Raw genomic sequence first — 72,089 nt, 5'->3', positions numbered from 1 at the left:
TACATATAACTAGTAAATCGCCTCAAAAAAGAGAAAATGTAAATGACTGGCAACTGCGCGCAAACAAATTCTACACGTAAGACATGTAAGACGTTGGAACACGCTTAATTAATTGGTGAAATCCAACTCATCATAGGGTGAAACGTACCCAATATTGGGTACTATTTTTCCAAACGAAAAAAAAGTCCATTTTACCTAAGTTTGAATATTTAGTTTACTATTTTGTATAGAAAAATAACTAAGTTTTAGAGTGTTAGATAATTTTCAGCATATTTCATATACAAACCAGACTTGCCTATTGTTTTTGAGTAATAGAGGGAAAAGGTGATAATCGCCAGAAAGCAGCCTACAAGCAGCACAATTAGTGTTGTCATCCCGGCGACTTGACCACTCATCGTATTCTCTCCCTGTGTATTTGGTTCATCTAAGGCAGGACAACAAGTTAAACGAACACTTATATCTGAGTGTTTTTTCTGAAGAGATATGTTCAACATCTTCACGTTTTGATAACAACAACAATAATACTAAAAAATAATAATATATAATAATAATAATAATGATACTCATGACAATTGCAATAATAATGATAACAACAATAGAATAATAATAGTTGTCATAATAATTTTAAAAAAATAAGAATAAGAATAATAGTAATATTCATATTAACAAGAACAATATTGTAATAAAATTGGATTTTAAAGCAAAAAGAATAGAACGGAAGATCCCTCCTTATGCTCAGCAATTCACCTATTAAAAACTAAATGCAATTTCATGCATACATATTTCCACAGATTAACTCCTATATATTAGATAATTTACTATTATATGATATTAATGAAATCAAATAAAACATTAACATCCATTTTATACTATATATTATCAAAATTAGTCCTTCCAATGTTAAAATACATTACATCAGTTTGATTATCTTATATATGCACACCACACACAAATAACCTCCTTGTCCCATGTTGTAGTTATCGTTAGATAGATTTACCTAAGGCTTCATGATTGTTTTCAGTGCTAGGTGAAACTATACTGATGGTAAAGGATTGCCATGGGGCGTATTCAGATAAGAAATGGGTATTTTGGCAAAGTCCTTCATGTTGCACAAAACAATCCTGACTTTTATTGGTGTTTATTGTTTCGTGTAAAATTCCATAATTTTTGTGGCAAACGCGCAACAGTGCAGATAGGCACAGAAACCAACCAAGGTATTGGGTACCATTTCTCAAAATGCTATAAATACTGGTGGTGGTGGTGGTGGTTATTTTACCTGACTGCTAAGAAAGCATAAATGCTTGGAAGTAAGCAACCAGACGGCCGACGGCTTTAGGTCCTCTCTGGGGGGACCTGGTAATGAAGATTAATGCCTTACCAAAGGGCACTAGCACATCGCCTTGGTTTCGAACCCGGGGCACCGGATTACGATACCACTGCTCTACCGACTGAGCTATCGCGCCTTCTTACCTGATGGTGGTATAATCCATGTTTGAACTGATACGGCTGTGTTCTCTCTTCCATTGGCCGAAAGATATGTGGCGTTACAGGTAAAGTTCCCTGTTTTAGACATCTGAAACTGTCGACTAATATCAGTGGTCCCGTCACCGTTCTGCGTAACGTCATTAATAGAAGAGACATGTTTTCCATCCTGATACCAAATGAGTTCGGTATTTTTAACAGGATAAACGTTGGGGAGTGTGCAGGTAAGGGTGACGGATTGGTTAGCATGAATGTTGCAGGATGAAAACTCGTCAACCCTGGTGCAAGGTGAAATCACCGGAAGCGTATCAGGACGAAGACCTTAAGCACACAAATTAAAATGGTAATAGTGGCATTATTAAACATAATACCAGTGATATCAATACAAATAATAATAATAATATAAATTTAAACAACGCCAGCAGCAAAGATTATGATAATATTTATTATGATCATTTCTATGATAGTAATAATAATAAGAGTTGTTATTACTATTGTTATTTTATGTATTATCATTATTATTATATATCTATTAGTATCATAATTTGGTACTATTAACCCAGGGTAGCTAAATCAGTGTTACTGCAGTTCCTCCTGCAGATCCTGCAATAATTGCCATATAATTGCCAAGTACAATTTAAATACAGCTGAGTATAGAGGTATTTTGGTAAACCATTAATCAAAATTTACCCCTCTTACCCAGGCACGTAGCCACAGGGGGGGGGGGGGGGGGGGCACGTGCCCCCAAAAAATTCCAAGAACGGTTGAACTTTTTTAGACCCCCTTTTTTTTTACCTCGATCGATTACATGTATGTGCCCCCCCCCCCCCCCCCCCCCAACATCAATCTCTGGCTCCGTGCCTGCTCTTACCCCAGATGTTAAAGGGCACAGGGCAATTACTTGTAATATAATAATTGTAGGACTTTCAGCAAAAACAGCTACGGTGTTGATGAGGCTTTTGGTAAAGACAAAATTATCAATATTCTCAATATTTCAGGTCAGTCACGGAAATCAGAAAAGAAACTTACTGAAAACATTGAGCTTGGTCGTGAAATTGGGCACTGCCGTTTGCCCAAGCCGGTGCACGACACAGTGAAAGGTCCCCTCATCAGCCACGTTTATTTCTCTCAGGATGAGCGTCGAATAGTCGTCGTGCAAACTTGCTCGATTTGCATATTCTGCCGCTATATTTAAGTCCCCCTTGTCAAGCTTTAAAATATTACGAGGACCAGTACTATCGTTGTAGTACCATAATATGTAAAGTAACGTCCCTTCTCCAAAGAGACATGGAATGTTAACAGTGTGACCGGTCGTCGTGGAAAGTTCTTGAGTGGTTCCGGAGACGCTGCCCGCGGCCCATGTCAGTAAGGTAATTACGAGAATAGCTGAGTTGATAAGACGGAAAAAATGAAATGTGCATGTATTTTCAGATCGAAATATCTGTATAGACACGTTATTAAATAAAATATATATACACTGTTAAGACATAACGTGATCACAATAAAGCACATTCATTGCATAATAAATCCAGTTTCTTTGATAAAATACAACTTAAAAAAGTATAGGATTTCCCGGCCAAATTCGCGAGTTTGTCATTCAAATTAATTTGTCTTGCGTTCAAATTCGACGGTTTTAGTGCAGTCAGGTATATTTCGGGTTTATATTCCCTTTTCTAGTTTTCAAATCTATGGAATATTCGTTAGAATCTACGTATGTTTCATTCAAATTAATGAACAATGTGCTTCTTTCGCTATTTGGTCATTCGATTTGGCGCAAAAACGATTTTCTGACAACGCGACGGTGGACTTCTAGCATTCTAATTCATTTGTAGCATTCAAATTAGCACTCTGTGCACTTAAATTGATGGTTAATATACATTTCTCGTTTATTAAACACTTTTTATAGCTCATTGTTTTTCTTTCAAGATTGTTTTTTCAAGTGTATTTCATCATATTTCATTTTCTTGCATTTATACACTTATACTTATTAGATTTATCTGATATTCATCAGCATTTAAGTTTGATTGTTAAGAAGAAAAAAATGACCTGCATCTACGGACCTGATGGTCTCAGTATATTTGTACATGTTCTTGTGAGGAAGTTATTTGTCTTATGTTTCATCATAAATTTATCATAATTTCATCATAATTTCATCATAATTTCAATATGGAAGAAGGGTACAATATTGTGACTGGGGTAGGGACTAGAGTCAACAATTTGAACATGATTCACTATTTAGCCATGTCTTTAGCCATCGATCTTCTTGCGGGCAAGTAAACTATGAAACTCTTTAAGAAAAACAGAGGGGTGTGCTGGGTATAAGAGACGATGTGAATTACTTTTGTGAAATTCCGAGTCTGTAGTAAAAAGGGGCGATTGAGGGTACCCCCACCTTTCCCGGGTATATGAACATGTCCGTGCAGAAATGTCATATCACTTGATTTCGCCCCTTCTTTACTTTATGTCTGACTACACCCATCTGCATTGTCCTGAAAATAAATAAATGGAATAACAGCTTAGACCCCAAAGGCAAATCACGCATTTTAACTGCATTATTTAAAACCTGTTAAAGATTGTTGCAACTCTTCCCCCTCACATTCCTAACTTGAATAACAAATATTACGAATAAGAATGACAGCTGTTAATTTGAATGATAAAAATAACGCTTCGACAAGTAAATATTAATTTGAATGCTAGTTGAGCAGTTTCTAAATTGAATGACAGATCTATAAAACCCTTCGACCAAAATCCTAAATTAAATACAAAAACTTGAATATTGAATGATAATTGGCATGGCAAAGCCGATCTGCGCTAACGTAAATGCAAAGTAAATGAATTCGAATGACAAACACGCGAATTTGGCCGGGAAATCCTATATTAGGTACTTGTGGTAATGTAGACATAGCAACGTATAGACCTACTATGAACGATTTATGATTTGAGGGCATGGCTTAGTAACATTTAGCGATATGAACTAAGTTTTCAACAGAAAGCAGAATTTGTAGATCTAGTAATAGCCAACAAAATTGCTGAAAAGGTTGCAACAACTTAATTCAACCCGGGCTTTTAGCGTTGTAAGCCATCAACCACTAAACCGCTAGGACAGGTTCTATTCGGCTACACTACCTATATGAATTACAATCACCGACAGATAGCCTCTTCAAAATGATCAGGAAGTGCCTCAAAAAAGTAAACATCTTTGAGTGACTGGTTTTACCATACTCGTTTTACCCAATAGACTGTTGTGTTACGGAAACCGTTGGGAAATTCAACGCAAAATTTGATTTTGATTTTCAATCCTAAATATCTTTATAATCAGACATGCGATTGGCTTGTGAAATTCGTGGGATTCATGTATGACCCAAATGTTTGTAGTTATAATTGAAGCATGCAGATTTGTTATGAGAATCTGAGACAAAGTTACCGGATCCCTTTAACAAAAACCTATTGGATGACCACTGAAATCTTGCATTTTCGTGGGGCGGCAAATGCAACCCCGTTTCTTTGGCATGATAATATGTAAAATAATATACGGAAGCAAAATTGACATGTTGCCAACACTCACACTTGCTCCCGAATTCAAAATTGAAGAAAAAATTCGAAACCGTACAATCGATTTCGATGACAAGTCTGACATTCACACTGTGTGTTAAAGATTTTACTACGCGCGCTGTAGTGTGCGATAGGATTCGGGCTGCTCGGCCTCGTTCGCTATTATGTTTGCACTGCATAGGGTATGTGCAGGGAACTGGAGACCCTTAGGCACATTTACATAATTTACATAAACATAAAAATGTTACACATACAGAAAGTTTTGTATTCTCTTCAGTAACTTCTTCTCTTTATTCGGTAACAGAATTGTGGGCATGATGTAACTGATTAATAAGATAATAATGATTGATGACATCAGCACCAAAGGTCTCTCATTACGTGCATGTGCAGGTATTAAGGGACCGTTACAAATCAAGACATTTTGAATACAATTTAAATGAAAATGGGATTGTTATGGTTGGTTCAAACACTTTTTGAAAGAGATATATGCTGCCAATGAACTTACTGTAATTTTGTACAATGACAATTAACCAACCAGCATTGGGTCATTGACTGTCCTCGGGATACTTGACATTCACAACAAACGACCCCCAGCTCTCTCTCTCCCTCTTTCTCTCTCTCTTCTAGCATGTACTGGTATGATGATTATTTTTGTCTCGCCGAAATCTGACTCTCTTAATTTTCATTAATGTATTACCGTATCAGGACAATTACCCCCTGGGCAATCACCCCCCGGAAAATTACCCCCCGGAAAACTACCCCCAAAGGACAATTACCCCCCGGAGAATTACCCCCCGGAGAATTACCCCCCGAGGACAATTACCCCCCGAGGACAACTACCCCCGAGGACAATTACCCCCCGAAGAGAATTACCCCCGAGGACAATTATCACCCAAGGACAACTACCCCCGAGGACAACTACCCCCGAGGACAATCACCCCCGAGGACAACTACCCCCCCCCCCCCCGAGGACAATTACCCCCCGAGGACAACTACCCCTTAGAACAATTACCCCCCATGGACACTACTGGGCATGGTGGCTCAGTGGTTAGAGCGCCGCCTCATGAACGGGAGGTCGTGGGTTCGAACCCCGGCCGAGTCATACCGAAGACTTTTAACAATGGGACCTTCTGCCTTCTAGCTAGGCGCTCAACATATAAGATTAGAGAAGGGTAGTAATAACATTATATTTTGCAGGGCCCGCTGGCAGAGCAGTTTCATAACTGAAGTGGCTAACCTGGGTAAATAAAACGTTATTATTATTATTATTACCCTCGAGGACAACTATCACGAAAACTACCCCCAATGACAATCACCCCGAGGAATGTATAACACTGTGACGTATAACGCAAGCTTCTCTCCAAATTGCTTTTTACAGAAAATTGCATAAACCTTAATTTTCTTTGTTATTTATGAAGTTCATTTCAGTCTTTTCAAATTATTCAATTCGATATGGGGGGGGGGTTGGAGGTTGCCCAATTCCCCTGTAGTTTTGCTACAGAGTAAAGAACAGGAATTACATTTCTTAGAAATTGAACAATACATTGCGCGCAGATGAGTACGCGTTACAGCCTCTCTCACCATCAATGGCACAACATAGAAATTAGGATGTAAGATTTCCTTTTATCCTCTGTAACTTTTTTAATCAGCTGATCGTGTATTTGTCTTTGTATGTATAATGGGTCCTCATCCATGCCATGATCCATAATTAAGGTTTTCTACACGTTATCTATTTATTTCTGTGGTCATGCTGAATTATAATATGTTTTGGTGTACGTTAATTTATTTTGAAATAGAAATTGCCTTCAAGATATATATGTACGGTGCCATGTCAAACGAAAATAAATATCCGCTCTCTGGTATTAAATTCATCTCATTTGATTTTGTAACTCCAGCACAGCGTTTTTCAACCGGGGTGCTGCAAGAGAATGATTTGGAAAGCGTTGATTTTGTAAAAGAATCAGACACCAAAAACGGTTAAAATATGTAATTAAATGAGAAAATACAATTTTGAAGATACTAAAGTGTCGTCCTTCCTCGCTCGCTGACAATATTTTGACAGCAAGGCAAGTAAGGGCAACGAGAGGCCCGAATATCCTCATATTCGTGTATCAAGGTCATGACCGAATATATCACTTTTTATTTATGTACATTCGGCGGCAAGGAGCCCGCATACAGTACTTTAAATAGTTTCTAGTGTGTGGATTACAAACTAATTCTTTACCAGTTTGAAAATGTCTTCTCCTTTTTATTCTTTAATGTGCCCATACGTGTTTTTATAGCGTCTTGAAAAGTGCTGGACAATTACCTAAAACTTACATTCTTCGTGCAAATTTCCAACCGCATTGGCGTTGCATATATTATAATAAAAGGGAAATGTGTAGTAATGAGGAAGACAACGTGCTATAGTATTTCAAAGAATATGGTTCATGCAGGGGATCTGTTATGGGCTCGTAGCCATCTCTCAATGTGTCAGATCGTCTTTTGCTATTGAATCCTGATTGTCCATGGGGGTAGTTGTCCTCGGGGGGGTAATTGTCATCGGGGGGAATTGTCCTCGGGGGGTAATTATCATCGGGGGTAGTTGTCCTCGGGAGGTAATTGTCCTCGGAGATAACTGTCATCGGGGGGGGGGGGGTAGTTGTCATCAAAGGGTATTTTTCCTGGGGGGATCATTGTCCTCGGGGGTAATTGTCCTAGGGGGTATTTGTCCTCGGGGGGGGGGGTAATTGTCCTAGGGGGTAGTTGTCCTCGAGGGTTAATTGTCCTCGGGGATAATTTTCCGGGGGGTAATTTTCCGGGGGTAATTGTCCTTGGGGGGTAGTTGTCCTCGGGGGGTGATTCTCCGGAGGGTAATATTCCAGGGGGTAATTGTCCTTTGGGGGTAGTTTTCCGGGGGTTAATTTTCCGGGGGTGATTGCCCAGGGGTAATTGTCCTAGATGTATTACATGTAATTAGGAATGATATGTTTATTTAATTATGATCATTCCATTCCCTGCTCTCTCTCTCTCTGTCTCTTCCTTTCTCTCTTTGTACCTCCCCTTTTCTCCCACCCCTCTCTCTCTCTCTTTCTCTCTTTCTCTCTCTACTCCATTTGCTTTATCACTCCCACTTTCATGAGCCATATACCTTCCCCTGCTCTTGTATATCTTCTGCTAGTACATCCTTTCACGTAATGTACATACACGAACGCAATATGATTATGCTGTATTGGCATTATGTTACAGATTTATGTTCTTTGTTTCGTAATACTATTGTACATGTATGTAATTTACAACACTGTACCTTTGTAAATTTACCCTTTCAGCCTCGTGCTGCTTGTCGATCATTATACACCAATAAATGAATAATAATAATAATAATAATAATAATAATAATAACAATAATAATAATAATAATAATAATAAATATTGGACCTGGTGTCCCCCATTACCTGCACACATTTCTGATCAGACACAACATACAATGGCCATAAGTTTTCTGTGATGGTTGGCATACTTCATAAACTTCATTTTAAAACTACTTTTTAAGAGCCACCCCTAAATAATTGCATACACCACAACATTCAGTGAAAATTGTGTTTTTATATCAGAGCAAAATTTTACGATCAAAATTGGTTACCTTTGTCAATTTTGCCAATTTTCATGGAGAAAGAGCACATTGTAGTCTTCGAAATGAATTGTATATATATATGCAGTAGTGTTGTTGAATGCCACAAATGGCGCTATGCATGGGTGTCGATCCGTAACTGATACCTATTCATCAGGGGGGGGGGTGATCTATTCATTCATTCCCCCCCCCCCTGATGAATAGGTATTACGTAAGGATCGACACCCATGGCGCTATGGCAATATTGGGGCCAACATGGACAGACAGTGATGGATTCAGGCTTGGTGGTCTCCAATTCCCTGCCCCTACCCTATATAATTTACATCACTGTACCTTTAAAAATTGACCCTTTCAGCCTTGTGCTGCTGGTCGATCATTATATACCAATAAATGAATAATAATAATAATAATGATAATAAATCTTGGACCTGGTGTTCCCCATTACCTGCACACATTTCTGATCAGACACCATTCATAGTCAATTTTGCCAATTTTCTCGGAGAAAAGGCACATTGTAGTCTTCGAAATGAATTGAATATATGCAGTAGTGTTGTTAAAGGCCACAAATGGCGCTATAGCAATATTGGAGCCAACACGGACAGACAGTGATTGGTTCAAGCTTGGTGGTCTCCAATTCCCTGCGGTCTCCAATTCCCTGCACCTAACTTATGCACTGCATTGCACAAGTGCTCACTACATAATGGCAAGCATGGATTAGGCGTCGACGTCATCGAGTTCTGACAACGAAAGCGACATCGTAACTTTAATTTATATGCCCCCCCCCCACACTCTCTCTTCAGCTTGAAATAAACGACAATATTTTTTCTTCTCTTTCATCATTTGATTTTACATTGTCTATCAATTTATGCACTCTCATACTCACTACAAAAACATTGATGCCAGCGCGAATGTGAATGTGAGTCCACCATTTGTATTGTGGGTTTTCATGTTAATTGAGATACATGCATAACGATCATGACCTAGAGATGTATACCCATTACACTAAAGGCCACATGATAAGCTTGTTACGCAATACGTATATAGAAATTAATCTTAATGTTACGTTTGCTAAGCCAAATCGTCTACCACCGTCTACAAATATTTGTTTTATAATTATGATGATATAGACTTTGACACAGCTTTACAAATGCAGTGACCTACACAACCTAGCGATAATAGGGATCATTCGATTCCACGACGGAACATTCTACGATGGATAAATGACTGATTTGATTGATGTGCGCATGCGTCAATTTTCTGATTCGTCGGGCGTCCAATTTCTTGGACGGTTTCCCCGCTGAGCCAGCTGATTTCAGTCCCGATTTGAGACAATGTGTGAGTTCAAGTTGGGTGATAGTGTTAGCATTAGTGTTTGGAGCAGTCAAGGGCTTAAAATCGAGCAACAAATTTGCTGATGAAATTAAGAGCTCGATACCGATATCAATATCGATAGCTTAACACCACTGTGACATCGCCACACAGACTTGATTTCACGACGATGATTTAAAAATAGTACATCAAAACTAAAGAAATCATGAAAAGCACAGAATAAATTTACACTTATTTCTTTGGTCTTATAAACTCATTTTACACAAAATAATGTATGGATCACATAGTAAAGGACTTGTTTCACATATTTGTATTTGATCGTCAGACAATAAATTAGCGTCGTTCGTGCGTTGACTGTTATGCGGGTACAACACTTACACCGAACTGGAAATCAACAATTGCTTAATCCCTAGGGGGCTAGGTTTAGTGAATAGGACATTTGTACGTAAAATATTAACACCAGCCACAAAGGTCGGTTCAACAGACGACAATTTTGCAAAATCAATAACACTAGCTACCGGAAGTTGACGATATTCAGAGGTCAAAGCCTTAAAACCAGCTGATTTCCATTTCGGTGCTTAGTGCTTGGTTAGTGTTTATTTAACACTAACACCAGCCCTAAACGTCCTACTGGAATTCATTCAATTAGTGCCATAAATTGCAGCTTCAAACGGAACCCGCAACAGACACTTAACATCGAAAGTATAGGACCAATAGAAACCAATAAGACCAATAGAACCAAACCATGAAGAAAAAACTATTATTTTTTATTTAAACAAAAAGAGAATCCCAGAAAAAAAATCATGAATTACCATAACGATATTCATTTTCATGTTAATTTTATCGGAGGTACTTTTCAGACTAGCGAGGCAGTTTCGGACGCGTGTACAAAGTCAATAGGAAGCATGCGCGCGCGCCGTGCGTTCCCCCGCTGATCTATAGCACTAGCTGCCGGAGCAGGTATCCCACACCGGAGCTCCCCGATCCGTGTGTGCGCTGCTTGGATTTAATACATGCGATGAGATACTTTTGAGCTTGCGACTCACACAAAATCGTGCTCGAAATCTGAAAAATACCTTAAATACAGCTCATTTTATGGTACCCATATTCCTTACAAACATGCGTAAGATACTCGATTTTTCAGATTTGGGTAGCGGAACCGCCGATTACATTGGTAAAATGTGATATTTAAGGATATATTTTCCATTGCAAATATGGTTCTTCAGTGACTCGGGCATGTTATGGTATGTGTGGGATATGTGATATGCTATTATGATGTACGTACCTGAAGTATGAGTTACATTCATCGTCGTTTAGACAATTTAGATCTATTAGGTCGAATTCTTCATAACGGAAATCTATACTGGTGTGTTTATTGATGTCGTATAGAAGACAAAATTCATATTCATCGATCAAATCGCAACAATAAGCGGCAACCAACTGGTCTCTGACTTGTTGAAGATTACCAGTCCCAATTTTGGTCGTGATGAACGAATCTTTAAATCACGTGATCAATCATATGATCCAGCCCGAGTTCGGCGCAGAGTTCATCGGCAGGAATCGAAATGAGATTGTTGGAGGACGGAAACTTGTACACCCAGAACGGTCGTGTTTACACTCTGACCGTCGCAGAAGCCAACCGTCATAAAAATCGAAAGCTCCCAAATGAATGCCGACCGCCACCGCATAACACACCATTGATTAAACATCCTTACAAAAATGTACCATGGTTACCATGGAACTTTTGTCCAAATTACCATCCACCATGGTAACCGTGGTTATCATGGTACCAAAACAATGAAATAATGTATTTCATTGTTTTGGTACCATGATAACCATGGTTACCATGGTGGATGGTAATTTGGACAAAGTACCATGGTTACCATGGTACATTCTTGTAAGGGCAGCATTAATAAAATAAAACATTGAAACTTGAAACCTGACCAACCTCTTTCAAATGAATCTTGTTTTTATATATTCACAAAAGATAGTTTTGGCAAAACCAAATTAAATGTTTACCTCGTTTAAAACTTATTGTGGTATAAGGCGAATTTCAGCCAATTTCTTTTTTTATAAATTACCCATTTAAACCAAATGATAAGTGAATTAAAGCTTTATTAAATGTATTGGGTGTAATTCCAAAAAGAACATTTTCGACTGTTAATTTCATCGCAAGTTTACATCTTTCGTACAATTTTTTTTCGAAATATTCCCATACCTTCCCCACTATGTGACATTTAAAAAATAGCCGTTCAACAATTTCTTCATGCAATAAACAGAATGCGTTGCTTGATTTAACCTGTATTTTACACAAATAAGAGTTTGTTGGAGTAATGCAATTATTCAAGCAATATTGGAACCATCTGAGTGTAACGTCTTATATTGTTTGAAGTGGTATACACACACAAAATGGAACTAAGTATGGTGAGTAAAAATCGTAACTCACTAATTTATATTACTCATTTGCCATATAATCACATGAGATGAGCCTAATAACCTGACTTACTGAATACTTGAAGCATTACTCACTAATTGAGATGAAGCGATTTACTCGGCTGCTGCTGCTGTTCCGCAAATAAAGATGTTTATCCATAGTATGTATGTTGCTGTATGATTTCGAGGATAACTATGTAATGAAAATAATATCATGAAAGTTTTTGATTTAAATTTGCTTCACCTAGGTCATTTTTTTTCCAACTAGACACACAAGATTTAACACAAACATGTACAACTATGTTTTCTAAAAAAAAAAATATCAGACTTATCCTAAAAGACAGTTAAACCTCTTTCATTTACCGCGTGTTAGAACAGTGTTAGCACTTAATATCTGTATGTGCAATGGAACCAACTTTGGGAATTCCCTTAAACCTACATTCATTTAGACTCCACTTCAAAAAATTCTTTAAAAACAATATCAATTGAGTTAATGTTGAGAGTGCTTTTGGTATATTGCTTTGAGCATTTGTTGTGGTATTCACATAATATGGTGCAGCTTGTTTAACCTCAAATGGTTTTGATTGCAGTCATAGTTTATAGTTATATATCTTTCCCTTCTTTACTATCCTCTCCATTTTTTTTTTCTCCATATCTATCTTTTTGTCCAACTGTAATATAAGTTGGACTACCTTTCTCTTCTCTTCTCACCGCAAAGCATCCTCATATCGCCCATTCCTCATTGTCTCCTTCTCTCTCACTCTTTTTGGGGGGTCACACTTTCTTGTATATTAAAGTGAATTATGACAAATTTCGCTTCTCATATGGGTTCTCCCCAGCCCCCCCCCCCCCCCCCACACACACACACACTCTCTCTCTCTCTTCAGCTTGAAACAAACAACAATATGTTTTCTTCTCTTTCATCATTCATTTTACATTGTCTAACAATTCATGCACTCTCATACCCACTACAAGTGCGACATGGGTTTGTGCCTGTAAACTAATTCAGCCCACATGTTTCAAAACCGTCGCTTCTAACCAGGCGTTTGGCACCAACGTAAGTTCCCGATCAACAGTTATTAAACCAGCCCCCTTTCCGAATGATATAATCTTCTTACCTTGAAAATGTTCCATGGCCTTTTGGATCTTACTCCCACGATCTAAATAAATCGCTAACCATCACAGAAATGTTTTTCCAAAAACAATCTCAATAGATGATGATCTGTTCTCTTAATTTATCAAGTTTTAAAAAAACGTAGCTACCAGCGCGAAGTTGATTCCGTCAATTTTATTGTTGGCGTTCATGTTTATGAAGATACATGCATAACGATCGTGACCTTATAGTTTCATACTCCTTACACGGAAAATCTACACGTAAGTTCATTACGGAATACGTATATAAAATGAGTCATAAAGTTATATCTGCTATGCCAATTCATAACGTCTACCACTATCTTCAAATATTTGCTTTTTGATATGATGATTTAGACTTTGACACAGTTTCCCAAAAGCAAGAATTTGAGCGTTCTTAACCAGTATGCATTCTTAATCATCAAGAACACCTCAACAAAACTCGGGTGCGCTTCCCCCTCAACCCCCTAAACAATTTAATAATTATAATTAAATGAGATAAACCGAGACTTGTCTTTTGGCGTATGGTAATTTAGGCTACGGTCAAGCGACGCCCTTGTTACATTATTTAATTTCCAATGTTTAGAAGTGTCCTAGCCAGAGTTGTTTTCGCTTTATAGTTTGGAACTTTACATTTTTAGAGCACTTTTGATCATGGAGTAAAATCAAAGTCTGCCCTTCACAATCATCCTATTCTCTCTTCATGATTTTATTTACGTAACGTCGATATGATGGTCGCTTAGAGGAATTATTTTTTACAACTTTCCGAATTTCAGGGGGACAACCCCTTTTCCTCGGAGAAGCATTCCCCCCCCCCCTTTTTTTTTTGCCTATTGCCTTTCTACAGCTCTTGTAAACAAATGATGAAATCACCACGTATTGCCTACGCTCTTCAGCTTCATTACTGAATCCTAAGATAAAACTATAGTGGGGAGCGTGTGGCTGACGAGCGAATATTTTCTATATTTGGAGACCTAAAATTTACTTTATGGAGCTCTGATTAGGCCTATAAAGTGTGGTATAGCCATAATTTATTTATCACCTGTACATTTCTTCTTTTCTTATACTTTCAGAATGTATGGGGAATAATTCCATAAACAAATTTTTAAAAAAGAAAACCTAAAGTACGCCCTCTACTATATCCGTCTCTGCTTACTTTTCAATGATTGTTCTTGTCTTCCATCCGTTTTGACAGAAAAGTTCTTAGTAATGTAGCTAAAGTCGGGGTAATAACATCCAAAACCCCGAGGAAGCACATACAGATGCTTTAAAAATGTGAAAACATAATATACAAGAACCGAATGATTTTAACTTAAGTGTTAAGTACATGATTTGATTTGGGTAGAATCCGGCAAATTGTGAAACTGTAGTACGTACAGTGAATATTTCTTGATTTTAAAAGTGTATGCCTTCATGGGGAGGGTATATTTCATTAGGGTAGTGTAAGGTGTAGTGCATTTTGCTACCTGCTATATACACCCTGGTTTGATGTTAGCGTGAACTAGGTACCGACTATTGATTCAAGACCAAATTGATAAATTATCTAAATTCGTAGAATATATTTGTTTGTATTATTTTTAATAACTATTCGAACAAATAGTCGTACATATTGCTCCGATTGTCTCATTTTCGCTCGCTCGATCACTGCAGCACAAACATAGCTCATTCGACGTCACTGCCAAACTAGCCAATCAGCTGTCAATGACGTCATATTGAATGAGGCGGCAAATATATTTTGTGAAATTATCGAGAAATTGACTATTTCTAATCGCAAACTAGTTTTAATTTTGGATGGAAAAGCAGCCATTGTTATCTTGACATTCATTGAAGTCATCAGAATAGGGTAAGTTACTTCTCAGATGATTCAAGAGGTCCATTTTGTAGATAATTTTTTAATTTCTTAGAATGTTCCACTGTGTTGCAGGGTACCGGGTGTATATGCCATTGGGTGTGATGTGTTCGCGCGCTATAATTACAGGCCACACTGACCTCAGTGACAGGCCACCGCGCCGTCGGGTGTATTCTCGTACTGATGTAGGTGCAACACTAGAATGGCTACCACGCCCACTTCCCTATCTATGCCTTCCTGAACATTCCTTTCCTTCTCAATACAATAACTTTCACCTGCCTAAGTTATTCAAACCATACCGCCTCGCCACTTCCATTACGTAATCATTAAAAGGATCCGCATATACAACATTTTCCTGCTATACGTTGTACTGCAGGAAATACAAATCTCCCTTGTATACCTCACAGTCCAAACGATAAATATGTGCCTTTAACGAAGCAGGCGACAATCGGCGTAGCAGACGACACTTGATAGTAATTTTGTATGTGAGATTGCTTTGCTAAATATAAATTACTTTGTTAATAAATATCAACTAAAATTTCTTTTACATTTCTTTAAACCATCATTGATATTTAATAATTGAATGAGTAAAAGAAACATACCAAACTATATAATTCGTCACCGTTTTTACGAAGTGGCCTCGTAGCCCGCGCAGCAACAAAAGTGAATTTCGAGATAAACGCATTTTAACATTTCATGTTATTAAAACGGGGGTTAACGTACATCTTAAAAGATTTCCTTTGACAACCACATAGTACAGATTCTAACGATTCTGCTCATATATATTTTGTTTACAAAAAATATATAATAAAGTGGGGATATTGTAACAAACTGTGGAGACGGTTCGTGAAAACGAAAATATGCGCATTCAACACACGCGTCGTGGAGTGCGCGGCCGGTTTTTCTGTGTGAGGTCTCGCATTTTCCGTTTTCACGAAGTGGCCTATTAGACAGCAGGCTATGGAAGTTTGGATAAAGTTTTACGTAACCACTATCTACGGATTTCGTTTCCTTTCATCTGATGAAGTAGTATTACCCCTTTAAACAACAAATATTTTTTTCGCAATTTAATTACTTGCACATTAATGAGTTATCATCATTTTAAGTTTGTAATTGTGTTTGTCGCCCTCTTGAGTCCAAAAATTGAAAATAGACAAAAGATGCCTTTTAACTCCTCTTTTTGTTATGTGAGGGAGAATATGATAACCTAACTTCTAATAAAGTACAATGTGAACTAAGCTTTACATCCTATTCGAGGGACACTCAAAAAGTCTTTTCCCCTTGCTTTACTGAAAATGTTTCTACTGGAGGGTCACATTACTTCTTAATTCTACTTCACTATATCATCTCATGGAACATGATAAAGGAAATTAAGTATTGATAATAATAGCAAGAATAAATTTTAACGAACTTATGATTATTACAATCATTCCTATTGATATTATTATCATTAATATCTATCTTCTTCTAATTTCTGTCGTGTGCAGCTTTGTCTTTCTTTTTGTCTTGTCCTGTCAGTGTCTCGTTTTATCTTGTTCTATTAATTTTTTTTTTTACATGTCCTGTCTTATCTTATTATGTCAGTTTCCTGTCCTTCGTGTTCCGTCTTGTCATTCTTTCCTTCGGACACTTTAAAATGGATTATGAAAATGTGTTATTATATTAAATCTATTTTACTGTGATTATTAAGACACTTTAAAATGATTCATAAAAACAATGTTCATATTATATTTATTCTTGGGAACCTACAAAAACAAGCTATGTTTTTCATTAGGTTCCTGTTTCATTTCATGATTTTGAACTTACTTTCTCAACTGTGTTCTTTATTGTACAAATAATTGATATGAAATGGAATCAATTCGAGTCAATCAATCATTATCAACAAATTGTGCTCATAGACATTACTTGTTTAGGGGAGTCCGGAAATATGCTTGTGTATCCGTACCATCAAATATAACCCCCCCCCCCCAATACAAATATATTTGTCGTACCTAGCTGATTCTGTTTCCTCGAAATCACAGCACTATATTCAATGTTAGACTCGCATCACTCTGCCCCATCCAGAAATTTATCTTGAATCCTTCACATAATGCAGGAAATGCAATAATTTCTTAGTGACTCTGAATGCCTGTTATGGCAATTGTATATACTGTCCTGCTTCATATGTGATTTAAGTTTAATTGAATATTTTTGTCAATGATCAATAGCATATTTGTATACTTTTTGTTTTTTTTGGGGGGCACACCAAGCACTATGTACAACTTCTTCTCAATTCTTTCTGTCTCTCTCTCTCTCCTCTCTAGCTCTCTCATGCAAACAAGAACATCCCCCTCCTTCTCTTTCTTTCTCTCTCTTTATCTCTCTTTTTGTCGTTTATTACCCCTCTTTTGTTGTCACATAAGTCATTATCATTTTAGTACATTACTCTCTCAGACACATTTCTCCTATAAACAAATCTAACTAAATAAGAATAAACGTTGAATAGCACAAAGCAATCAAATCTTAGGATAAATACTTTCGTCTTGATTATGACTGCATTTATTTCTTTGCAATATAACTGGAATCGTTTTTGTACAGTTCATTTCACAATTACATGTACAATCATTAAAAATTGATAAATCATAATAATAATAATAATAATAATAATAATAATAGCCTAATAATCCACTCCAAATTTTATTAAACCGAAATAGAAATTCTTTTTGCCCAATTGATCGTGAGCCCGGCAGCCACTGAGCAGCGCCACATCGATGTTGCTCTATCCCTTATTGTTGAACGCCAAACAAGGTAGCAACAACTCCCATCTTTTAACGTCTTTTGGTATGAAGCGGCCGGGATTCGAACCCACGACCTCCCGGTTGTGAGGCGGATGCTCTACTGACTGAGCCAACACTCCTGTGTAATGAATCATGTTTGAATATCAAAATTGCAACTTATTTAACTGTAGCCCACACTCTTGGCAAAAATACAACATGGTAGCTCTATAAAGAAGGGGGGTACCGGTGTTCTTGGAAAATTCTGAAATGAAAATTCACAAGGCCACTGATTAGGGGGAGGGAGGGTTACAATAAAGTTTGAGTACTGCCACAACGGAAGAGGAGCTTAAAAGAAAATCATTAATTACTTATATTTTTTGTGTATGACATACAAAGTTGTCAGCTGCATACGTCCCTGTTGCCTCATCAAATTGCAGATCTGAGATTTACATAGATGTTGTAATCTAACTTTTCAAACATTATTTCTTATTCTATGTCTGATTTCTTTCAAACTTTCACCAGTCTATTACACTCATTTTTTTCTGCTTTAACATAAATCAACTTGTTTCAAAGGTTGGATTGCCTTTTAAATATAAACTATTAGCAATTAATATTAGTCCTACATGCCAAATCCTTCTAAAAAACATACAACACTGTAAGTTTATGGGATTAAAACTTCTTACATGCAACTTTCATATGATGGATGACCTTAGTCTGTACTGTTCTTAGTGAGGAAGGAGGGAGGTTGTCACTGTCAAAATAATAATAACAATATGCTCAAGGCGCTCCAACTATTACCCTGGCTCTGCTAGGCAGCCGCTTTCGGTGCTCACAGCAGAGTGGCAAATGTAGATTAATATCTTGCCAAAAGACATTACTGCTGTGGCGGGACTTGAACCATGGATCCTGTGATCCACAGTCCAACGACTTATCCACTAGACCACAAAACCTCTAAATGGAGGCACATTCGGAGTCAGAGTCTCCTGTCAGCGTTGCAGTCCCCGTTTAGTCCAAATCCATCTAGCTCATAGTAACTCTTGAATCCACCCTATGCCTTCCGTTATATCGAAGATCTCGTTTCTTGCCACAATTGATCTCTCCATCACGATCCCACCTAACAATAACTTCTGTATTTTTGTCCATCCTAAGAGGTAATTGACAAAAGATTGTTACAATCAAGTTATCAGTAACTCGGTTCAATGATAAGTAGAGAGGACATAGTAATTTTATTTCATAAAACAGGAATGAAACATAAAAACAGGTATTAAATAAAAAGTGGTTTTACTCTGTCCTAAATTGATATTTTGAAATATACAGTAACTATAAATGAAAATCAGAATATAAATTTAAGGTCTACTTTTAACAGAAAAAAGCAAAGCATGCACCGAGTAGAAAAGCAAATTTGCAATTGTTTTATAAATACTGTTGCGCCATCTATTCACTTAGAATGCAATTTGTGGCATTGTGGCACTAAATTCCTGGTAGGAAATCAGAGTGGTATAACTCCTATTTAAAAATATGAATGGCTTACCTGTGTTCAACACTTTTAGGTTGGGAGGATTGGTATATTGTTTAAAAAAAATTGTGACAGCATATGGTACTATTGTATTCAATTTCAATAAAAAATGTAGAGGACATCTATACAGTATTTATCAACCACTGAAGATGATATGATAGGGTTCCATATGTATTACTGGGTTTGTTGTCAATCATTGAATTGATATGTTCATATCTAAAGAAGATATAAAATCTGCAGGTTATCAGCAAATTTGTGATGAATGTTATAAACTCAGTAAGTAACAATGAATGCACTTGCATGTACTTGTCTGCCAGATTGAAAGAAACTTTATTATAGCAACTTTCAGAAAGACCACTCAATAAGGATCAATATTCAAAGTTAGTCAAGCGTATAATATCATTCATTATCATTTATCGTGCAATTATCGCACATAGACACGTGTGATGTAGCAGCGGGTAATATAAGAGCATATTACCATACGTTTCACATCTGGGTACTTGTACATGATACATGTATAAGTGATACTTGAAATATAAGAAGAGGATAATTGATAATAATAACATTGACTGGCTCACATTTTGGTTGATATGAGACAATATTGCCCTCAACATAACCATATTGCCCTCGTCTTCGACCCGGCCAATATGATTATATTTGGGCAATATAGTTTCATATTCCCATTAAAGCCAGTCAAAATTATAAAAATATTTCCTATATAAACAATATAAAATGTAACAAACTAGGTTAAAACTTACCTTTGATGACTGAGGGGACTTAGCTATTCAGTCGGTCGGTCTGTCAGTCGTTTGGTCTGACCTCCAAACCGTGGTATTGGAAAAGCGATCAGTTCAAGGGCAGAGGGTGAAGATGCTGGGTTGAAAGAAGAATATATTTGATAACTCATGATGGATGCAGAAAACCCCCAACACAGCTCGTACAAGAAGCTATACTGGGATGATATGATTTTAAAATCGCATCTCTTCAAAAAATTACAGGCATCAGGTTAATGCATATTATTTCATTTTTTCTGTGATGAAACAACACAAATTAGTGTTAACTCTCCTTCTTCACCCCCTTCCCCCTATGAAAAAAAGACAATAAGAAAAATACAAAATATAAGATGAAGCCTGTCGTCTTGTAAGTTGATACACCATAAGTAGCTCAAACATGACATGTTGGCAAAATGAATGTCTGTCACGCACATTAAAGAACGAGGAACTTGTGTTTGATGCCTTACAATACCATCAACTGCCTAAAACCTTTCAAAGCAAGATCAGTCATGCATTTATGAAAAAAAATTAAGTATTTGGGAACCCGTCATCTTTGGAGGGCCCTCCTAGCACCCCCACCACTTTGCGCACATTAGAAAATTATTTCCCAGCATAGTTTTGTCCATGGATCATTGTTATGTAAATGAAAATAGTTCATTTGTTTGCTAAAGATTGACCCCCTCCCCCTCACCAGCCCAACTCCCAATCTATAACTTTTCTTTTGGAGCTAACTTCCTTACCACACATACCTTGTCAATTCGCTAAAAGCTCTCCACATCAGCTGCACAAACTCCTACATGGACATCAACCACTGGGGTGCTAGTGGTCCCTCATCTCTTGCGTATCCCAGCTGTCTATTCTACTGGTAAACTATGAACAAATATGAAAAGTATTTGTTTAATTTTTCTGCATTTTTTCAAACAAGCCACTTCATCTCACGGTTGGATATCCCTTTAACTTATTAACAAGCACATCATTATCTAAAGCAATTAAGAAGACCTTGAATAATTAAGTCTCAGTCTTGCAAACATGGGATGAAACAACCCAAATTAGTGATAACTCCCCCCCCCCCCCTCTCAACGTGACGGACATGTGCGATAGACCAGAAGCCACTAGTACTATTATTATAAGCAACCCCCCCCCCCAACAACAACAACAAAGCCTGTCATCCTCTAAGTCCAAGGCAAAAGGTACACCTTAAGTAGCTCAACCACAATTTTATTGGCAAAATGAAATTATCATGCACAATAAAGAGGGGGGAATTTGTAGTGGACGTCTTCCCATACCACCAGCTTTATCTTTGTCTTTAAAGCAAATTAATTAAGAGCAGGCATGCGTTTATGAGCATAAAGCCGAGTGTATGAGAAGCCACTCCAGCCTATGCTAGGTTGACCCACCCCCCCCCCCCCCCCATTAGTACCTCAACAACATGCTAAAAGCTCTCCACGTCAAACTCCTACTTAGACATCAGCCACTGGGAGTGCTACTGATGGTCCTCTCAGCCGGCTATTCTACTGGTAAAACCGGGAAGAAACATGAAATGTATTTGCTTCATTTTTCTGCATTTGCTGAAATTAAGCCACTTCATCTCAATTCTCATGGTTGGATTTCTCTTTAAATTATTAGCAAGCACACAATTGTTTATTCATTCAAGCATACCTGGCTTTACTATTCAAGTCTCAGTCTCGTATTTATAACATGAACATGGAAAGAGCTTACGAGGGGATCATTTAATATTTAAATCTAGTAGGAGTACGTAATTACGTAGTTCTAGATCTAGACTCTAGGCTCGCGCTCGCGCTCAACATTGACATTGAATTTTAACCAAAATGTGCCCTTGGCTAATTGGGCCTTGCCTTGGAGGCTGGGCTAGTACTGCTTAATCAGTTAACATAGTTAATGTAAAATTATTATTAATGATATCTCCCCTTCCCTGGCCTGGCCTGGGCTTCACTCTTCAGCGAATTCGCCTTGTGACTCGTGACATTGTTGTTACTGCATGTAACTGCTCCTGCACTTATACATGTTCAAGCTTATCTAAGATACTGTGTTACTTAGTAGCACTCTGTTGATAGTACTAGTAGTAGTAGTAGGCGAGTACTACGTACTACTAGATCTGCATACTAGTAGACCGACAATACAACTCACGCAGAAAACAGTGCGCGGGACTGTAACGACCTATCTCGCCATTTCGTAACTTGATATCCGTTCAGAATATGAGTTTGTTTATACTGCTACAGACGATATTATTAAATGATGCATAACATTGTTTTAAAATAAGTGAAAATAATTACCTAGGGCTGTCAGATTCCTCTAACAATTCCGCCAGAAGCACCGGCATCTGTGACAAAGGCTTCGCGGAGCCGGTTCGTGTACGATTATCAATAGCAGACTACATTTGCGCGTAAGAGGCCACTTCGTGAAAACGGTGTTTGCCAGTTGTACCGCTTGTGATACGTTTCGTGACGTCACGTATGACGTAATTAAGCAAGATTAGAGTTTGAAAGTTACTGAAGTTGTAGACATTTATATACATTGCTCAAAAACGGTCAAAACTCGAAATTGAAAATTTCAACGATTTTGGCCACTGAGGCCACTTCGTGAAAACGGTGACGAATTATATGAAACACTTGGTGGCAATTAGGGGAGTTTGACGTGATGACCGATGGCACCCCTCTGTTAATAACCGAATAGTCCATGGTGTGTCATGAATATTCATGTTTTTGCTTACCTCGGCTGAATGTTTGCTTTTACTAAATTGAAAAATTACGGTGGGGGGGTTGGATGAAATGGACATAATGAAATAGGCAGAAGTGATCTATGATAATTCATGCTTTTTATGTTTCGTGTGCTCGACCTATAATCTTCAAATCGCTTGGCAAACTGAGTCCAAAGTTAGACTTGTTTCACATGTGTATTATAGGCAATGACGAGCTTGCAACCTATTTTGAAAAATTACGGTGGGTGAACTTTCAAAAGTCAATGAGACATGAGGGCTCCAATGAAAGAGCTAGTGATAACGTACGTCGGGGTGGATGTGCTTTTCGTTTAAACAAAAAATGAATTTTTAACGATTTTTTTTTTTTTTTAAACGTCCATAGGCTAACATGTTAGGCTGCTGACTCTGACCATGCTCTGACGATAAGGGGCGTTGTGAAATGAGACTAAACGGAGCAATATGCACACCGCGTTAGAGTGTCTCGTTCAAAGGCCAAGTTGACAAATATATTTCAAAGGGATGGTCCACCATTATACAAATATGGTTTAAATTTAAACAGAAAATGAGAGAGAGTGAAGGTTTAAGCAATATCCGATTAAAAATAGGAAAGCCATGAAATTTTGAGGTTGGCATTAGTGAAACACAACTTTGCAACACTGTGACGTGTTTTGCGAGCTTTTCTCCAATTTGCTCTCCACGAAAATGTCATAGACTTTTCATTTTCAAAGTCAAAGGCTGCCGACCGATTTTGAACTCGCCGCCCAGTGACCGACTGATTTCCCAGCGGCGATCGACCGGCGACCGGGCTGCGACCGCTCTGCAGCCTTTGACCTAGCGGCTTCGATTTTGACTTAACTCGCTCGACGGCGAACACTGGATTAGGTCGGTGCCCGAGTAGCGACCGAGCGTTTTTTGGTGCCCCGCCGAACACCGGCCGGCCGCCGGGCAATTTCTTTAAAATCAACCGGTGGCCGGTGGGAGACCGCTCGGGAATCGGTTGGTCATCAGTCGGTCACTGCCGGGACGCCGCCCGTAGAAGCTCTCCGATTTCGCCCAGTTTTGACCAAAAATGGACAAGCGACCGACGGGAAATTGACAGCGCACCACCCAGACATCGCAGGTGCTCAACAGCCTGCTCGAAAAATCGCTGGGCGATGCCTAAATTCCAACGCCGACCGAGCAGACTACAAATCGGTCGGTCGCCGCTCTGAGTTGTTATGAACGCCACCAACCAATATACCATGGAGACGGGTTGTTCGATATTCGGCTTCGCCAGCTACATTTACCGACATACAGGCTCTCTAATTCCTCAAAAAATAAGGCAGTAAGGATGAACAATTCATTTAATAGCTATTAAAATGATATCATAACCCAAATTGATTTCTTACATTTGTAGGAACAAACTTTATATGAGACTCCTACAACATTCCACTGATGCATCAATTACGCCTAAATATTTCAGTCTCTGTGTCAAAACTTTTTTTCTGAATTTTTCTGAATTTTTAAAATAGAACATACTCATATACATAGAGTAACAAAGTCATGAGTAGCTACAATAGTGAGCATGCATAGACCATGCAATCTTCATTGTCTAACAGTTAATGCACTCTCATACCCACTACGAATGACGGGGCTTGTGCCCGTCAATCAATTCAGCCCATGATTTTATTTAACAAAATGGCACCAATATAAGTTGCCGAACTAACGCTATTAAACTAGACCTCTTTCCGAATGATTTAATCTTCTTACCTTCAAACTTGTCCATGGCATATTGGTTTTTTCTTCCGCGATCTATATAACTTGGGGACCATCAAAGGAATGTGTTCACCAATCAATCTCAAGTGATTTTGTACCCTGCTCTTAGTTTATCGAGTATTCAAACTACCAGCGCGAGTTATGTAAACAACACCCTTGAGACGTGTGCGTGACAAGAAAAGCTTAATAAATAACAATTCCCTGTATTAATCTCTTAAAGTCCAGGGCATCGCAGACCTCTTGAAAAGTATGTTGATTTATAAGTGCGCGTTTCAATGGTATGTTGGCGAACTTGTACTTATGACAGTATCCTGAAAGAATCTTGACGTCATGTTTGCTAAGCCAATTCAACCATCTACAAATATTTGGTTTTATATGATGATATAGACTTTGCACAGTTACTCAAATACGGTTACTTATTGAGCAAAACTTCGAGGGTTCTGAACCAGTATACATTCTTAATCATCAGGAACCCCACAACATAACTCCCCCCCCCCCCCCTCTCCTCAATCCCCGATAAACCGAGATTTTGCGTATAATAATTTAGGCTACAGTCAAGCAATGCCGTTGGAATTGGTTTGGAATTTTAAATTTTTAAAGCACTTTTGATCACACAACCAAATCGAAGTCTGCACTTGACATTCTCTATGTCTGATTATTTTTACGCAACGTCTATAATCATCGTTTAGAGGAATTTAGAGTTAAAATTAACTGCTGTAGCACTAATTAGGCATATAAAGGGTTTTATAGCGATAACTCCTTTATCACATGTTAATGTTTTCTTTTCTTAGTTTTGTTCATATTATTTTAGAATGTACGGGGGGGGGGGGGGTAATTCCATAAACGAATTAAAAAGAAAACCCAAACTGAGTACACCTTCTCTTAAATCCACCTCTGCTTACTTTTCAATGATTGTTCTCGCCTTCCACCCGTTTTCAAAAAGTTCATAGTATTGTAGCTAAAGTCGGGGAAATAACATCCAAAATACTTTTGAAGCACACACAAATACTATCATAGTTTGATAATGCACTATACAAGTAACGAATAATACTAACTTAAGTAAAGTACATGAGTTTATTTTGGTAGAATACGGCCAAGTATGACACTGTAGTACAATGAATATTTCTTGCATTCAAAATTGTATGCCATCATGGGGAGACGAAATTTATTAGAATTGTGTCAGGTGTAATGCAATTTGCAACCTACTTAGTGAACTAGGTACCAATAATTTGATCAAGCCCAAATTGATAAAGTTATCTAAATTCTTAGAATACATAGGTTTGTATTTGTTGTGATAATTATTCGAACAAATAGTCGTACATGCGGCGTTAGGGTGTCTCGTTCAAAGGCCAAGTTGACAAATGTATTTTAAAGGGATGGTTCATCCTTATATTAACTTGGTTTCAATGAAATCAGAAAATGAGAGAAAGAAATTAGTGAAGGTTTGAGCAACATCCGATTAAAAATAGGAAACTATGAAATTTTGAAGTTGTCATTGCTGATACGCAGTTTTTTATAAACTTTCATTTTCTTATTAATTGATGACTCAATACAAAAATTGTTAATGCTGGTGTTGTATATTGCTATATTTAAATTTAAGGTGAATCGGTATGGTTGAAAATGTTCTAAAGAGAAAATATAATTGTTTAAAGTTATTTTTAGTTCAAGGCAATTGGGAGGGGAGATTGCAAGATACGTCACAGAGTTTCCAATTAGTGTTTGATAAATCGCACCTTTAACATTAAAAACTTACTAAATTTTATCCAGATTTTGCTAGAAATTTCAGTAAACTGTTTGTCTAAGTTGTCTTCTTCCATTAAAACTAACTTAATATTGGGATGGACTTCCCCTGTAACGGGTCTTCATATTCCTATACAATTTGAGTACACTCCATTAATTGTGGTTGATTGGCATTGATCAGCTGTTATGCCTGTTTGTGTAAACATGTATTCACAAAGGACATTTCTCTGTATGCATGCATATACAAATAATACACAGCAGTGAGGGCATTTGTAAGAATTACTCACACAAGGTACCGAGTGTGGGTAATTTTATAATGCCCGAACAAAATGATGTGTATTATTTGTTTATAAATTTATGACTTGGATCCTTGTTATTTGATCAATCACCCTCATATCAAACTCAAAGGCCCGAATTCACAAAGGAGGTTTAAATCTAACCAATGGTTTAAATCCTCATTTACATAACCCATGGTTTAAAATGAGCGCAAATTGAGGCGTACCTTGCCTTGCGCGCGTCTAATATTGGACCTCTGACTTGTGTCGCGCTTATGATAAAAACAACAAGCTAGATGTGTTAATGACCGGTCATTACCATTGGGTAATGACCGGCCACGTGTACGCTTTCAACCAATCATTTGATTAGGATTTACGTCATCATCTTATAAACAAAATTTATATACTGGGAGGATATCAAGCACAATTTGAGAACCTCGATACCGGCCTTCAAACCTTAAATATTTTTTGTCTTTTATCTGTTAAATGTCAGACTAGAACGCTTGAAATGATGCACCAACGTAATTGCCAGAATATACTTCCAGTGTGTAATAGTGACAACATTAATTCCCGCTCTTCAGTCGATGCTGTTTGTATATTTCGCCACGTCCTGAGCCTATCCAATTTTCCTTTACCAATGTTCCTATAACACACTTGTTTGGCGTTTTTGTCCATGAAGCGTTTTCTCTATCGTAACGGCCAAATGTGCTGGGTGTAGTCCATATGTGAATAGACTAATTGGGTAGTAGACGAACTGGTTATAGACCAAACGGCAATTCACCCTCCTGGCTCTGCCGCCTCACATTGTGTTAGAGCCGGTCCGATTGCATCGTGTAAAATATGGCTCAATAAAGGATTTTGAATTACAGCAAACATGGGTTTAAGATTTTGAATTACAGCACATTTTCAACACAAAACGAAAAATATAAACATTTTAGTGTGCAATAAGTGCATTAATTTTTTTGAACAGATTTGGGGTGATTTTTCTAAACATGGGTTTAAGTTACTTCTCCATAAATTATATCGAATATTGCTTTTCTCGAACTAGCGTTTGAGGATTCAAAATATTTCATTCTATTTAGAATGCTATACATTTGATTCTTAGACAGTCTCTTTCTTAATATCATCCACGAAGGCATTTCGTGTTTGTAGATAATGAAATGGCAAAATATCTTGTCGTCTGGTCCTGCCTCCTCATCACGGTAGGCGTGGTTCTAGAAGATCTTTTTTCTATGAACAAAACAATGCTTGGGGGAGGGGTGGGAGTGGGTGCTCAATGAATACTGGGTCGAGCTTGAGCCCAAAAGCGCCCCTCCCCCTTCAGAACGGTTCAGCTTCTAAGGTGCAATTTTTCACATTGAGGCTGGTATACAGGGCGTATCATAATAAAGGATATTGAAGTTTAATGACGATTTATATGAAAACTACTGATTTCATAATCAAGCATTTTATGTCTGTTGTAAAGGACAGAATGTCCTCTTGTTAATGACACCCCGATCATACTACTACTGTCACAGTTGACTGAATAACAAAGCATTGCTGTCCACCATGTGAAAGGTGCACTGTGCCAAGTTTGATAACATTTCCTTCTTAGACAGTCACATAATCCACTCATTGTTCAGCTTTTCAATATGTCTGGGCTGACACAAGCACTAATCTTTAGAATTTATCTGTGAATGCTAACTTGTCACAGTGCACCTTTCACATGGTGGACAGCAATGCTTTGTTATTCAGTCAACTGTGACAGTAGTAGTATGATCGGGGTGTCATTAAAAAGAGGACATTCTGTCCTTTACAACAGACATAAAATGCTTGATTATGAAATCAGTAGTTTTCATATAAATCGTCATTAAACTTCAATATCCTTTATTATGATACGCCCTGTATATATCACCCATTCATTTGAAGAGTTGTTAATGAAGGAAAAGCCTATAACGAATTGTCATTATTGAAACAGACCTGCTTGAATATGTTCTGAGAATTCACCATTATCGTTATCATAGTAAGCAAAATGCAAATATACTTAGTTTATGATTTAGTATACAAGGTCCGAAAGCTATATGTGTATACGCTTTACTGTATATTTGCATTAATGGACCCTTTGTACAGCTGCATGACTATAGCAATGTATCAAAATCCTATAAACACTCGCGTTTCTATTTATACCAATTTTCGTATAAAGTCCAACCTGCTTTTTAATAGCGACCACCTTTACAGAAAAACCATCTGTCTTTCAAAATCTCATTATTTGTTTATATTGTAAAGTGTATCATTGAAACATGTATAAAAGAAACCTGTATATAAAGATTATTTTATTGTCCCCTTAAAGCGGTATTTATATACAGGTTTCACTGTATTAATTCAATGATAAAATCAGTGAACCTTGTGTTGATATCTTAAGCATTTAGGGCATTATTAATTATCATCATAAGAAAATACAGATTTTTCCGCTAAATAACTTATACAAATCTATACAAAAACCGATATTTATTGGTGCTTGAATTTTTTTTTAAATTCAATTTGCCCCCGACATTACCCCAAAAATGTGTTATTTGTTTGTTTAGGCCAACCCAAGGGGTACCACCCCCCCCCCCCCTGTAGAACCGCCCCTGCGTGATTGCACACGCTCTAGGAGCGCATTCGAACGCACTAAGAACGAGATCAGGACGAAATAAACTGTCTCTGAACTAATTAGAATGGGTTTGGTCGTACTCTTTGGAACGAGGTAGAACTAGTTAATAACGGTTTTAAACTGGCTACGGACTGGCGTGGAATGCCTGGAGTTGGCAAACCAAATCTGAACTTGATATGAACTAACTGTGGACGGGGTACAGTCGAGATGGACTTATTGAGGACTGTTTATGAACAAACTATGATCGTATTATAGACATTATTTACACATTTTACCCCTTTCACAACCCGTTTTACGATTTTCTAAGACGGTTCCAGAATGTGGTGAGAACTAGACCCCGTTTACAGTGAGAAAAGGTCGGGCCAGGCCGCGGCCGAGCCGCGGCCCGGCCTAGCACTGTAAATGCGCAAAAAAACAAATGCGAGGCCAAACTGGCCGCGCATTTGGCCCTGCTCTGGAGGTAGTCTCGGCCGCGGCCAGGCCGAGGCCTGGCCCGGCCTTTTCTCACTGTAAACGCACGCAGGGTCAAATGCGTGGCCAACAGTTACCCCGGAAGTGAAAGTTCGCCGTGTATAGGAAATTGGGGAAAAGATACACTGCAAATCGCGTGCGACCGGATCTGATCTGTGACCCTCGGCGCGCCCCCAAAATAATCGTTTGTTTACATGCAGAGCGCCACTCTGACAAAATATTGAAAGGTTACAATTTAGGCCGCGGCCGAGCCTGCCACTGTAAACGCACAAAATTGCGGGCCTGGCCCGGCCCTGGCCCTTTTCTTACTGTAAACGGGGTCCTAGTTTGGTGTGATAGGGGCTTTAAGGAATTGGAATGGGATTTTCCATCCCCTATTGAAATACCCTTTTCTGCGGAATACACACGTATAAATAAATGTACAATTATCCTACGTTAGCAGCACCCTCTGCCAAATACACGTTGATGGATGCAAATATGCATCCCCAAAACACCCTTACTCCTGAGTATGTGGGAAGTAAAAAAGGGTATTGAAATTGCCCTTAGGATGATTTCATGACCATTCTATGCGATCATGTTCCTGAAATCATCAGAGGGACTAATATGTTATCCTATCGGTAGCAAATTCAAAAATTTTCCCTTTTTTGACTCCGGCCCCAATGCCCCGATTTCAATAATAAATATGAAGCAAACACGTTATCCATTGGCGCTATAAAGTTCATGCTAATTAGGCCGGAAGATATTTTATTTGACTTGACTCGCGCCTCTAGACATTACTTTACTCTAAGAGATTAATCGGGCTTACTTTTGAAATTAAAGTGACTTTGAAATCCCATATTAATAACATACTACCCTAATCATAAAACAGTTTACTTGACAAAAATGATTGTATCTGATTATTCGCTGGGCAAGTTTAAGGTGTCGTGGTTTAGTATATACGTCACTGGACTGAAAACCATGTGGTTCACGGTTCGAGTCCCATATCAACCATACTCCTATCAAATAAAAAAAATACACAGAGTAAAATCTTTCTCAGTATATCCTCTCATATCTCTCTCTCTTTCTCTCTCTCTCTAAGACACGCACATACACACGCACACACAGTCTTTTGCATTCACGTCTCATTACGCTGGTACGTAAGATTAAGAAGAAATAGGACATTTCCATATTGCTTTTTGAAACGTTTTATTCTTATTAAACAGCATCAAGGGCATATACAGAATCCTCTTTTTTACATTAAAGGTAAAGACCAGTTTTGGAAACGCCACCCTCTCAAAAAATGAAATGGAAGCTCGTATTACCAATCATGTGAAAGGATATGTTTTGACTAATACGTGATGATACAAATTTTGCCGAGAAACCGCCTACTAATTGATATATTTGGTAAAATATTATATCTATTTGGACCTGATAGATATCGCGCACGTGTCGCGTAGTCCCATAAACATATTTATGTGTACAGTGCTTGTATCTTTACTAAGACTTGGCCAAATTTATTATCATTTTGATGATTTCAGAACCTTGCTGTACACACCAATACTTATCATGCTACATGATCAACTATTTCTGATCGATTCCACAACGTTTCTTTCACAATGTAATCGCATGACCATAACTGGCCTTTATGTTCAAGAATATGAATATTGGCATATGAAAAATACTTGTTTACAAAAGTTTTCTGCAATAGGAACATGCCTATATAGTTAATCTGACTTTGCATTTTAAAAGCTACGAGTGGAAAGTGTTGTATTGTCTTAATGACATTATAAAGCTACTAATATCATCAAGATACAGGCAAAACACACTTCAACGTTGTATACTTAATAGTCCTTATGTTGAAAAAATTCCCGAGTTACCATGATTAAATGTAAGTCATCACAAGACGCACTTTATGAAAGGTGACACCATAAGGGGCGTATAAATCACGACATTGATAGAAAAAACAATACGAAATAATGGGCAATTATATACACCTTATTCAACATACAGATATAAGATAATGTAAAATTTGCCTACAGCAAATTTAAAGATATACTTCAACAACTACAAGTATACATGTTTATATAAAATACTTATTGCATGCTATATTTTCTAGGAGAACTTCCTAGTACGCTGTGAAAAGAGATTAATGAGGTAAAAAGAGAAACGGAGAAATCCAGAGAAAGAAAGAAAGGCAAGAAAGAGAGAAAGAGAGAGTGTGAGTTTGTGTGGGTGAGAGAATAAATTAGAGAAAGAAAATTGAAAAAAACAGAGAGGATTTGATAGACAAAACAAGGATTTATTTCAGTGTATCATATCTTCACGTTAAGTATAGACAATACATTAATAGATTGTAATTTCTTTGTTTTCATTCCAAATTGGGTCCGATACACTAAACGAGAAACGCTTTTTACAGCAATGTGTACTAATAGCATTGATGCAAGATGGATGGAGCGTTAACAAAATTATTGCATATTTCAGATGGATATTCAATAACAGCAATTGTATACAAAAATAATAGATTGCATCCTGATCATAAATAACAAATCTCCTAAACGAATTCTATAATTCTGTGTAATATATTTTGGTATAGATTTTACAGCGGTCTTTCTTTTGTCTAAAAACAGCTTGATAGGAAGGAAACGCCTACAATTTGTATATCATCAATTGTTCATACATCCTGGACTGGGTGTGAAAGACGCAAGTTAGAAATATTGTAAGTTCAGTTGACTTGTTTATAGAATTTAATGTTTACAATATACTACCCGGTCTATATTCATAATCATGATTATCATAATCTAGGGGCATAGATCTGACACCCATCTTATTGTGTTCGACATATATCAAACTATAAATATCTCCATGACTTGACGGTTTCTGTGAAATGAAATATATTTGATAAGGAAAATCTTCTTATGATTTGCCTTACATAAGGGTATACATGTGGGATTTTATCGGAAACGAAAGGGGTACCTCCTGCGTCTCAGAGCCACCTAAATACATATTTTTGGCCTATTTGGCTGTGGTGGGTGTCAGCAATGTGGGGCATTTTGTTTGTTACGTGCTTGCCTAACAATGCAACATACCTTGTACTGAACAATTAAAACTAAGCCAGCTCTAGCACGTCAACCCCACACACACTTCCTTTCTTAGCCAACACTCTGTATCGACCTGAACCTCGCCCCTTTATTACAAATAAAAAAAACATATGGTCTTAAAGGTAATACAAAGTTTTGGGAAATTTTGAAAAGTGGTTGGATAGTGATTCTTTACAATTTTGATATATTTGGATGCCCTTGTGAATGTATTATAAATACTAGAAAATTTAGCCCCTAAAACACTTCCGCTTTTCCGAGAAAAATTTAATATACTAATTTACCGGTGCTCCCGGTAAATTTTGATAAATTCAAACAGTGCCTACGGCCGTATAATGGTAATTGCGACCATGAAAATCTCAGAATATGTGGTTGTGATATATAATTTCCAAACGGGAATAGCTCATTGGTCTATTTTATTGAAGAAAAATTGTTTTATAGCTTAATTAATATTTTGACCATGAGAGGGAGCTATACAACATAAAGAGTTTATTATTTATAATTTCATAACTTGCAACTTGATTTTGACCGCGACAATGATCCCTGAATATTGTAGGATCGCATATGCTTCCAATATGTTTATTTGAACCAAATTCATGACCCCATACCAAAACTTTGTATTACCTTTAAGAGTGGAAGAAAAATAAATAAGGGAGTCTATTATAATGGATGGAATAGGCGAGCAAAATATAAACATGATCACCACAGTGGCAAATGTGTATTACCGCCTTGTCAAATGTCGATGGTGCCAGAAGTTCAACTCTGATGTTTTACATTCACTGCGTTAACACGATCTCAAAGACCTTCGAACATTTAACGAAAGGGTAAATTCAATACCTGATCGTTAATCCATCTGAAACCAGGTTCAGGTTACGTAAAACGTCACTGGCAGTAATATTCATACATTATAATCGGTGATGGACAAAGCCTATTGAAATTCGTTTCAGATTATTTTTTCCGAAAAGCTTTGCGATCATGTTATTTATACATTAAGTTGAAGATACCATGAAGTAGTTACACATCTTTGTACTCAATCCCCCCACAATTAGCTTCCTCCAAAGCTTCATCTAGATCTCTTACTTTTCCACCACCAGCTGTCATTTTCCATTTCATTAACATTTTGAAGTTAGCATCTTTTAATGATGATGTATTTTGCAACCGCTTATTTTCGTGTGCGGTGTAGCTAACGTCTAAGTGGATGGCGACATCCGTGTAGGAGTCTGCTGGAAGGCAACCTGCCAGTTTCAGTAGTTGCTTCTCCGTAACGATTTGCTCCAATCTATGGGTAAATCAAACACACACACTTGTTAACGATTATTGTAATAATAGTAATAACGGCCCTGCAGTTATTAATACCCCTAGCGTTGCTAGGTACATCTTTTATACAGCTGCGTCGAGAGAGACAGATTTGGGCAAAATACTAGGCAAGGAAGGAACCTATGACTTCCTGTACGGTAGTCAACAAACCTACTTGCATAAACTTGATGTAGAATATAGGAGTACTTTGTTCGTGCAATAGTTCCATATTCGTATTGCATCGGGGAAGAAGTTCCTCTGATAGACAAGAAGTTGGTGTATAACATACAATCATCAGCGAAGAGCCTGACTGTTGATTTTTGGGAGAGGTACTCTGACTGGCAGATCGTTGATGAAGAGGAGAAACAGCATTGGGGCGACAACACTGCCTTGCAGAATATCAGATGTTACTTGGCTGGTGTTAGAGATGTATCCTTCAGTACCACATGTTAGGTCCTGTAACTCAGGAAATCAGAAACCCATGTGTTTGTTTGTGTCCCCGGGTGCCATAGAAATTGAGCTTGTATAGCAGTCTATCATTGGGAAATTTGTCAGATGCTTTGTAGAAATCAAAGAGTACCATGTCCAATTGTTCTCTGTCATCGATGGCTTTGGCGAGGTCCTGGACAGCAAGGAAAAGATGGAAGGCGCAGAATCGATTCTTACGAAAGCCATGTTGTGCATCAGACGGGATATTGTGGGTCATGATGCTAGTATGAACGATGTGCTCCAGTATTTTACAGATCACTTATGTCAACGAGATATGCCTGTAGTTATTTGGCTTGCTGCAGTCAACTTTCCTGAAGATGGGAGTAATATTAGCCATCTTCCATTCATAAGGTATGACACCCTGGTTAAGGGAGGCTCTTTAGAAGTCAGGCTGGACTTTGGTCAGGACCAGTAGCTTTATGAACATCAAGCTCAGACAGGATCTTCAGAACCCCTAATGGAGAGATAGTAAGGTGATCCATGGATTGGTATAAGCTTGGCCCTTTGTCTCTCAGACTAGTCATATCTTCATTGCAGTTGAAGACGGATGAAAACTGACGGCTTAAGATAATCGCCTTTTAGAGGCTGTCTGAGTAAGTCCATCCATCAGATGATTGCAATGGAGCAACACCTAAAGCATCGCATCGCTTGCTCTTTATGAAACTCCTGAAACGCTTTGGGTTACAGGTGGTGTGTGGGTTAACTACGTCTGACAGGTACCTATCAGGTACCTTGTTTGCGGGTGATTCATACCCGTTTCTTGACTTCCATGTATTTCTCACGGTCAGCTTTAACATAACCAGCCTTAGCTATGTTGTAACATTTCTTTTTCTTCTGGGAGAGGCGTTTCATAGAACAGGGAGTCCAAGGTTGGTTGAACCTAGTCGATATCATCTTGGATGGCACATTCATATCCAGTAAATGAGTCAAGAACGTTTTGATATCAGACGAAATGGTTTGTATGGAGCTAGAGCTGCAGTATTGGTCAGTGTAGCCTTTCTGAAATGCAATAAGCCTTCTTCATGTTCTCTACATCTGCAGTAATTTCAAGGGGATACCAATTATTATTATTTTGTATTTTACCTGTTTATATGCTTGTGTATTTATCTATTTCGTTTTTGATGTTGTTATTTGTTTTTATTATTACCAAACAGGGCCTCATGGAAGACCACCAAATTGGTGATATGTGCCACCCTATATAAATATCAGAAATAAATAAATAAATAAATAAATAATTTTACAGGAAGATATTTCTAATAACGGGTTTGCGTCTACTTGCTTTAACATATAACACTACGGACGCTACGTCATGATCACCAATCCCTTGCAGCGGAGAACACCCGAGGAAGAAGTCTAGCCAGCTGTTCTGTCTCGTTGGGAAGTCTACAATTTGATGTATGCATGTCCATAAACCTCATTTTGGTTGCATTGTTTGGGTTACCTAATTGATGTCAAGGAGGTTCATATCACCTCCAATCGACTGCGTTGAGGTGCTGAGTGTGAATCCTCCACCGTGACCATTTCACAGAGGTTTTCCATATATGCTGAAGAGTTTGATGGCCTATACATAGCACATATGATTAAGGATAGGTGCCTAGGAAGATGGATTTTGGTGAAGATAGCTTCCCCATCAATGTCCGGCCTGACCGTAAGTTCTTTAAATACAAGATCTTTCTTTATGGCGATTCATACTCCTCCGTTTCCGTGCACACGATCCTTTCGAACTACGTTGTAGCATGGATGGAATAGTTTAGAGCTGCAGATGGAACTGTTCGGCCATGATTTAGTACCCAGGATTGTATCAGGGTGTGTACAGTAGTAGGAGTAGTAGTAGTAATATTAGTAATAGCGGCAGTAGTAGTAGCAGTATCAGTATACATGTAGTAGTAAGGAACGGGCTGTATAGGCCAATATCAAATGGATGATTAGTTTTAACCAATCAGCTGTCTTTTTTCACCGAGTGAATGCAGTTTGAATCCCCTTGGAAACTAGTGATATTGTGTTTCTATTACATTTACAAAGCAAAGGTGGTGTCAGGCGCAGGCGCGTACAAAGAGGGGGGGGGGGGGGGGGGTTAAACCCCACCCCCCCTTTGGTATTTTTTTGTATGTAAACCCCCCCCCCCCCCCTAAATTTCCCTAAACCACAATAATGACCCCCCCCCCCTTTTGGATTTTTTTTTTTTTTTTTTTATAAAAAAAAAAAAAAAAAAAAAAAAAATCCCATGGCTGACCTCAAAAAGATGACCTTACCCCCCCCCCAACGGAGCAAAATGTCAAATTTTCAAATTTCGATACCCCCCCCCCCAAAAAAAGTGCCCTTTCCCCCTTTTAACGTTTTAACCAATCAGCTGTCTTTTTTCACCGAGTGAATGCAGTTTGAATCCCCTTGGAAACTAGTGATATTGTGTTTCTATTACATTTACAAAGCAAAGGTGGTGTCAGGCGCAGGCGCGTACACAGAGGGGGGGGGGGGGGGGGGGGGGGGGGGGGGGGGGGGGGTTAAACCCCACCCCCCCCCTTTTGGTATTTTTTTGTATGTAAACCCCCCCCCCCCTAAATTTCCCTAAACCACAATATGACCCCCCCCCCCCCCTTTTGGATTTTTTTTTTTTTTTTTTTAAAAAAAAAAAAAAAAAAAAAAAAAAATCCCATGGCTGACCTCAAAAAGATGACCTTACCCCCCCCCCCCAACGGAGCAAAATGTCAAATTTTCAAATTTCGATACCCCCCCCCCCCAAAAAAAAAAGTGTCCTTCCCCCCCCCCCCCCCCCAACCCCCCCCCCCCCCCCAACCCCCCCCCCCCCCCCCCCCCCCCCGCTTATTCAGTGGCTGGCTGAGTCATTGCGAAATTTTTGGCCCGATTTATATATGTTAAACCCCCCCCCCCCCCTTGAAAAAAATCCTGCGTACGCGCCTGGGTGGTGTAATACAACCCCCACCATAGAAATCCTAAATTACAACTCTAAATCAATCACTCATGCACACCGCGCGCTAAGAAATAATGAGATATACAATGAATAAATAAATAAATATTCAACAACTTCATTTCAGTCGCATATATCCATTTAACTCGAGGAAATATATTACAGAAACAACCCGTATTCCATTCCCCACGCACATACATGAACCCCAAACCCAACTTGATGTGGATGTTAGTGTTAGCAACTCTGCATTTTTATTCGGGTAATATATATATATATATATATATATATATATAATATATGTTTGTGCATGTATGTGTGTCAGGATGTTCTGGTATTTGCTTGCGCATGTGTATGTGTGTATGTTGTAGCACATAGATGGTGACTTTTGGCGATAAATATCATATTGGACATTATCCCATTGATGAAAAAGGGCGTACGATGCATTGTTGTCTATTTTGCAGTATATGAACACACTGTACCTGTTCAAGCTTTCCCCCTGTGTCGCGGTAGACGATGACAGCAAGGTTGAGCCCTCAACTATGGGGAGAGAGAGAGGGATTTTGTGTCATTTCCTGAAATCTGGACCCTGTATCTTAAAGACTTTAAATAATTGTACAAGTTACAATGACTGTTATAAGCAACTGATATAGTTGCTTTACAGTTTTTCATTTTTGGAAAATGCAAGGAGAGCGATTAGGTAATATGATTGAAGATCAAACATGATATGACGGGTGTTAGCCTATCTGTGCACCAAAATAGCATTACAAACGATTAAGATATTGTTACTAAGATTGTACATGTAACTGTCGAATTAACAACATTATATAATTATGTAACATCCCAGACGACGATCTGCTTTCACCATTACGCCAGAATGATGAATTTATTCTAAACAAAGTCTGAACCATTCCATCATGCCGATTATTAGAAATAGCCTACATGTACGATTTAGTGGCAATTCTTGTAGGTTGGTTTCAAACCACACCCTTGACCTAACCATAAGATAACCATTAGGTCAAGGTTATCATGAATCTCTGTTACAGTAAGACAATTAATTTGAACTTTGACCTCAATTTTTCTATCAGATTTCAATGTTGTAAAACATAGTAAAATAGATGAATTCATTAATTGTGTTGATGAAAAAAAACATAGAAATTAAAATTATTTACTTCACGTTAGGTATAAACACAAAGTTATCATTCTGGAAAAACATTTTTTTTTTTTTAATGTGGTGTCTTGCAGTTGTCTTTTTATTAGGCAGATTGGCTTTCTTAAGATCGGAAGCTCAGTGCACTTGTATGTGTACCCTTTCTGAATACGTACAGGTGCTATCAAATGTATGTATACAACTTCTTTGGACGGCCCCACGATTGGTTTGAGGTTATAGAAGAAATACGAAAAAGGGATGAAAGTATGTTTCCCTTTTAATTTTAATTTTATATGAAACAAAATATATTGTCTCGGTTTCCTCATTTCTGGAGCGTTTTTCTGTTGGTTGTTGTCCCCCCCCCCCCCCAAACAAAAAGGAACATTTATCTATTTTTATGTTACGCTAACAACTCAGTCCTTTATGATCCTAAGAAATGAAGAATAAGTTATATGGTAAAATAAGGAATAGAAAGATTCAACCATTTTGAAGATGAATGGAGTCTTTTCGTGCTGGTATATTCGAAAAGCCAAGCACTGCTATCACGTCTACTTTATTTGTTAAGCAAGGTTTTTAATTTCATGAGTACAATAAACAAACTTATAACAAATCTTGATCTTTATTTTAGTGCATTTTTAGCAAACTGAAAAATGTCTTATAATGCGTCCCTTTTTGAATTAAAACTGAAGAGATCCCTCGATTATTATTAGAATCGATATTTAATATCCTATTGTCTTTTTTGAATTAAATGGATCTTACCGGAGGCTTCTTCTTTGAATAAATCGTCAGCCGCTGAAAACGTGACGATCGGGTACGGACGTACGATCATGAACGCGTACGAATATTCATCAGCGAAATATTTACACGCATGTACAGAGTAAGATAGCTCCTAAGACGAGTACAGCTTCGAAGAGACTGAGGTTGTTGATTTTTTTACTCATCCAACGAATAAAGAGTCTGTGACATATTAGGGAGCAAAAAGCCACTCTACACACTTAATTTTCCCTCATTCGGTCACTAAAGTTGGATAATACTCATCCAATATTAACATTCATGCACTTCATCGAGAAAGTAATCGGGTCAGATACTCGTTTTAAATATCATGTGTGTAACATTTCAGTAAGAGAAAGGTGGTGTATTCAGCAAATGTGTAAAATAATGCATTTATTAGATATATTCTCTCCACTGAATGAGTGAGCTACGATTTTTACTCACCATACTTAGTTCCTTCTGTTGGTGTGTAGTTCTTGTAATGAGGTACAAGTTCTCCAAGTTCTGCTTTTATTAAAGCTGCATCGAGATCCTTCATGTATCCACCATAGTTTTTCCATTCTGCACGGTGAAACAAATGACACACGATTGCTACCAATTTACCTCATAAGGGTGGAAATAGAATCTCTTTACAAAGAGAGTATTGACATAATGTGAGTCAGAGCTCTCGGAAACAATGTGGCGTTCAATTCTTCCTAGAAACGGTTATTTCTGGTTTTCGGTCAATTACTGGTCAACATATCCATACACATGGAGTCTTAACAATCATTCTCTCACCCACGCCGTCCTTGCTTTTCTTTTCCTACTTCTCTCTTTTTATTCTCTTTTTCAAGATTATTATGCTGCTCAAGAACAATAAGCCCTGCAGCCACAAAACATAAACACTCTCTTTGCCCTGAAACAGCTTCTTGGGTATTCAACGTTTAAAATGTTGTCCAACTAGTACGTGAATGAGTTGTAACAAGTCTCCTGATCAAAAAAGAAAAGAAAAAGTGACTACTAGAAGCAATCGTCACAATGAATGCCAATGCGTTAATTGTTCTTAAGTTTGACGTAAATATGACGTGACAGTGCGTGAACGGTGATTTAGTTGAGCGTAAAAATGACGTGACAATGCGTGTCTTGGTGGTTACGAATTGCGTGAACTATTCGTAAATTATACGTGACCCTTTACGGACTGCGTGCCACAAAAAATATTATCCGCTACACGTAGACAATATAGCTCGGAAAATTATTCAACATTAAAGAAATAGGAACACTTTTAAACGTAAAATAATTGACGAGGAGCATTAATTTTGTTGCATGGGCAAGAGACTTACATCCTCATTGTCATGACTACACACACAAACCTATTTAGGTAATCTTACTCAAATAGGGAAATGATCTTTGACACTATAGTGACACACTTAAATGACTGCATTAACTGATTAAATTGAGATTGATAACGCACAGGAATGAGCTTTGTTAATATGGCAATATAGTGACATGGCAAATGAGTATTTTTAATTAGTGAGTTCTTTAACCTAATGTTGTGAGTAAATCACTTCATCTCAACTAGTGAGTAATGCTTCAATTACTCAGTCAGTCAGGTTGTTAGGCTCATCACATGTGATTATATGGCAAATGAGTCACTAAAGTTGGAAAATACTCATCCAATATTAACTTACATGTACTTTAATGAGTAAAAAGACTCATCGAGAAAATAATCGGGTCAGATACTCGTTTTAAATATCATGTGTGTAAAATTTCAGTAAGAGAAAGGTGGTGTATTCCACCAAATGTGTAAAATAATGCATTTATTAGACATATTCTCTCGACTGAATGAGTGAGCTACGATTTTTACTCACCATACTTAGTTCCTTTTGTTGGTGTGTAGTTCTTGTAATGAGGTACAAGTCCTCCAAGTTCTGCTTTTATTAAAGCTGCATCGAGATCCTTCATGTATCCACCATAGTTTTTCCATTCTGCAAGGTGAAACAAATGACACACGATTGCTACCAATTTACCTCATAAGGGTGGAAATAGAGTCTCTTTACAAAGAGAGTATTGACATAATGTGAGTCAGAGCTCTCGGAAACAATGTGGCGTTCAATTCTTCCTAGAAACGGTTATTTCTGGTTTTCGGTCAATTACTGGTCAACATATCCATACACATGGCGTCTTAACAATCATTCTCTCACCTACGCCGTCCTTGCTTTTCTTTTCCTACTTCTCTCCTTTTATTCTCTTTTTCAAGATTATTATACTGCTCAAGAACAATAAGCCCTGCAGCCACAAAATATAAACACTCTCTTTGCCCTGAAACAGCTTCTTGGGTATTCAACGTTTAAAATGTTGTCCAACTAGTACGTGAATGAGTTGTAACAAGTCTCCTGATAAAAAAGAAAAGAAAAAGTGACTACTAGAAGCAATCGTCACAATGAATGCCAATGCGTGAGTCGTTTTAAAGTTTGGCGTAAACATGACGTGACAATGCGTGTCTTCGTGGTTACGCATTGCGTGAACTATTCGTAAATTATACGTGACCCTAAAGGGACTGCATTCCACTATTATTGGAATGCATTGGCACGCCATAGAGCAGGGCAGTGCGGGACCAAAATGCGAACAAGTGTCAACGAGGCTTTACGTGTATTATGTCGAAGTGTTGTGGTCGAGTCTGCAGATTATACCGAAGTTATTTTTTTAAGACAGCTTTTATATTAAGGATAACAGATTTTCTGAACGATTCCTAATAAAATTTGTTTTAAAACGTTCGAAATATCTTATTATTATTCTGTATTATTTCTGTTTTCCCCTCATAATAAATATTTTCTATGGAAGAAAATAGATTGTGTAACCTGCTTCATTTTGAGAACGGTTTCCTGTTGCTCGTTTTGAATATTCTGTTGATGTTATTTAGAAACCAAAATGAAGTAACCGTTAATGAGTATATCACATTATTCCTGTACAGTTATTGCCCCGTACCAAATGTACGAATTCTTTGGTATCACTGCTTCATGGAATCGAATTAGTCAACCTTTAACCTGAATCATATTTCAATATTGCATGTCAGCCCGAAATTCGCTCATTTTTGTGATTTGTGTCCAAAAATATGGAAAAGTCATTTTTCCTAAAAATAGATCAAACATGGGTTATTGGGTCTTGTTTAAAGTTTAGGTGGTTGTTTTTGGAGTCAAAATAGTTGAATTGTAATAACAAATGAAATAAAACAACAAAAACAATGAAATACATACACTGTCGCTCATAAAGGTGGAATATTTTAGTTTTATCCCAATTCATGGAATTATTTTAAAAATTATTTAAAAATAATAGATCTAGATAATAGTATACATTCTCAGATTGTATTGAATAATAATTTGCCAATGTGTGTTTTGCGTGATTGCTAAAGCATGTGTATGATACTATGCTTATCATCTAGGGGACCTATGCCCTTAAGTCATAAATGACAGTGATGAGGATTAATGCCCCACAATGGGCACTAATATAGCACATCGACACGGTTTTGATCCTGGGGCCTCACAGTTACGAGGCCATTTCTTTGTCACTGAAACATGACTGTACGCATCAAGAGTTTCTCACCTTCATGTTTTGAACATTTTTCTGTTAGTCGTTTAAAGGGTTTAGAAGGTTCTGCTAATGCTATTTCAAAACAAAAAGGAAGTAAATTTAAATAAGTACACAATATATTTCCTGGACAACTCGATGCAAAAAAAGCAATTTGATTTTTATTTTTCATGAATTTTTAAGTACAACCTAATTTCGAATTTCTTCTTCTTTTAAAATGTTTGTTGATTTGCATATCTTCATTCTCTTTTTACTACTATGAATGATCCTCATAAACATGGTGGAAATACTCTTTTCTATCTTTGTTTATTTAATCTACCCTAGAGATTGGCTATTCAACGTAGTGCTCGCTTTTGGACCACCCTGACAACAGTTTGAGTATTAAAAAAAACAGACATAGACTACTAAGACTGGACACATGATGGAAAATGATTTCCCCTCTTAGTTTTCGAATGTATTTCTATCTGAGAGTAATATGGCAAGAGTAAATCAATTCAATAACAACGGTGTAAAATCTGCGACTTTTAAATTATCAACCTTTATGTATGGGAATCCAAACATGTGGAATCTGAGTTTCAGTACATCATTTTATTTCTGTACAGTCATAAATAAATTAAATTTGAGTATTTACGGATGTATTTAACATGCATATTATGCTGACAATGCTGTACTATTTACATATTGTCATTATTTCTATTTTTGTTTGTTACTATCCTGAAGATAAAGAAATGAATAAATACACAATATGCATGAACAGAATGGCTCCTGTTGCCTTTTTTTTTCAAATTTCATCTAGTGAAATATGTGGTCTTTCTTATTCTTTTTTGCAGTGTTTTCTGGAGGTTCAATGAGTTCTGCAGATTATACGGACATGATTTGTTTAAGGCAGCTTTCATTAGTATAACAGTGATTTTCTGAACGATTCCGAACAATTTTTTTGAAAAATATTGGAATAAGTAATTATTATTTTGTACCATCGGTGTTTTCCCCTTATGATATTCATTTTCTATGGAACAAAATAGATTGTGTCACCTGCTTCATTTTGAGAACAATTTTCTGCTGCTCGTCCAAGAAGTTTTGAAGATTCTGCTGCAGTTATTTAAAACCCAAAAGGAAGTAACCTTGAATGAGTACATCACATTATTCATGTACAGTTATTATCCCGTATTCAATGTACGAATTCTTTGGTATCACATTTCCTTATTATGTACTATATATTTGTCAACCTTTTTCTTATGATAGTCAGTAAAACAATACAGCCATTCAACTTGCATGACGCATGAGCTTAATCATCATTCCAAGTCGAAATTTAATACAGACTGACATGGACCTGATTTTTCTTTTCTTTATGTTAGACAGGCTGATTTTTGAAAGCCAGGAGGGACATTCTTCTTTGTACCCTTTTGAATAAATGCACGTGCTACCAAACGTAGTGCGCGTATCTGGACCGCCCTGATAACAAAGTAGGGCTTCATAATAATGAGGCCATTGCTTAGCCACTGAATCATGACAGTACGCAGCGGGGGCTAGGGTACGGGGCCGCCCCCACACACACAAATGCAAAAAGTTTATCAATAATTCATATCATTTTTTCCGGATCCCAAATATAAAAAATGCTCTGTGTGGCCATGACTTGAACCATATGTTATTCATTTTCTACGAAACAAGATATATTGTCTAATTATCGTCCTTTTCGGAACATTTTTCTGTTGGCCGTTGTTTTTACCCCCCCCCCCCCCCCCAAAAAAAAGGGAACATGATCAATAATATTGAACCATACTTTACAATATCCAGCGTATAAAGTTTCCCAAGGTAAATATTCAAAGTGGGCTTTTATTTTGTATTGGGAATGGGTTTTCTACAATTAATTTCATGAATCTCTTTCAAACAATGATACCGTATAGCCTAGGTTTTAATTCATTTGTCAATACTCTGATAAAACAGCCTGAAGAAGATATTTATTTTCATGGCATGATAACATATTAATTCTATCACTAAGTTACGAAAAGAAAAATAACCTATCTGGTAAAATAAGGGATAAAATCATTCACCTATTTTAAAGATAACGAGAGACTTCTTGTACTGATATATCAGAAGAGCCAAGCACTGCTATTACGTGTAGTTTATTTTTTAGGCAGTTTTTTTTTTAATTTCTCGATTACAATTAAAAAAAACAAAAACCAAGTCTTGGTCTTATATTATATCTTTAAATCATGTTGTGTTATGTCTATTACACTGGCAGGCAGGGCGAAGCCAAAAAATAAAGTAATTTAATTCCTGTTACCGGTCCAAGCATAATTTATTAATGATTCATTGACATATGAGAGAGCACGATGATGGGTTTATTGGTCGATCATAAATTCAGACATTCGCGATAACCTTTCAAACTGTAGTATCTGACAAACGTTTTCTACAGAACAGAGGGACGGGCCATTTGTAAATTACAAAATTCCGGAACCCTCTCGGCAAAAGCTCTGCATTGACCTTATCGAGTTTGAGAAGATGTATATCCTTGCGTTGTTATCTACTCAGATTATTTTGAAGTTAAACCCCTTCCTTAGGGCAAGAATGCAGACGCTGCCATTATGAGACTTTCAAGACGTTGTACATTTTATGAAGGACTGTGGCATTACGCACAATACTAGTTCTCCCCGTTATCCGAGAAACAGTGGCCAGACCAAAAGTGCTGTCAAAATAGCAAATGGCTTGTTGCGCAAAACAAGTGAAGCGAAAGGAGACTTTCAGCTAGCGCTTCTCAACTTGCGCAATTCACCGACAGTGGACTGAACAACTCACTAGCTCAACAGTTGTGTGGTCGACGCACACGCACCCTAGTTCGGTAGTTCCAACATCAACACCATTTCTAAAACGATGGACAGTTGAGAATGTGGTCGCGAACAAAGCCCGACAGCAGCAAAAACAAAAGCGCTTTTATGACTTAAGCCCCTTTCACACCAGACCATGCGTAGAGTTGTGTGTTGTTGGGTACCGACTACACCGAGCGTACGCTGCCCTACGATGGCAACGTAACTATATGCTGAGGGACGCAAAGGGATACGCGAGATTAACGTACGTACTTTCTGCGTAGACCTGAGACGCAGAAAGGACGCGTTTTGTACGCAAGTCTACGCAATATTACGCTACCCTACGCCAGTCCGAAGAAGCAGAAAAAAAAAACTTGCGCACACATTAAGCAAACGTAGGCAACCGTAAGAAAACCTGTACCGCAGGCATACGTATATGGCCGAAGAAGCATGCCAATATCTGTATTACTATACACCTAAACGACTATATGTCTATCCAGCCGTCCAATCAGAACGCAGGAAACTGTACATCTAAACATTTATACAACTATACAACTATACGACTATACGTCTATACATCCATCGAAATATCCGTGAACACAACAGCGTGCGGTCCGAAGTACCAAAATTCTGTACAACTCTACGACTTTACGTCTATCCAGCTATCGGATAAACGTGTAATTTTAACCACAATTGTGTTAATACGTTATATGTGACACTGACAGGTCGCTTATTGGCGTGGGGTCCAGGGGACGGAGCCCCTAGAAGCTAAGGGGTTTTAGGGGCATTATATAACGATCAGATGAGCATCCAGGGGCCCTCGATAGAGCCCCTGGTGGGGTCATGGGCGGAGCCAACCCCCATCTCCAAGCTCAGGGGCTTTAGCCATTAAATTGCGGTCAAATGTGCATCCAGAGGCTCGCTTTAGAGTCCGGGGTCATGGAGGCAGAGCCCCAACAAGCTCAGTTTTTTTTTAGGAATTTAATAAATTCCAAATGAGCATACAGGGGCCCGCCTAAGAGCCCCCGTTGGGGTCAAGGAAGCTCTAAAGTGTTAGGCATGGCAGGTCAACTTTTTTTTCTTTTTTTCTGTCTTTTTGTCGTTAACATTCTTTTTTCCTAAAGATAGGGGAGGGGAGCATATTCTTTGCTTTCCCTGGCAAGAGGAGGCTGTTTTAAAATTGTAAAGACACCCTTTATCTGTGTTTTTAAGGGGCGAGGAGGGGCACTGCTTGAAATGTTTTGATTTATTTGATTTATTTAAGTCTTAATCTATCAGGGTGACTTCATCATTGATTTTGACACTATTTTACGAGAAGGCCCTGTAAAGTTACAAAAATATTATGAAGACAATAGTATAATACGAGATATGAACTAATCATGATTACCGGTAAACAAACAATTAGTAGCAAACAAATATACAAGACAATAATAAATTAATGTTCACTAAGCGTAAAGTAACTCATCCGTTTACAACTTTGAGATCAAACTCGGCTGTACATGAGCCGTAGACGAAAGACTTCATGCATGGCTGTTTGCCAACGAAACGGAGTTAAGTCTTTTGTCAATTCTGCTTTTTGCTACGACAGGCAGCCAGTGAAAACGAATTCGTTTGATGAAATTATGGAAATACAAGCACTACTTTAAGCAAACAGAACTTTGTCATTCCTTGCTCATTTTTGGTGATTGAGGTGTCACATGGAAGGGCAAAAACTCAACTTTCTAGAAATGTGCTTTTTTCTTTGAAACTCAGATACCGTCCGCCAAATGACTTTTTGGTTTCCTCTCTTCAAATTCATTTTAATCACTTATGCGTGAAATATGCATTATATGAGTTGCATCAAATGAAAGGGGAGAATCTAAGCTTTCCAAATATGTGTCATTTATTAACTTTAAATGTGACTAAGTTATGAAAAAACATCTATAATTATCGGTTTCGTTTTTTCCGGGACGCACTGTATATATATATATATATATATATATATATATATGTGTGTGTGTGTTGTATGCATGTGTATAATTATGTAAACATACATGTATGTATGTATGTATATGCCTATGTTGTATTAATGCATGTACTTGTAACGAAGTAAATACATATACATATATATATATATATATATGTGTGTGTGTGTATATGTGTATATATATTTGCAGTCAAATATTTCAACAATATACCCTTCACCTATATATTGCCATTATGTTGTTTATGCATGCCATACACTCCTCTCCTCTTCTCTTTTTCTCCAAGCTCTAGATCCTCCTCTCCTCTTTGCCTATCACTTTCTTCCTTTCTTCCTTTTATAATGGCTGCGTACAGTCATGGTTCAGTGACAAAGCAATGGCCTCGTAACTGTGAGGCCCCAGGATCAAAACTGTGTCGATGTGCTATATTAGTGCCCTTTTGTGGGGCATTAATCCTAATTACTGTCAGTTATGACTCAAGGGCGTAGGTCCCTTAGTTGATAAGCATAGTAGCATACACATGCTTTAGCAGTCACCCAAAACACACATTGGCAAATTATTGTTCAATAAAATCTGAGAATGTATACTATTATCTAGATCTACTATTTTTAAATTATTTTTAAAATAATTGCATACATTGGGGTAAAACAAAAATATTCCAACTATATGAGCGACAATGTATAAACAATAGTATATATTTTTCTTAGTGTCATCTTGTTCTAATAAAATGTAATCTCTCTGGAAACAATATATATGGGGTGGACCTTAGTTGAAAATTCTTCGAAAAACCGTGATTTGGAATCTCTCAACGTGTTACCAAATTGAATACATTATAATATTCAGTATATAAAGATACCCATGGTCAACGTTCAAAGTGTGTTATTATTTAGTAATTAAAATGGGTTTTTCTACAATAAATGTATCAATTCTCTTTCAAACCATGATACGGTAGCCCGGTTAATATCTCGTTTGTCAATATCTTGATAAAACAGCTTGAAGAAGAGCTATATTTATTTATTTTTATGGTACGATATCATCTAAGTCTTAGTTCTAAACTGAGAAAAGAAGAATAATTTCTATGGTAAATTAATGGGTAACAACATTCACCAATTTTGAAGATGAAGAGAGACTTCTCGTGCTGGTATTTCCGAATTGCCAATCATTACTACAACGTCTACTTTATTATTTACTTGTAAGCAAACCAGTTCTCGTTATATTCTCGTGCAGTAGTTAACAAACTGAGAAAAAAAATGTTTCGTAATGTCTAAACATTTGAATTAAATCTAAGAAAACCCAACGATTGCTATTAGATTTGATAATCAGTATCTTATCGTCTTCAGTGAATAAAGTGATTCTTACCGGAGCCTTCTTCACTGAGAAAATGGTCAGCAAGATGAACTAATCCAATAGCCTTCAACGCCTTCTTGAGGGATGCACGTTCTCTTGCCTTGAATCGCTTTTTGTCCCAGTCCCGAAGCATTGCCAATGTTCCAGCGCATGTTAAGTTCGTGTATCGAGAGTTTCTGGCGACGTATCTTTCTATTTCGACCTTATCGAACCCGAGCTCCTTTCCCAACTGATTAATGTGGTCATCTTGCATCTTCTCAGCGATGGCCATAAGAATGTCATCGATGCCTGTTTCCTCAGTGGGGTTTGAGCTTACTGCGATATAAATAAGACATGCATATCAAGACGTTTGGGTCACTAAACAGTGCTTGTTTTATTAGCAAAAGATGTTCTATGGAAAATGACGTGAAAACACGTCTTCTTTTACATCCATCTTCATTTTGACTGTTTTGATTGGTAAATGTTAACCCCCGCGTCTCAAAGATGTAAGACCATTACATCTTTGCCTTGCAAACTTTTTTTTGTGAGATTATTCAGTTTGAGAACTGTGTCGCCTATAGTCTCTGTCACGGTCCAAACACTTTTTTAAGGACTTTTCGATTTGCACGACGAGAACGTGCATTGACTGCAACGTGTGACATCATTTTAAGGCACTGCCAGTACCTTTAAAGCACGGGTGGCCAACCTGCGGCCCGCGAGCTCTTCTTGTGCGGCCCGCGGAGCATTGAAAAAGTAATTATAAAAATACTTAATGAATGAAATGCGGCCCGCATAACAGTGATGAAATAGAGTAAAACATTTACACACAGCTATCTCTATTTCCATAATTTGTTTTCATCATTCACAACATATTGATTCGTTACGTGGCTTATACAAAACTCCTAAAATTCCCTCTCATTACATTACATTAACGACATTAACATCACTCGCCGTGTTAATTTCAGTTTGTTATTTCCACATGCAGTAACCTTTGTAAATATACAAATAATAACAATAATAATAATCTTTTAAAATCCACTCCAAATTTTATTAAGTTAAACCGAAAATGGAAATTCTTTTTGCCCAATCGATCGTGAATCAAGAAACATGTTTGAAATGCCATACTTGTCTTAAAACTTACAACCCTTTTCTCCCGCCGTATAATTTTTTCATTAATCTTAATCGTGGATAGTCCCCTTATATTCTTTATGCTGTGTCATTGATTTTGTTTGAAATAACAACCAACATGGCATCGATTTCGAGACGTGCGAAGAAAAGGAAAGTTTCTGATGAAGACAGAAACTTTAAATCCGATTGATCTTTGAAGTATTTCTTCATAAAAGAGAAAGGTAAACAACTTTGCCTCATATTTTGTTAGCCAGAAATCACACTAAAAAAGTAAGCCTGATTTTGTTCGACTGATTTTGTTGTTTCCAAAATTGCAGGTTTGTACATGAGTTTGTGTGTGTGGGGGGGGGGGGGGGGATTTCAGATTTGGTTGTGACGGGGTGTGCCGCTGAAGCCTCGTAACCTCTACCCATTTTTAAGGGTTGCCTTGTTTTGGCAGATTTTTGTTGAATGTAAAGCCCATTTTATAAATATTTCGGGTGTTTGCATGGATAAAACCCTGAATTTTTTTTAAATAATTTTTTTGAAAACACGGACCCATGTTTAGGATATTTCTGTTAAAAATGGGACCCAAGTTTAGGGATTCTTTTTGTAAAAAAGGTTACCCATGAGAGCGGCAGACCCCGTATGTCTCAATATGTGATTAACCCCCCCCCCCCCCCCCCCCCCGCCTGGCCTACGGCCCGCCAAGTTATGACAATCGTTAGATGTGGCCCGCGAGCTTTAAAAGGTTGGCTACCCGTGCTTTAAAGGACGTCACACGTGACTGCCAGTGCCTTAAAAGGAAGTCGCACGTCAACGTCCACGCAAATCGACAAGTCCCTAATACCCCCTTCACATACACGGAATTTTCTTACGAGTCCTTACGGTTCGCGCAAATTCAAGGATGTTTCACGGATCCTTACGATTTGTCCACTTTTAGGACTGATTTAAGAGTTGTTGCCACGGATAACTACGAGCATATTACGGGCATTTTACGACTTGTTTACGTGTTGTTACGAATAGTAGCGAATTAGTTACGAGTATTTACGAGTCCTTACGATTTTGCAGATTATATACTTTTCCCCAAATCGTAAACATGACATAAGAATACGTAAAGCATACGTATATATTCGTAAAGTACTCGTAACTACACGTAAAGTGCTCGTAAATAGCTCGTAACATTCCGTAATGCCATCGTAGCACGACACCGAATGATGTTTGTTGATGTTGCGAGCGGTTTACGAGTTGTTTACGGACAAATCAATCCGTGGACACTCGTAAGAAGATTTTTGACATGTCAAATAATTTGCCTCCCCTTTCATGGATCCTTACGAGTGTCTGCGAGTTGTTGCGACTTGTGACGAGTTATTTATGGATACCTGCGAGTTATTTACGGATGCTTTCGATTGACTACGAGTTGGCGATCCGTAAGGACTCGTAAGGAAAATCCGTGTATTTGAAGGGGGTATAATGCACAGCGGTGGAGCGATACCGGCTGCACAGAGGTACGGGATATGTAATCTATTGTGTGCACAGAGCATGTCTAATGCATTCTCTTCAACAGCAATAGGATCCATTTAGTTCCAAAATTTTTGAAACATGATAGGTTAAAACTTTCCAGTAAAGAAGGAATATGGAAAACAGGGTACATCTGAATCCGATTTGATTTAATAATAATAATAATATTGGATTCTTATATAGAGCACGTATCGACCTTGCAAAGTCCTCAAGGCGCTCCAACATTTTCCCCGGCTATGCTAGGTTTCCCATTTCGACGCTCACAGCATTTAAGGAATTCTTTCCTGCCGGTACCCATTTAACACCTAGGTGGGGAGCGGCAATTGTAGAGTAATGGTTTGCCAAAGGACATTAGTGCCGCGGCAGGTCTCCAATTGCGGACCATGTGATTCACAGTCCGACGACTTATCCACTTACGCTACAATACCTCTACGTAATTGTTTTGTTTTTAATTCTGTTCAAATTATTTCATTATTTATTTATGTATTCATCTACTTATTCAATTATCAACAAAATAATGTATCTATTTCGCGGAGTCGAGAGGGGATTAACCATTAAAGCCTAATATAAGTGACCAGCGTCTGAGTCAATGGTGATCTCTTTCTTTTACAATTTTTTTTATTTAATATACATTTATCTATTTAAAAAAACCTGTATGTTTTAAATTTATTTTTTCCTGCACAGATGGGGTCATGAATCAATGACAATCATAACATCTGTATTTATAAATCTCTTTACAAATATTATTGCCCCGGTCATCGTATTGTGTCACGCACAATGTGAACCATCTGCACCCCCTGGGAAGTATTCCTACCATATGTTAACTGTGAGGGCATATGGCAATCACTATCACAAGTCTTTTGACATTCTACCAGGTCCCCATTTCTCTCCTGGATATCGAGTGGCAAATATATTTACGCCTAGCCAAAGGGCATTAGTCAATCAATAAACGATATGCAAGAATAAAGTGGCTTATTAGCTGTTTTATATTCTATTCAGTCAATGGTTTAATGCCAATAAACTTACATTAAATATAGATAAATCAAATTATATGTTATTTTATACTGTGAAACAGAAACAAAAGTATAGTACTTTGCAAAACTTAGTTGTGAAACTCAATAATTCATCAATTGAACGTGTATATTGTACAAAATTTCTGGGTGTTTACATTGATCATGATTTATCATGGAAGACTCACATCTCTTATGTCAGAAAGAAGTTATCACAGAATATCGGTGTCATCAGCAAATTATGCCATATCCTACCAAAATGCATTCTTATAACATTGTATAATACTTTAGTCCTGCCCTACTTATCATACTCTAATGTTGTATGGGCTAATACATATTCTTCCAAATTGGAAGCCATTTTTATATTACAAAAGAGATTTGTTAGAATTGCCTCATCATCTTCATACTTGGCACATACTAAACCCTTATTCATAAAGTTAAGCATACTGAACATTTATAAATTAAATAATTATTTTAATGCAATACTACTTTTTAAACACAAGCTTGGTTTATTACCCAATAATTTATGCATTATGTTAACTTTAAACTGTTCAGTTCATAATTATAATACTCGAAACAAAATGAATTATTATTTATCTGCTTTTACAAAACAATATGAATTACACTCTTTTAGACACAAAGCTCCTTCTGTATGGAATTCCTTACCGTCAGACATTACTTCTATTAATAGCCTGAACTCATTTAAAAGAAAGCTTAAATTATATCTTATTTCTAATAATCTTACATCATAAAAACACTCAATTACTCCACAATGCAAATTTGTTTAGGGTTGTGCGGTCTACATGTATGTTTTTGTTTTTGCTTATGTTCTACTTTGATTTGTTTTGTTTTGTTATTTTTTGTTATTGTTTATTCAAATACCATATATCATTTGTATGATTCCTATACTGTTTTTTTTTTCTTCAGGTGGCTGTCCAGACAAACCCTCTAGGGTTTTTATACAGCAACCTAATTTCCTATTTGTTTGTTTTTACTGTCAATATTGTACTATGTTAATCATATTTATGTAAAAGTAATATTTTGATGTCACCGTTTTTGTTTTTTTACTATGGAATTAAATAAATACTGAACTGAACTGAACTGAACTGAACTAAACATAAACGATGGTATTTCAATTTCTCTTTTTGGAATTTGTTTAATGTATATACTTACCGGAAGAAAAGAGTTCATCAGCAAGATGAGTTTTTCCAGATTGTTCCAAAGCTGTCTTCAAAGCTCCTCGCTCGGTAGAACCCCTTTGCTTTGTTCGCCAATCCCGTAGCATTTGAAGAGTTCCATCATATGTTACATCCTGGGTTTTGTGATTAGTGTGTATGTACCCCTGAATATCTTCCGGAGAGAATTTCAGCTTCTTTCCTAATGTGTCGATTTCTGCGTCCTTGCGGATTCTTTTTGCAACTGCCACCAAAGTATCGTCGAAATCCTCAATGGACGGTAGAAGACCTGGCAACGGAAGAACATGAAATATTTAGGACGAAATAAGAATCAGATGACTATATTGTGCAAGAAAAGAAATGCCTGAAAGTAATTCGGAAAATAATACTACATGAGGAGTGGTGTAAACTGTGAGACTTTCAAATCATAAAGTCATATGTCATGCAGACGAACAGTCCATTTCTACAATGACATTCTTCTCTTTCAGATATACTGGTTCTAAAAAACGAAAACATGCTTCTTGTTGGAACCTTTACAGATTCTGCAAGTATCAATGCAGGTTTGAACGAAAAGGGACTTTTTATAGTGCATGGTTCTTTTATGAACCTCAATGTTTGAGGGAAAAAGTTCTATTGCTAATAGATCAAGAACTGATAACAATATTCATAGAAACAAGGACAGACATACTGAATATCTTGGTTAGGGGCATCTTGTCATTCACAATTCTCCCCTCTTATTCTTATTAAAGGTAAAGACCAGTTATGGTCATGCAATTGCATAGTGAAAGAAACGTTGTGAAATCGATCAGAAAAGGTTGATCATCTAGCATAGATGTACTGCAAGGTTCTGGAATCATCAAAATTATAAGAAATTTGGCCGAGTTTTCATGAAGTTAGAAGCACTGTACACAGAAAGATGTATATGGGACTACACACACGTGCGCGACACGTGCAGTTGTATCTCTCAACAGGTCAGAAATATACTATTTTACCAAATATATCAATTAGTAGGCGGTTTCCCGTCAAAATTGTTATCGTCATGTAATATTCAAAACATGTTCTTTCACATGATTGGTAATAAGAGCTTCCATTTCATGTTTTGAGGCATTTCCAATACTGGTCTTTACCTTTAATTCTATTACAATGAAACAAATGTAAATTAAAATTCCCTCTCTTATGGGCACCATACTATTGATTTTATAAGATTAAATTAGGATAGTAGCGTAGATCTGTTAATATTCATCTATAACGTACACATAGTAGCTTTATATACATGTACATATAATCACGGCTTTTAGTTGCCAAGAACTAGATTTTTAAAGGGCTAAACAAATTGATTTGTGTTCTTCAAACTAGAAACAATACTATACATTTGTCTTAGTGTCATCTTGTTCTAATACATTGTAATTGCTCTGGAAACAATATACATGGGTAGGACCTAAGTTGAAAATTCTTCGAAAAACCGTGATCTGGAATCTGTTAACGTGTTACCAAGTTGAATACGTTATACGGTAGGGCATTAGCCATTAAAGTATTATATAACAGACCAACGTCTGAGTCAATGGTGATCTCTTTCTCTTACAATTTTTGGATTTAATTTCTGGATTTACTGTACTAAACTGTGTGTAAAATAATATCTCTTCTACACTCTAGTCGTAAGAAAAGATTGATGACAGAACGATTAAAAACACCAAATAATTGAAGTTAAACAAAAAGAAAGATCGATGTCATATACATGTACTTTGTTAGAAATTTACCAGACACCAGTGCAACAATGAACAGAGGATGATGCCCCTCCCTCTTTCTAGAACCGTAACTGATTCCTGCCATGTTTTAATGTATATACTTACCGGAAGAAAAGAGTTCATCAGCAAGATGAGTTTTTCCAGATTGTTCCAAAGCAGTCTTCAAAGCTCCTCGCTCGGTAGAACCCCTTTGATTTGTTCGCCAATCCCGTAGCATTTGAAGAGTTCCATCATATGTTACATCCTGGGTTTTGTGATTAGTGTGTATGTACCCCTGAATATCTTCCGGAGAGAATTTCAGCTTCTTTCCTAATGTGTCGATTTCTGCGTCCTTGCGGATTCTTTTTGCAACTGCCACCAAAGTATCGTCGAAATCCTCAATGGACGGTAGAAGACCTGGCAACGGAAGAACATGAAATATTTAGGACGAAATAAGAATCAGATGACTATATTGTGCAAGAAAAGAAATGCCTGAAAATAATTCGGAAAATAATACTACATGAAGAGTGGTGTAAACTGTGAGACTTTCAAATCATAAAGCCATATGTCATGCAGACGAACAGTCCATTTCTACAATGACATTCTTCTCTTTCAGATATACTGGTTCTAAAAAACGAAAACATGCTTCTTTTTGGAACCTTCAAAGATTCTGCAAGTATCAATGCAGGTTTGAACGAAAAAGGACTTTTTATAGTGCATGGTTCTTTTATGAACCTCAATGTTTGAGGGGAAAAGTTCTATTGCTAATAGATCGAGAACTGATAACAATATTCATAGAAACAAGGACAGACATACTTAATATCTTGGTTAGGGGCATCTTGTCATTCACAATTCTCCCCTCTTATTCTTATTAAAGGTAAAGACCAGTTATGGTCATGCAATTGCATAGTGAAAGAAACGTTGTGAAATCGATCAGAAAAGGTTGATCATCTAGCATAGATGTACTGCAAGGTTCGGGAATCATCAAAATTATAAGAAATTTGGCCAAGTTTTCATGAAGTTAGAAGCACTGTACACAGAAAGATGTATATGGGACTACACACACGTGCGCGACACGTGCAGTTGTATCTCTCAACAGGTCAGAAATATACTATTTTACCAAATATATCAATTAGTAGGCGGTTTCCCGTCAAAATTGTTATCGTCATGTAATATTCAAAACATGTTCTTTCACATGATTGGTAATAAGAGCTTCCATTTCATTTTTTGAGGCATTTCCAATACTGATCTTTACCTTTAATTCTATTACAATGAAACAAATGTAAATTACGATTCCCTCTCTTATGGGCACCATACTATTGATTTTATAAGATTAAATTAGGATAGTAGCGTAGATCTGTTAATATTCATCTATAACGTACACATAGTAGCTTTATATACATGTACATATAATCACGGCTTTTAGTTGCCAAGAACTAGATTTTTAAAGGGCTAAACAAATTGATTTGTGTTCTTCAAACTAGAAACAATACTATACATTTGTCTTAGTGTCATCTTGTTCTAATACATTGTAATTGCTCTGGAAACACTATACATGGGTAGGACCTAAGTTGAAAATTCTTCGAAAAACCGTGATCTGGAATCTGTTAACGTGTTACCAAGTTGAATACGTTATACGGTAGGGCATTAACCATTAATGTCTCAGATAACTGACCAACGTCTGAGCCAATGGTGATCTCTTTCTCTTACAATTTTTGGATTTAATATACATACATTTAAAAGGGAAGCTGTATTTTGTATATATATATATATTCCTGCACATATGGGGTTATGAATCAATGACAATGATAACATCTGCATTTATAAATCGCTTTACAAATATGATTGCCCCGGTCATTGTATTGTATTACACACAATGTGAATCATCTTCACTTCCTGGGAAGTATTCCTACCGTATGTTCATTGTGAGGACATATGGCAATCACTATAACAAGCCGTTTCACATTCTACCAGGTCCTAATAAAGTGGCATATCTACTGTTTTATATTCTATTCAGTAAACTTAAACGATGGTATTTCCATTTCTCTTTTTGGAATGTTTTTTATGTGGGTTCTACTGATTTAAAAAAAAATACATTTAGCTTGTGATAGGATAGCAAAGAATTTCTGAACAATTTCAACAGTCATAAAAAAGTTCGAATATCTTGATATCATTTTTAATCGCGAGTGTTTTCATTTTCTTGTTATCAATTTTCTATGAAACAAGAAAGACTGTCTTACCTTCTTTATATTTTTTAACCGCCCTCTGTTGACAAATTTCGAATATCTTGATATCCTTTTTTTTTATCGCAAGTGTTTTCCTCTTTTTCCTTTCAATTTTCTATGAAACAAGAAAGATTGTCTCACCATGCGAATTTTTAAACCGTTCTCTGTTGCTCGTTCAGTGGGCTTTGATAAATGTGGGTGTGTATGGGTTTTTGCGTGCGGAAAAGGTGTGGAATGTGTGTAAGTCCGAGAAAAAAAACGTCATATCAAACGGGTGTTAAATCAAACATTTTGAATATTTGTTTATTTTAAATTAATTATCGAACTAGTTCTAACCTAATAAGATGAATAATGGCAATCGCTCTTGGCGATTGACAAAAACTAAATGCAAACACAGCAATGTGCTTTTTTTTTTTTACATAAAGCATGATGTGGAGGTCAATTTTAAAATTTGATATGAATTGCAATGCACTCTCTTTTATTTCCTCCTTGTAAATAGAATGCATTATCATCTTAACAGTGTAGCCTTCAGAATAATAAAAGTGCTAACAAACGTAGCGCTCGTCTCTGGGCCGCCCTAATAACAATTTGATCTGAATCAAGATACGAAGACAATGACAAAGTATTTTCCCCCTTTTATTACTGTAATCGCCTTCTTCATTTTGTAACGGTTTTCTGTTGGTCGTTCAGTGGGTTCTGAAGATTCTGCTAAATTTATTTACAAACAAAAAGGAAGTTACTTTGAATGATGACACCAAATTTTCGTGTACAATTTCGAATTGCTTGAACAAATTCGATTTTTTTTTTAATTACCCTGTACCGGAAGTGATAATGTTTTTTTGCATCTGGCTCTGCTTCAAAAAGAAGATTCATTTGAACTTTAATCTGAATTTCTTTTACAGATTTGAATATTGTGAAGCGTAAGGAAAATCTAATATTTATTATGGTTTAAAGTCAAAATAAAAAAAGACTATACATTTAACATTTGAAGTATGCTCAGTCAGAATTTAATTTGTCAAGTTATCATGTCTTGCATTTTTCTTGTTGTATGGCTGATTGATTTTCTTCAGCCAAGAATTGTACATGTGCCAAACATTTCTTGCTCGTCTTTGGACATCCCCAAGAACAGTATGATTGGAGAAAAAAAGGAGGGCGCGAAGAAAGTTTTTCTTGTTCCTTCCTTGACCTTTTCCTTTTTAAAATCTTTAAATGGCCCTACCCTTTCCATCTTTGGAAAGGGAATTTCCATGAGAGTTTTTAAGCATCTGTTCATGTTACCAAAGATATATTGCATGATCCACGAACATTTTTTGAGCCTGTTATAATATCATTATCATATTATATGCATAACAGAATGACGCCTTCTCTCAATCGTGAATACGAAAGTCAGGTTTAAAGACAATAAATGAATTGATCGAAAAGGAAATATATCCCTAATACAAAAAAATAAAAAATAATTCACTTAGTCTGATAATCATCACGCATTTTCTTCAGTAGTAGACAGTACGAGGTAAAAGGGAAAATTAGGTACCAAGAAGTATTGATCCTTTCTTGACTTAAAAAACAACTTTTAAATGGTCTTACCATATCCATTTTTGGATCCGGTTTCTGCTGATGGCTCAAGTAGAATCAATGCCTCTTCTGATGTAAATAAAGATGCATTGGATGAATACAAGAGCATTCCTGAGCCTGGTAGAATATGTTATTAATTTTATGCATGGCTGAATAATCGTGTAGTTTCTTTGATTTTAATAAAACCCTAAGCTGACGTCTTTTCTTACTAGTGAATACTGAAAATACAATGAAAAGATAACATTTTATATTCTTATGATGCATATGTTAAATGCAAGAAGGGGCGATCTGGTAATATTTATGATTGTAGACCCAACATTTTTGCCTTTGTATGCACCAAAACAGTGTTAAAAACTAAATAAGATTTCGTGGTTTAAAAGAATAGTTGAGTTTTAGTATAGAAGGCGCTACACAAACAACATTTTGCGGTGAGATAATGAAAAAATGAGAGTCAAATGTGAAGAGTGTACAAATTGAACTACAAAACTATCTCAGTTTAATCAAAATTGGTTCAGAGATGGCTGAAATGTTTAGAAATATAACAATATACAAATATACAATGACACTCGAGGATCTAGCTGAAACTATTCGCATCGAAGGAACATCAACTAGTACTATTCTCCCGAGGGCCATCGGCCCGAGGGAGAAAAGTACTAATGATGTTTCTGAGTGCGAATAGTTTTAGCTTGTTCCGAGAATGAGTTATTTTATATTTGTTTTATATCCCTTCCATCTGTATTATTCCTTGTACACTTCTGTAATAACATGAACCTTATACTCACATTCACATCTACATTCAGATCGAAAAGAAATAAAGAAAATTGCACGGCTCAAATGAAACATTGAAGGATGTAAAAATGTTTAGCTGGCGCTAGTGTAATGCAGTTATCGCACAGCGTTAATTGCATATTAATGGCTTGAGCGCCGTGACACCGCGGGGGTTGACCGCGCAGAGGCATTTGAAATCATGTACGCGCTCGCTTGGAAAACGCATAGTTCAAGAATATGCGTTCTTTTATTGTGACGTCACGCATAGTACCTTTTTTCCCTAGGGAAAAAAAGGTACTATGCGTGACGTCATCAATAAAAAGGTACTATTTCGATGTAGGCGGCAGGAAACGTCTTTTATAGTAAAACTATTCATTTTCTTGTTGTGTACACTCCTAATGCAACAATCTTACGATAAGGGATATAATTTCTAATATGCGTGGGGCACTACGAATATTCAATAATTTTAAACCAGCTGTTGAAAAAACGAGACAGCGCCTAATACGTGTTATTCCAGCCAATGCCAATGATGGCTTGTCCATGTTGGTTATAATACGCACAACCAATCAATTAATAAATAAATTAACTGTCACCGTATTTTTTTAAAATCGGAGCTGAATAATGTATGACCGGATTTAATGTAACTTTCACACATTTTGGGATCTAAAATTACAATCATAGCAATTTTAGGCCCTAAAAGGACACTAGAAATGTGATAAATAAGAATAAGAGCAAAAATCATGCGCTTTGAAGGCATTTGAGTCTGTGAAATCATATAAATGTAAAATGTAAAAAACAAAAAATATATATAACATTCCAGACGACGGTTTACTTTCACCATAATGATGAATTCATTATAAACAAAGTCCGAGCTATTATATCATGCCGATTATACGACCTAAATGTTCGATCCAGTGGCTATTCCAATGAGGTCAATTTCAAACCATACCCTTGACCTAACGATAACCCTAAATATCAGAAAACCAATGAAAACCAAGTCCAAACTCCCTTTCCGACGAAATAAAGTCTGGAGCAAACGTCGTAACACATGTAAAATAATGTATTACATATACCTTGACAGAGTTGGGTCCCATCCGATTTGTTTGTTTCTTTCCTGGAGGATTGCTGACCTTGAAAACAAAAGTAAACATCAGGATTAATTTTCAAATTTATATTGCATCTATAAAATCAGGTTAGTTTTGTGATTTAAAACATTAAGAAAACAACATTTCTGCACACTAATGTTCTGCTTTTATCCCACAAATAAGTGCATCCCTTCCTAATATATACAAAATAGCAGACGAAAATACCCTGACAAAATTAAAGAAGTAATGGACAAATATCAAGATATCAGCAGATTTGTGTTTGAGGGTTACACAAACTCATAAATGACTTTGGTTTAAAGTACCCAATAAAGGTTCGTTCGGATGTAAAGGGTAAACCGCCTGAAAAAGGGGGAAAACCACTGGGTAAAAAAAGATAAATGAATAGCAACTGCGAGGCAACAAATGTCTACACAAGGCCAGTTTGGGTACGATTTGGGAACACGCGTAATTATTTGGTGAAATCCAACACAATATAGGGTTGAACTTACCCAATATTTGGTAGGATTCTACCCATCAGAAACATGTTCCATTTTACCGAACTAAATACATTTTAGATTACAATATTTAGTTAAATATCTTTCAAAGGATTATAATTATGTTTTCGAGATGGAAAATAATTTCGACGTATTTCATATGCAAACCAGACTTGCCTCTTGCTTTTAAACGATAGCGTAAGAGGGCGATGCTCAGTATCACGAAGAAGGATAGTACAACCAGCACAATCGTTTCCCAGACGTTCACACCACTCGCCATATTCTTTCCCGGTGTGTTTGGGACATCTAATGAAGGACAACAAGTTTAAAGAAAACTAATATCTGACTAAAGGTAATTAGGATAACCACATGGGTGGTATCTTCTGAAGAGATCTGCTCAAAATCTTCATATGGTAATAACAATAATGATACTAATGATGATGATGCTGATAATAACAATAATGATAACGATGGTAATAATGATAACGATGAACTTAATGAGATTCTAAAGCGCAAAATAGAATGGGACGTCTGTCTTTACGCTTAACAATACAGCTTTTAAAAAAAAATACCATTACATGCTTACAGATTTCTACAGATCAACTCCAAAATCAAATGAAACATGATGTGCTTTGATATGATATTGATAACATGAATTCAAACGTTAAGATCACTTAGGTTTCACATTTATTGAATCCATTTCATGTCAAATATTCGTTCTGTGTCACATTGTAATTATCATGAGATAGATATAACAAAGGCGTCAATATTGTTTCCAGTGTAAAATTAATTTACAACGGTGTTAAAAGGGTTGTCATGGAGCTATTCATCACCATAAATAATTTTGCAGTGCCATTGCGTTGCACAAAGCGATGCTTTATACGTGCAAACGAGCAACACTGCAGAAAAACGAATAAAGCAACCACAGTGTGAAATACTCATTCTCAAAATGGTATGAATGTATACCTGAGAGTGACATGATCCATGCTTCAACTGATCTGGCTGTGTTCTCTCTTCCGTTAGCCGAAACATATGTGGCGTTACACGTAAAGTTGCCTGTTTCAGACACCTGAATCTGTATACTGATATCAGTGGTCCCATCATCGTTCTGCGTATTAACGTCATTAGTAAATGAGACACGTTGTCCATCCTGATACCAAATAAGTTCGGTATCTTCAACAGGATAAACGTTAGAGAGTGTAGCAGTAAGGGTGAAGGATTGGTTGACGTGAATGCTGCAGGATGAAGACTCGTCAGCCACAGTGCAAGGTGAAATCACCGGAAGCGTATCTGGGCGAAGACCTTAATTAAAATATAATAATGATAATAACAGTATTTAGGGGTAACTCATTAATCAACATTTAACGCTCTCACACAATATGTCAATAGGCAAATGCAATTGCTTAGGATATAATTATTGTAGAAGAACAGCTATGTGCTGATGAGGCTTCCTGGCAAAACAAAATTATTTATATATATTTATCATTAAACTTTTTTCTTTTAAACGTGCAGGTGTTTCGTGAAAGTGTGACTGTTTATAAACAATGTCATAATAAATATGTTAACGGCTGTCAAGGAGATCAGAACAGAAACTTACTGAACACATTGAGATTGGTGTTGATATTGGTCACTACCGTTTGTCCTTGCCGGTCCACGTCACATCGATAGGTTCCCTCATCAGCCACGGTTATTTCTCTCAGGATGAGCGTCGAATTGTTGTTTTGCAAACTTGCTCGATCTGCATATTCTTGATCTATAGCTAAGACCCCCTTGGAAAGTAACAATATCTTCTGAGACCCATTATCGCCGTTGTAGTACCAGAATATGTGAAGTAACGTTCCTTCTCCAAAGAGACATGGTATGTTGACAGTGTCGCCGGTCGTCGTGGAAAGTTCTGGGGTGGTTCCAGAGACGGTGACTGCGGCCAAGGTCAGAACGGTTATTACGAGAAAGGCTGGGTTGAGGAGACAGAAATAATTAAATGAATATGTATGTTTTATATTGAAATTGCTGTACAGACACGTTATTGAATAGAAATGTGTACACCCTGTTGGGACATAGCGTGCGATAAGCAGAATGTGAGGATGTCGATGTCGGTCAGTGAAAATGTTCGTGAGAGCGTTGATTGTTTTGTTGTCCTCTCTCTCTCTATCTCTCTTTCTTTTGTTCTCACTTTCTCACTCTCCTTTTTTCTAGACTTTATCACACCTACCACAAACGTATATATTCTGGTTTTGTAGGGAACTTCATATATCGCCGGTGTGGTTCTAGGGGGTGGGGGTGGGGGGGGGGGTAAGAGGACATATATATATATTTTTTTAATCCCAAAATTCGATATTTCGTTTACAGGGGGGGGGGGTCGGGTTTTGGGGGTCACTCATTACCATATTTGTGTATATATATATTTGTTTTATTAAAAAAAAACGCAAAGGGGGAGGGGGTTTCCTCCAAAACACACGCATTAAAAAGGCAAAGGGGGAGGGGTTCAACCCCGAACCCCCCCCCCCCACCACCCCCCCCCCCCCCTGCTTACGCGCCTGTTCACAAAGATGGTTACAAAACAATTTTACGCCACGTGATTTAGCTAATCTCCCTCTTGATTCCGTACAATTCCTGGTTAATTCTACTAACCTTATACCTCATACCTAACTGCACTAATTTTCATCGGATGCATCCGGACGCATCCGATGAAACGGTCAGTTAGAAAGCAACATCTGGAACTCTCTGCCCATTGTAATAAGAAACCGTAGGACATTGTATTATTTTAAGAAAGCAGTTAAAACTATTTTATTGTCTAAGTATTGATCCTGTCGTGTGTAATTTTACTGTATTCATGTTCGTGTGTACATTGACTGTATATTCAACAATGATGTGTAATCGTCCATGACCTAGCATCGTTTATCCATTCATGAATGAACCTGCATTCAATCAGCAGATGTATGAGATTTATTGTATTATTACCATCGCTCCTTCTCTCTCCTTTTCTTTTCTTTTCTGCAAGTCACACTCTTTTTTTTTATTTATTTTTTGTTTTATTGTTGTATCTAAGTTGAGGGCTGCGGGCACGTCAAGCTACTCTGCTTATTTCTGTAGCCCTCCTGCATCTAATATATGTTAATTATGCATTCAATATATTTGTTTAATTTCGTTAATTATCTGTATAAAATTATATACACTTAAAATATTGTATCAAACAATATTATGTTCATGAAAATGTATGATGAAAAAAAGAAAAAAAATGCAGAAACCAATAAATCAAATCAAATCAAATCAAATCAAAAACAGAGGAGAAAAGGGCTATTAAATTCTCCTGCTCAAGAGCAGGAGTAATTCTTATTCTATCGGTGTGACGCCGATGAAACGGCCAGTTAGAAAACGTTTGGGAGAAAAAGGCGATTAAAACGGCGATTAAAATGGTCAAAGGTGGCAGTATACGCGCGCTTTATCGTAACCAGCTGTGTTTGTTGACTTATAGTTGAACATGCTGCATGCTAGCTAGATGGAGCGCGGGCTTAATAATTACGCAATAATTCTTCACTTCCGGCAAGGGCTCGCAATATCGAGTGAATTTCACCGGCAGTTAGAAAGCGACAGGGGGAAAACTGCGGTTTCACCTTTGTTTACATAAGATAAATTCAATCGGTATTTTCATCGGTGTGACTCCGATAGAAGCCAGTTAGAAAGCAGTATTATACGGAATGAAGCGTGGCGTATAGCACCGACGCAAATGTCGTAACAACGTTACAACAGCCCCGCTTCTGACCGAGTTATGTTTCTTACCTTGAAAATATGGCATAGTCCTTTTAGCCTTCTCTCTTCCTCTCTCTCTCTTTCTCTCTCTCTCTCTCTCTCTCTCTCTCGTGATCACAATAAAACGTTTTCATAATAAATGCAGTTTAATGAAATACAACTAACATAATTATCAGGTACTTGTGGTAATGTAGACGTAGTGACGTACGTTATGCAAAAAAATAGGCCTACTACGAATAAATCATGATTTGAGGGCATAGATAACTAACCTTCAGGGATATGATTAGGTTTGAAACAGATTTGCGAAGATCTAGTAATAGCCAAAATACATTCATCAGTATGTACTCACATTTATGTACATGCTTATGTGTACAAATGACGTTTCAATACTTCGAAAATTTGACAAAAGACTATAAGATGACCAGCATTTCCGTGGGGCGGCAAATGCAATCACATTTCTTTGGCATGATGATAAGTTTAAAGAGTTTACAGAAGCAAATTTGACATGTTGCCAACCTTCACATTTGCTCCCGAACTCAAAATTGTAAAAACAAACATTAACAAACAAAATTGTACCATCAATTTCACTGACAAGTCTGCCATTTACCGCGCGTATTAAAGGTTTGACTACTTGTACAGTAGTGTGTGATAGCATTTGGGCTGCTTAGCCTTGTAAGAGAATATAACTTCTTCAGTGTTAACAAACCCACTGTTTCCAAGAGTAGTTCTTAATTGAGAGTCATAGTAAGATATTACAACATGGTGTCAGAAGTGGCGACGTTTGAAGCAGTTATTTGTTTAATAATCTACTAGATTTGAAGAGCCCTACGCGGAACTGTAGATGTGGGACCGGACAGAGTGACTTAGGGCGCGTTCATGCTTGATTTTGAAGGCAGAATGAGCGATTTGTAACGCTCATCGTAAACGCTCATCGTAATCGCAGTTCTACGGTGCACTGTTCATGCTCACTTCTACAGGCAATTCTCCTTGGGTGGCCTTCAGCTGGATTCGCAAACCTGTGTGCGCATGCTACGTAGACCCACTAGAGGTCAGTGCGTTGACCCCATTTAAACGCGTTTACAAATTGTAAACGCATCTTTTTGTGAGTTTACGATCGGCGATCGTGATCGCCGTTTTTCGGTAATTCTACAAAAGTGAGCATGAACGCAAGCGTGTTTTAAACTAAACGCGTAACAGATGCCTGATTCTGGCCGTCAAAATCAAGCATGAACGCGCCCTCAGATATTAATGATATGAACGTGAGTACGTATACCTAGTCACCGAGTGCTCTAAGTCTAACTTTTTACCTTCCACAATCTGTCGAGAGATACATAAGACATGATTGAGAGAAGGAGATATACATAACGACATAGTGGAAAGTGAAGTCTTACAAGTCAAAAGAGAAAGAAAACAAAAGTGACAGTCTCCATTACCATTGGCATCGACATTAGGTATAAGTTTCTCTGATTGATAAGTGAAACAGAACGGTGGAAACTAGTGCAACTATGGAAGCACTAAAGCCTCCTCAACAGCTAGATTTGGAGGCGCGAAACCTCCCGCAGGTATGGAAGCTCTGGAAGGAGGAACTGATGTTGTATCTAGACCTAGCCATGGCTAGCAAGCAAGATCAAACCAAGATAAAGATGTTGTTATACCTTGTTGGCAGTACAGGCAGAGAGCTGTATCAAACAATCAAGCCAGAAACTGAAACATTAGATGAGGTTGTTAAAGCATTTGACCACCATTGTAATCCTCTTCGTAATGAAAGAGTTGATCGTTTCAAGTTCTTTACAAGGGATCAGCAAGCCGGAGAAACATTTGATACATATTTGACAGCACTGAAACTGCTTGCTGCTAATCTCTATCAAAGGCAGTCGCAGAAGCAGATGCTTGGAGAAAGGAAACCACGCAAATGCGGGTTCTGTGGACTAGACCATGAATTCATAAAGGAGAAATGTCCTGCTTTTGGCAAACAATGTACACGATGTGGAAAGATGAACCACTTTAAGAGCAAGTGTAAGACTACGCTGACTAACGTACATGGGGTTTACAAGGAAGGAGAACTAGAGGAAGATCAAGAATTCACGCTACATGTGATCACTCTTGAACCCAAGAGGTAAACTGTATTCAAGGACGGCCAAAGAAACGGATCTTTGCAAACATGGTGGTCCATGGACGTTTGGTGAAGTTTCAAGTTGATTGCGGAGCAACCTGCAACGTCCTACCTTGTACAGCCATTAACACAGGTGCCTTAAAGCTCCAGCCAACCAAGGGATTGCTGTCTATGTACAATTGGAGTACAATGCAACCAATGGGAAAATGTCATTTAAAGGTTGTAAATCCCAAGAATCAGGAGGCCTTTGATGTTGAGTTCATCGTTGTTGACAATGGGAAGCTGACACCCATACTTGGAAGTGAGACCAGTCAAATGATGGGCTTAATCACGGTGCAGCATGAGAAAATCCTTAAGGTGAATGACACGCCAAGGATGAGCTCTGCAGAACAATATTGTTATGAGTATGCCGATGTGATCGATGATGGAGTCGGGAAGCTACCTGGCCAGTACAAGATATAACTGGATCCTACAGTGAAACCTGTTGTGCACCCACCTAGACGAGTACCAGTTGCTGTTAAAGATATATTGAAAGCTGAACTTGAGAAGCTGGTAGAAGCAGATATTGTTGCTCCAGTTGATACACCAACCGAATGGGTCTCAAGTCTTGTGTGTGTCAACAAAGCAAACAACAAATTGAGGATTTGTCTAGACCCACAAGACCTGAACAAAGCTGTCAGAAGGAACCACTACCCAATGAAGATAATTGAGGCAAAAGTGTTTTCAGTAGTTGATGCAAAGAATGGGTTCTGGCATGTAGAACTTGAGGAAGACAGCTCATACCTGACAACATTCAATACCCCATTCGGCCGCTACAGATGGAAGAGGCTGCCCTTTGGTATTGCCTCAGCACCAGAGGAGTTTCAGCGTAGGCTAGATGAAGCACTAGGAGGTCTGCAAGGAGTGAGCACAATAGCAGATGACATATTAGTGTATGGTGAGGGTGAAACAGTGACAGAAGCTGAGATAGACCATGACACCAAGCTGAGAGCTGTGATGCAAAGATGCAGGGAGAAAAATCTGAAACTCAACAAACAAAAGTTGAAGTTCAAAATGAAGGAAGTGTCCTTCATGGGTCACCTGATCACTGAAGAAGGATTGAAACCAGACCCATCAAAAATAAAGGCAGTGAGAGACATGCAAAATCCTTCAGACGCTGCTGGAGTACAACGATTTCTTGGATTTGTTAATTACCTGAGCAAGTTCCTTCCAAACCTGAGTGAGATGTGCGAACCACTACGGTCTCTGACCAAGAAAGATGTAGAATGGTGCTGGCTGGATGTGCATGATAATGCAATCAAGAGAATCAAGAAGGCAGTAACTTCAGAACCAGTACTGAGGTATTTTGACAAGGACACAGACCTTGTTCTGCAAGCAGACGCCTCTGAAAAAGGTCTAGGAGCTGCAATCATGCAGGCGGGTCAGCCAATCGCTTACACAAGTACGGCCCTGACTGAGGCGGAGACACGCTATGCCCAAATAGAGAAGGAGTTGCTTGCAGTTACCTTTGGACTAGAAAGATTCCATCAGTACACCTACGGCAGGAAGGTGATTGTTCAAAGTGATCACAAACCACTGGAGATCATCACAAAGAAAAACATGCCTCAAGCTCCCAAAAGACTCCAGAGACTCATTCTTCGCTTGCAAACTTATGATGCTGATATCATCGTTCATCCGGGCAGCAAGATCTGCATTGCTGATACGCTTAGCCGAGCTTATCTACCTTCAATGGAGGAGGATGGAAGACGAGTAGAGATGGAACAAGTCAACCTGTTGGATCACCTGCCAATTGCAAAACCATTATTGGTTTACTGCCATTTATTCTTCTATGTGAACAATGCATGTAAACGAAACGAATTTCCTTTTGGACCAATAAATTTGAATTGAATTGAATTGGAAAAACTAAATCAATGCACAGCAGAGAATGAGGTGATGCAAGAGCTACGTGCAACAGTGATGAATGGATGGCCCAGGAGGCAACAAGATCTCCCATCAGATGTCAGACCATAAATTTACACATAAGGGATGAACTAAGCATCTCGGATGGTCTCATCTTCAGAGGTGAAAGAGTCGTGATACCAAATAGCATGAGGAAGGGCATGATCGAACGACTACATTCATCTCATCTTGGAGAAAGCAGCTGTTTAAAGAGAGCATGAGAATGCCTCTTTTGGCCCAATATGAACAGTGAAGTGAAGAATTACATACAGAGATGTGATGTGTGTAGAGCCATAGGTACCAGACAGCAGAAGGAGCCTTTACAGCAGCATGAGGTGCCAGACAGACCTTGGGCAAAAGTAGAGGCAGATCTGTTTGTCCTTGATTCCCGCAACTACCTGGTGATAACAGACTACTATTCCAACTTCATAGAGGTAGACTCTCTGACAACTACAACTTCAGCTGCTGTGATACACAAAATGAAAGCCCAATTTGCCCGACATGGAATTCCAGAGGAAGTGATAACAGATAATGGCCCACAGTTTGCATCTGACGAATTTGCCAGGTTTGGGGCCACGTGGGAATTCAAGCACACAAAAACATCTCCCCTTTATCCTCAGGCAAATGGTAAAGTGGAAAATGCTGTGAAGACCGCAAAAGCACTTCTCAAGAAGGCACAAGAAGGACTCACAGACCCATATCTTTGTTTGTTGGCCTATATAAATACGCCAACACCCGGGTTTACTTCCAGTCCAGTGCAACGACCAATGAATAGAAGAACCCGAACTACACTACCAACTACCTCAACGCTACTAACATGCGAGGTGCCCCCCGGGGTGAAAGAACTGAGGAAGATGACCAAAGAGCAGCAAGCACAACACTACAACAGGTCAGCTAAAGAAATTACTTCATTGCAACCGGGTGACGTAGTACGCATCCAACCACATAATAGGCAAAAGGAGTGGCGAAAAGCAAAGGTCCTTCGTTCGGCACCAGAGCCACACTCATATGTGGTGATGACAGAGGACGGAGCTACTTATCGTAGAAATAGGAGACATCTTCGCCAAGTGGCTGAAACCTGGAGTCGCCGTGAGCCTGATGATGAGATGATAATTGAACCAAGTACGCAGATACAGCCACCCACAAGCAGTGGTGATGCCCAAATTGCAACACAAGTGAGGAGCGAAGACAAAACCAGATATGGTCGCAATATTCGTCCACCAACCTATCTCCAAGATTTTGTGAAGTACGAACTCAGTTTGATGGTGTTCGAGAAACAAACAATTTTGGATCTACAGCTTAAATATGAACAACAGACTGAATTGCTGGACAAGACAGTGAACGAGGTATAAAGTACCCTGGGATATTTCGTTCATTATACCGAACTCCTGGACATTTGACCTTTAAGGTTTATTATTCTCATACTTGGACAGTTGAACTATTCATGTTCATTATATGCTCAATTTGCAAATCACTAACCGGTTTTCGGAAACCTTTTGTCACAACTCTTTCTCATCTGATATTTAGGCATATTGTTTGCAGTATTTGGATTTGAAACCTCAAGTCTAACATTTAATCTTTATTGTATTTGGACTTGAAAAAAACAAAAAAACAAAAAAACAAAGGGAAAGATGTAAGAGTTGCAGCGCCACCTCTTGGCTAGAAGACAACAATGTGAGAGGACTCGAATGAGCAGAAAGGATGAATGTAAGCAGCGCGAGACAAACCATAATATAACTTCTTCAGTGTTAACAAACCCACTGTTTCCAAGAGTAGTTCTTAATTGAGAGTCATGGTAAGATACTACAACAAGCCTGACCCATGATATCTGCAGCTAGCGGCAGTGCAAACAGTACTTATATACCTCAGCAGCTCCCGAACCCGTATCGTTCGGCCTAAGCCAAAACAAAAATTAGCACGGCACTAGTCCACTGCTGTTTGCCTTTGTTCTTTGTGTTGCAATTTGGCGCCCGCAGCTGAAAATACGAGATTGCAAGGGAAAATGTTAATGTTAGCCCCTCATCGATAGCAGGATCAAACATGGTTACAGATTGTTTGATTAGTGAGCTTTGGTCAACAGTTTTTGTTTTGTGATTCAGGGATTTTTTTTGTTTAACATGCACCTGGCATGAAAATCCTGGACCCACCACTGCTTCTCGACAGCACCAATCTTAGTCTAATTGGTCCCCCAGCATGACAATTTCTTCTACGTTAAATCTGAAT

The 72,089-nt window shown here is 37.7% G+C and overlaps 1 long non-coding RNA gene across 2 annotated transcripts; it reads right to left on the bottom strand.

Annotated features, from left to right (window-relative positions):
* Positions 1 to 18,988: 18,988 nt before the first annotated feature.
* LOC115921007 lies at positions 18,989 to 22,941 on the bottom strand. 2 transcript variants are annotated; one of them, XR_004062670.1, is made up of 4 exons: positions 22,726 to 22,941; positions 21,181 to 21,301; positions 20,417 to 20,531; positions 18,989 to 19,286 (listed from the first exon to the last, which is right to left on the bottom strand). It is a non-coding gene; the product is annotated as an uncharacterized LOC115921007 (long non-coding RNA). The 2 variants fall into 2 exon arrangements; XR_004062669.1 differs by lacking the exon at positions 22,726 to 22,941 and adding an exon at positions 21,852 to 21,911.
* Positions 22,942 to 72,089: the final 49,148 nt, after the last annotated feature.

The sequence above is a fragment of the Strongylocentrotus purpuratus genome, unplaced genomic scaffold (genome assembly GCF_000002235.5).
Source record: "Strongylocentrotus purpuratus isolate Spur 01 unplaced genomic scaffold, Spur_5.0 spur5_scaffold_1, whole genome shotgun sequence".
Taxonomy (NCBI): domain Eukaryota; kingdom Metazoa; phylum Echinodermata; class Echinoidea; order Camarodonta; family Strongylocentrotidae; genus Strongylocentrotus; species Strongylocentrotus purpuratus.
Note: the sequence above shows the minus strand (reverse complement) of the source record. Positions and strands in the feature narration are given on the sequence as shown.